Here is a 70,918-nt window from a genome sequence, read left to right as displayed (position 1 = left end):
GAAAGAGCCCAAATGTCCATCGACGGATGAATGGATAAAGGAGATGTGGTATATATATGCAATGGAGTATTACTCGGCAATCAAAAAGAATGAAATCTTGCCATTTGCAACTACATGGATGGAACTGGAGGGTGAAATTATGCTAAGTGAAATTAGTCAGAGAAAGACAAAAATCATATGACTTCACTCATACGAGGACTTTAAGAGACAAAACAGATGAACATAAGGGAAGGGAAACAAAAATAATATAAAAACAGGGAGGGGGAAAAACATCAGAGACTCATAAATATAGAGAACAAACAGAGGGTTACTGGAGGGGTGGTGGGAGGGGGATGGGCTACATGGGGAAGGGGCACTGAGGCAGCTACTCCTGAAATCATTGTTGCACTAGACGCTAACTCATTTGGATGTAAATTTTAAAAAATAAAAAATAAAATTAAAAAATAATAAAAATAAAACAAAAACAAAAACAAAAAAAATAGTAAAACGGGGACAAAATCACAACCTTCTTCTGAGGGTCAGAGATAATCTATACAAATAGATACAAATCCCCCAAAACTATTCTCAGGTTTCGGGTGTGCTCAGTAGACGGTAGTAATCACGTTAGTTTTGTTTTATTGTTTTGTTTTGTCCAGTTATTTCAGGTTAGCTTTCTTCATTGCAGTCTCTTACGATCCTTCGTATTTCTGTGGTGTCGGTTGTAATGTCTCCTCTTTCATTTCTGATATCATCTGAGTCTGCTCTCATTTTAAAATGTTAAAATGCATATTAGGGGCGCCTGGGTGGCTCAGTCGGTTAAGCGGCCGACTTCGGCTCAGGTCATGATCTCGCAGTCCGTGAGTTCGAGCCCCGCGTCGGGCTCTGTGCTGACAGCTCGGAGCCTGGAGCCTGTTTCAGATTCTGTGTCTCCCTCTCTCTCTGACCCTCCCCCATTCATGCTCTGTCTCCCTCTGTCTCAAAAATAAATAAACATTAAAAAAAATTTTTTTTTAAATAAAAAATTAAAAAATGCATACTAGGACACCCTCAGGATGAAACAGTATGCTAACATAAAAACTGTTATTTTGAAGATTTTTAATAATATGAAAAGGTACACAACATATCAACTTAAGAATATGACATTAATCGTGTATTTTTATATTTTTATATTATTTTTACATTGTTTCTTTCCAAGTATGAGCTAGGAAGACAGAAAAGAAACATCGGAATATTATTTATAGTTACCTCACAGGTTTTTGTTGTCTCCTGTTTTTTTAGTTTAGCATTTTGCAATTTTTCAACAATGAATATGTATTATGTTTATAATAAAAAAATCATCAAAATTAAAATAAGAACATATCAGGTCTAAAACTCTACGACAGTGTCAAAACTATACTCATATTGCATCTTATAAACTTCTTGGGGTCTTCAGATACTTTTCAGCTAACTCGGATCTATATTTTTTTTGCTGTGATGTTACTTTCTGTGATAGGCTTGGACTACATAAAAACAAAATGCATTCACAATGCATTTTATTTTATTTTATTTTAATTTTTTTTAACGTTTACTTATTTTTGAGACAGAGAGAGACAGAGCATGAACGGGGGAGGGACAGAGAGAGAGGGAGACACAGAATCAGAAGCAGGCTCCAGGCTCTGAGCCATCAGCCCAGAGCCCGACGCGGGGCTCGAACTCACGGACCGCGAGATCGTGACCTGAGCTGAAGTTGGATGCTTAACCGACTGAGCCACCCAGGCACCCCACAATGCATTTTAATTCAACATGCAGAAACTGTGACAAGAGTAGAATTAGACCAAATTCTAATTTTCCCATAATGGGATAAAAAGTCAACTCTAGACATGAGCTCTCAGAAGCGAAGCTAGTTTTCCTACACTAATTGCTTCCTGGCAGTCCTTCTAATGTTGGGGAATGAGCCTCTGTACAGAGCGACCTCCTGGCTGAGTCTGTGCCCTCACTACATGCAGACCCCTGGGCATCTGTGGCTCAGATCACTCTTCTGGACGTAGGTGTCTTTTCTGTCTAGAACTTCCTTTCATTAGTACCAAATGTTCACAAAACATTTGCGACTTCATAGTTCACAAAAACACTTGCGACTTCTTTCCTAGGTGTGGAAGGTTCCCAGTCTTTCCAGGCAAAATAGGGCAAGTCCTACGGTAATGGTTGATCTAATCTCACCTCTTCCAGGACATTTTCCACTGTCACTCCCACCCCATTTTTGTCCTTTATCCTTATTTCTCTCTCGCTGACATGTGAATACGCTTTTTTCCCATGGTTTTCTACATAGGACTTCTACATAGGACTTCTCTGTCTCTCAGCCCCACACTAACACACATTTCTGAAGCTGCTTCCTTTTATTTTTAAGTTTATTTACTTATTTTGAGAGAGAGAGAGAGTGGGAGAGAGTGCATGTGCACACACAAGCAGGGGAGAGGCAGAGAGAGAGAGAGAGAGAGAGAGAGGGAGAGAGAGAGAGAATCCCAAGCACGCTCTGTGCTAAGCAGCACAGAGCCTGATGTGGGGCTCGATCCCAAGAACCGTGAGATCACAACCTGAGCCAAAATCAAGAGTCAGATGCTTAACAGACTGAGCTACCCAGCTGCCCCTTTTCCTTCTTTCCTTCTTTCCTTCTTTCTTTCTTTTTTTCTTCCTTCCTTCCTTCCTTCCTTCCTTCCTTCCTTCCTTCCTTCCTTCCTTTTTTTTTGAAGCTGCTTCCTTGTTCCTCTTTGTTTTACATCATCATGATGTTGAGGACTTGGCCCTACATACAGTATGTTCTCAATCAATGGTTAATTATCACCAGCATCTTTTTTTCAGGACTCCTCCTAGTTCACGCTCCCTCAAAACTGCGTGAATAAATACTCACGCAAGGAGTACGACATACCTTTCCCTTACCTGCACTTGTACACGGCATTTGTGGCAGGTGTCTTGATGGGCAACAGCAGGTCCTTCGTGTAGGCTGCACTGAGGGTCAGGGCATCGCCCTCACAAGTCACGGAAATCAGGACCAGACGGGGTTCCTGCCGAGCAGTGACCATGTTCCCCTTCTCGTTGACCACAAGCCAAAACCTGCCATGTTCAAAACCCAAGAGATGCGTGGCCCACTGTGAAAGGCATCCAGTCACTGCGGGAGCTCCGGTCGTGCACAGTCCTCTTTCATTTCCTCCCCGTAAGCCTGGTGTGTGTGAGTGTGTGTGTGTGTGTGTGCGCGCGCGCGTGTCTGTCTGTCTGTCCTAAACATCAACTCAACAGCACAGCAAGGCTGAGTCTGTCCCTTTATTTCAAAGGGTTTGGTAACCACTCAAGCATCCAATGTATATAATCTCTTCAGAACCTGCAGAGCTCCTTGATGGCACAGAAATCAAAGACGTTATACTTTCATCTCAACTGCGAGAAGGTCTGACCACTTTCGTTAAACGTGCCCCGAGAGACGACAGGAAACGATTTCCCAGAAAGACTTGAAGGGCACAAGGAAGGAAGCACAATAACGAGTTTGTGGCTCTATTGTTCTCAGAGCGTGGACTTCCGCAGAGAAGCAGACGAGGCCACCTCTACCTTGCCAAATCCACCCCCGCCTTTTAAAACATTAATGTTTCAATATTCAGGGCTGTGGATGCTGCAATTTGCTCAAAGGTCTAATTGTCACCATGGACGATATTTCTTCTAACCCAATACTCCTGACCTAGAGGTACTTCCAAGAAAAAAAAGATACATGGAGAGATCAAAGCAACAGGAAACTGTCTGGGGGGGCGGGGCGGGGCGGGGTGGGGGGAGCCATTCGTACGGGTTATTCCTCAGCTGCCAAGGAAGCTGAATATATTGACATTTTGATCATTTCTCACTGGGTCGAGTGACTACAGTTATAGAAGTGAGCTCGAGCTCTTGGAATCCACAGACGTAAGATTAAAAGACGGCAAATACATTAGGGCGTTAAAGCTCCTGTGCGCCACCCCCAGTGGGTCATCGTGGTTGAGATGTTTCAGCTACACGAGAAAAATAAGGTTAATGGAAGCCCTTCCCTGAACTGCCTATCTGCCCTCATCCTGGACCCAGTCAGAGCTCTGCGCTGCCCCAGATCCTTGCTCCCAGCACATGAATAGTCTTCTTCGTGTAATAATTCCTCCAGGTGATGATGGCAGTCTGATCTTTCTAAACTACAAATCTAGAAAATTCCGCCCCCCCCCCCCATGAAAAATCCCTCCATGGTTCCTGCTTTCAGGATAAAACCCTAAATCTTCAGCAAGGCAGGCAAGGCCCTTCATAACCAGCTGCTCACCAGCCATTCACAACCCCCTGCACCCTCACGCAGGCCAGCTTTTTAAATGTTTTTAATTGTGGTAAAATATACGCAACATTAAATGTCTGGCATGCTCCTCCGTATATCCAAAAGGATTGAAAACAGGGCAGATACGCATACCGTGATGTTCACAGAAGCAATGCTCACAACGCCGAAAGATGGAGGAAACAACCCAAGTGTCCATCAACAGAAAACAGATTTGTTTTCTTAAATGTGTTCTTAACTATCTTAGGTGCACAATTCTATGACCCTGGGTACCTTCACAATGTTATGCAACCATCACCACTATCTATTTCCAAAACTTTGTCGTCACCCCAAATAGAAACTTTGAACCCATTAAGCAATAACTCCCCCTTCTCTCTCCTCTCCCCTGACCCCCTGGGAAACTTCAATCCACATCCTGTCTCTATGAATTTGCCTACTGTAGATATTTCATATCATTAGAATCATATAATATTCGCCCTTTTGTGTCTGGCTGATTTCACCTAACATAATGCTTGTAAGATCTATGCTGCAGTGTGGATCAGAACTTCGTTCCTTTTTGTGGCTAAACACTATTCCCGGGTGCGTCTATACCACGTGTTGTTTATCCAGTCATCTGTTGATGGATATGTGGGTTGATTTCACCCTTGGGCTACTGTGGGTGATGCTGCAGTGAAGGCTGGTGTACTTGTATCTCCGTTTTCAGTCCCTTTCGGTCATTCCCTCAGAGGGCACTAGCCTTTCCCCCAGTATACCTTGCCCCCAAGTCCGGGGTTTTTACCCTCCTGGCCACCCCAGAGAGTTTCTGGGGCTCCTACTCTGTGCTCCCTGGCACTGGTCACACGGAGTCCGCTATGCCCCTCACTTCTCCTTCAGGCTTGCTGGTACCATGATGACAAAAATAGCGCCTGCCACAAATGCCAGCTCTTGTAATTATTTATTATCGTGTGAGCTCAGTAAATACTCTCAATCCGTACAGTACAACACCCTTTGCCTCCGGGGCCTACAAAACAAATTCAATACACTGGACCGTCTTTCGGAGTTGGTGACCTCTGTACAAACCATGAAATATCTAGGATTCTCGCCTTGCTTCCAGAAGCAAAGATGCAGAGCTCACCACTCACGTAGGTCGTGAATGGCCCTCCGCCTCTCTGCTGCAAGGCGGGGGGAGGGGCGGGGGCGGGCCACAGCCCTCCCCCCTGCCCAGCTCTGGGTTACTTGCAGGAGCTGAGGGCTCGTCTGGAAGGAAAGAGCTTGATGCGCAGCCTTAGTGAGGCCCCGGGCTGGCCTGCCGCCAGACCCGGAAGAGAACAAAGCCGCTCGCTCCGGGCCGTTGCAACCTTCGCGGAACCCCAGGAATGCACGCAGATCGTGACTACCCTGATAGGCCATTAATAAAACGACTCTTCACAAAGCACCCACGTGCTAAACAAAACGAGAGTCCTGGCTCCCCCGCTGGGTGGCGCGGAACCCCAGTTCCTTTGTTCATAAAAAGAGTGCTTGCGCGCATTAGGGAAACAGAGGCAATAGCACTTCTCCGGCCGCAAGAAGCTTAAGCTTCAACAGCTGTCCTTAGGGGCGCTCCACCTGGGTGCGCCCTTTGAGGGCTGCGCTCCGCCGCCCCAAGTTTCCCCCAAGTTCTCCAGAGACAGTTTAATGAAACTAATGTGGCGGGGACCAATCCCTGGAAGCTCGCCGCCTCTGCTAGATGGGGTTGAAGAAGTTGGCGGGCACGCGACAGACACCTGGGCGCCCCGACCACTGCTCGGCAGGAGCGCAGACGTGAAAGCGCCCGTGGGGGGTGGAAATGCAGCCGTCTCCGGGAAGCAGGTCGGGACACTTAGGCCCTGGGTCTCGGGCCCCTGGGGTCGGCTGTTGGGACGTAGTTGCCCCTCGTTCTCTTTGTCCTTACCCCATCGAAAGGGAAGGAAGGACCTGCTGGCGGACTCTGCAGACCGCCCCCGCCCCCGCCCGAAGCCCTCCCCGCGGAGCCCCGCCCGGCTCGGCCCTACCTGTCCCGCAGGTGGCCGCAGCGCAGCCCCAGGGCCGTGCACTCCGCCGCGCTCACCGCCACCCCCTTGCAGGACTTGACCGGGTAGATCCAGAGCTGCGCCACCGTGCCCACCTGCTGCAGCCGCCGGCGCCGCCTGGACCGCGCGCGGCGCCAGGCGACGGTCCCCAGCGCCACGGCGGCCAGTCCCAGCGCGGTCACCGCGAGCCAGCCGGGCCGGGGCTGCGCGGGGAGGCGCGACGCGGGGAGGCCGAGGCGGCCCAGGGCCGACGAGCCGGCGGCGCCCATGGCGGAGCGGGCGCGGGCGCGGGCGGCGACAGCTCCTGCGGGCCCTCCGCGGACGCCCAGCCGCCACCGGTCCGGAGAGCGGTCGCCGCCTGGTGCGGCCCTTGGCCCGGAGCCCAAAGGAAGGGCCGCTCCTGAACCCCTTCCGGGCCGCTCGCAGTATCGCACGACCTTCTACCGAGGGGTGGCCCCTGGGGCGCTGCGGTGGGAGGGGGTGGCCCCCTGCTGCAGGGTCCTCGCCCCACCGCCTCCTCCGCCTTCCGCCGCCTGCGGCTGCAAGGCGGTGCGCCTTCCCCCACGACCGCTACCGGTACAAGTGATCTCTTTATTTACGTATTTGTGGGTTTTTGTTAAACGTAAAATGGTCAGATACCAAGTTTGCAGGACAAAGCGTGATTTCTAAATTAGAAAGCAGGCAGCGGGGAGATCCCTGTCTTGGGGATAATGGAGGGCTGGCACGGAGTATCCGCTGACCTCCACCACCCTCCCCGCCTGCCAAGCAGGACCAGGGAGCTTGCGGGAGCCGGAATCAGGGCGGCCGGATGCGACCAGGCGCGCGGGGCCTGAGAACAGGGGCTGGCGGGGAGCTGGCGGTGCGCCCGGGCTCTCCGTGCCGCAGGTCGGAGTTGCACTGGGCGGCGGAGAGCGCCCTCTGCAGGGCTTAGGGCGCGGTGCGCTCCTCCCAGCAGCCTTCCCCGGGGCCACGGTTTGGAAGGTGGGTACTGGCACAAGATCCGGAGGCTTCAGGGCAGAAGGGAATGTCCAACTGGCGCTGCAGGCACTGACTTGTCTCTTTCAAATCAGGTCATGTTTCAAACCACAAGGTCAGTCATCAGGGTCAAGGTGGTTTAAGAGTATTAGGCTCCTGGGGCACCTGGGTGGCTCAGTCGGTTAAGCGTCCAACTTCAGGTCATGATCTCTCAGTCTGTGAGCTCGAGCCCTGCGTCGGGCTCTGTGCTGACAGCCCAGAGCCTGGAGCCTGCTTTGGATTCTGTCTCTCTCTCTGCCCCTCCCCACTCATACTCTACCTCTCTCTCAAAAATAAACAAACATTTAAAAAAAGTTTAATTATCCTGACACTTGAAAAAGAATGAAACTGCACCTCTACCTTACATCAGACACAAGGATCACCAAAATACGTGACAAGACACCAAAAGCAAAAGAAAAATAAACAAGTGGGACTAGTCAACCTAAAATGCTGGTGTCTGGCAAAAGAAACCATCAACAAAATGAAAAGACAACCTACAGAATGGGAAAAATTATTTACAAATCATGTATCTGATAAGGGGTTAATATCCAAAAAGTATGAAGAACTACAATTAAATTGCAAAAGAAAAAAAATCCAATTTAAATATGAGCAGCATTGGGCACTTGGCTGGCTCAGTTAGTAGAGCATGCAACTCCATCTCGGGTTCGAGCCCCACATTGGGTGTAGAGATTACTTAAAAATAAAATTTTAAAAAAATTTTTTTAATGTTTATTTATTTTTGACAGAGAGAGAGAGAGACATAGCATGAGCGGGGGAGGGGCAGCGAGGGAGACACAGAATCCAAAGCAGGCTGCAGGCTCCAAGCTGTCAGCACAGAGCCTGACTCGGGGCTCGAACTCAGACCGCGAGATCATGACCTGAGCCGAAGTCCGACGCTCCACCGACTGAGCCACCCAGGCGCCCCTAAAAATAAAATTTTAAAGGGGCGCCTGGGTGGCTCGATCAAACTACCGACTTTGGCTCAGGTCATGATCTCCAGGTTTATGAGTTCGAGCCCCACACGGGGCTCTGTGCTGACAGCTTGGAACCTGGAGCCTGCTTCGATTCTGTGTCTCCCTCTCTCTGCCCCTCCCCCACTTGCACGCCTGCTCTCTCTCTCTCTCAAAATAAACATCAAATATTTTTTAATAAAAATTAAAAAATGAAATCTTTTAAAAAATGAAAACTTAATAGACATTTTTCCACGTAAGACATACAATCGCAAACAGGTACAGGTACTTGACATCACTCAGCAGGGAAATGCAAATCAGAACCACAGTGAGGTATCACCTCACATGTGTTGGGATGGCTGTTATCAAAGAGAGGTAAGCGTTGGGGAGGATGTGGAGAAAAGGGAAGACTTGTACACTGTTGGTGGCAATGCAAATTGGTGCAGCCACTATGGAAAACAGTATGGAGGATCCTTAAAATTTAAAAACAGAGCTGCCAGGGCGCCTGGGTGGCTCGGCCAGTTAAGCATCTGACTTCGGCACAGGTCACGATCTCACGGTTCGTGAGTGCAAGCCCTATGTCGGGCTCTGTGCTGACAGCTCGGAGCCTGGAGCCTGCTTCGGATTCTGTGTCTCCCTCTCTCTCTGCCCCTCCCCCTCTCGCACTCTGTCTCTCAAAAATAAAATAAACATTTTTTAAAAAATTAACTAATAATAATAAATAAAAACAGAACCGCCATAGATTCCAGCTATTCCACTTCTGGGTATTTATCCAAAGAGAGTGAAAACACTAATTTGAAAAGATTTATGCACCCACATGTTCACTGCAGCATTATTTCCAATAGCCAGGACATGGAAACAACATAAAGATCCACTGGACAGATGAACAGATACAGAAAATGTGGTGTGTGTATACAGTGGAATATTACTCAGCCTTATTAAAAACAAATGAAATCATGCCAGTCAGGACAAAGTGCATAGACCTTGAGGCTATTACGCTAAGTGAAATAAGTCAGAGAATGACAAATACTAAATGATCTCATTTACATGTGGAATCTAGAACAAAACAAAAACATAAACAGCTCACTGATGCTGAGAAAAGACTGGTTTGCCAAAGGCAGGAGGTGGGGAGGTGGGCAAAACAAGTGAAGGTGTCAAAAGACCCAAACTTCCTGTCGTAAGATAAATGGGTTTCTGGGGATGTAACATACAGTCTATTGACTATGGTTAACAAATGCTGTGTTGTGAAGGTAAAAGTTGTTGAGAGATTAAATCTTAAAAGTTCTCAACACCAGAAAAGAACTTGTAACTGTGTGAGGTAATGGGTGTTAGCTAGACTTAACTGTGATCATTTCATAACACACACACACATCATTATGCTGCACACCTTACATACAATGTTGTATGTCAATAAAAAAAAAATAAGGCAATTACCCCCTCTCTGCCCCACCCATTTGTGCTCTCTCTCTTTCAAAAATGAATAAACATAAAAAATTAAAACATAAAAAAAATTAAGACATAAAAACAAAAAGGGGGCACCTGGGTGGCTCAGTCAATTGAGCATCCGACTTCGGCTCAGGTCATGATCTCGCAGTTCATGAGTTCGAGCCCCGCGTAGGGCTCTGCGCTGACAGCTCAGAGCCTGAGGCCTGCTTCAGATTCTGTGTCCCGCCTCTCTCTCCACCCCACCCCTGCTTGTGCTCTGTCTCTGTCTTTCAAAAATGAATAAACATAAAAATTTTTTTTAAAAATAAGGTGATTGCAATAGAGATATTACACTAGGTCTCAACTCTGAACACAGCAAAGACAAGTGGGGATTTACAGCCAACATGCAGAGAGTGGGGATCAGTGGATGGAAAATTACTTAACAGGGACCATCAAGGGTAGGAGGATTCTTGATAAACCGAGTTCGCAGGATTCTTGCTGAAGGCAGGCCGAGGTCTTCCACAGCAACGGTGGATGAGGAACTCAATCCAATAATGAAAGTGATCAGAGATCAAGGGTGAGGGTGCTCTCTCAACTGACTTAGCAGGATTCTTGCTAAACTGGGCTATGCAGTCCTGGCCAGGGTCAAGGTTGAGGCCTAGTGGAGAAGGGGCTTCAGAGGAACCTGACTAGTTTGGTCAAGGAGAGAGGCACTGTCAGGTTAGGACGGTACAATTCAAGATCCACCAGAATCGTCAAAGATTAGGGGGAAAAAAAGAAAAGAGAAGTGAAGAGGAAAGAAGCGCCTGGGTGGCTCAGTCGGTTAAGCGTCCAAACTCTGCTCAGGTCATGATCTCACGGTTTGTGCGTTTGAGCCCCGCGTCGGGCTCTGTGCTGACAATACAGAGCCTGCTTCGGATCCTGTCATCCCCTCTCTGCCCCTCCCCTGCTAGTGCTCTCTCAAAAATAAGTAAACATTGGGGCGCCTGGGTGGCTCAGTTGGTTGAGCGTCCGACTTCAGCTCAGGTCATGATCTCACGGTTGGTAAGTTCGAGCCCCGCGTCGGGCTCCGGGCTGATGGCTCAGAGCCTGGAGCCTGCTTCCGATCCTGTGTCTCCCTCTCTCTCTGCCCCTCCCCCATTCATGCTCTGTCTCTCTCTGTCTCAAAAATAAATAAAAATGTTAAAAAAATAAATAAAAATAAATAAATAAGTAAACATTTAAAAAGAGAGAGAGAGAGAGAGAGAGAGAGAGAGAGAAGGAGAGAAAATTGCCCACACGAATGGAGATTATCTTAAATCGATAAAGGGAGAGTCCCCAAAGCACAGCGAATCCTTTTTCCCAGCCGACAATACACACTGGGGGCCCTTTAGTGCTCTGGGAAGATCGGTCCTTGAACGCGGTTCTTCACCATAGTTATTTAGGCCTAAACAGATTCGATGTGTCCTGTTCTCTCTTCCAGTCCCAAGTCACCCTCTCCTTCCCTGACTCCAGTGAAAGCCAGGAACTGTGTTCAGAGTACAGAGGTCAGAATTGCTTCAACTGCTAACGGTACATCAGTGACCTTGCCCCTTCTAGGAATGAGCTGGAAGAAGAAGGGGATTCGGTAAATCTAGCTTCCTACGAAGAAATGGTGATTGATGGTGAAGTGCGCCATGAGAATAGAGTGAAGGGCAACACTCCCCGGCACGACACAGGACTCACCCCCATCCTCCACGTTCTCCACAGACGAGAGAGCTCATGGGCACTAATTTTGTGTATTTCTGTTTATCCCCCTCCCTGATTTCTATTCAGAAATTTATTTTTTAAATTTGTATTTATTGGGGCGCCTAGGTGGCTCAGTTGGTTAAACATCCGACTTCAGCTCGGGTCATGATCTCACAGTTCATGGGTCAGAGCTCTGCATCAGGCTCTGTGCCGACAGCTCGGAGCCCGGAGCCTGCTTGGGATTCTGGGTCTCCCTCCCTCTCGCCCCTCCCCTGCCCATGCTCTTTCTCTCAAAAATAAACATAATTTTTTTTAATTTGTATTTATTTATTCATTTAAATAATCTCCACACCCAATGTGGGGCCTGACTTCATGACCGCAAGATCAAGAGTCACATATTTCTCTGACTGAGCCAACCAAGCACCTCTCTTCTGAAATTTTTTCTCTACAGAACTTTAAAAAAAAATTTTTTTTAATGTTTACTTATTTTTGACAGAGAGAGAGAGAGAGACAGAGCATGAGTGGGGGAGGGGCAGAGAGAGAGAGGGAGGCACAGAATCCAAAGCAGGCTCCAGGCTCCGAGCTGTCAGCACAGAGCCCGACGCGGGGCTTGAACTCACAGACCACGCGATCATGACCTGAGCCAAAGTCACTTCACCGACTGAGCCACCCAGGCGCCCCTCTCCAGAACTCTGAAAGGAAAAATCTGCTTCTCCATTTCAATGGCAGACTTTACAGTTGGCATGATTTTTCAACGTCATCATTTCCAAACCTTAGCCGGGGACAGAGCTAACTTAACCCTTTCTCCTCACAGGGCGCTGGGAATGGAGGTTCATTTCAGTCCCAGAACCCAGCCAAGGAAGAGCTGCTCTTCACTGGCCACTGGCCAGTCTCCTCGCCGTCACCGGCCGTCGCGCCTCGGGTGGATCGTGTCGTTCACGATGCACCCCGACCCCCACCAACCGCAGGAGGTAAACGTCCGTGGAGTCCGCTGATTCCTTTGCAAGGAAGCTCTCTGCCACGCTACTCAGAAAAGGGTCAAGAAAAATGCATGACGGTGACCGAAATTCTAATATAAAATGAGAAAAGCCACGGAAGCAGACTCAGAAATACCAAAGGGAAAGTACAACTGAGATTCACATTTATTAATAATAAACCCCAACACTGTAAGTGGGTTAACGCATCCACACATTACTTCAGTGAGGATTTTTGTTTAGTCATACCAAGATAGTTCTTTTTTTTTTTTTTTTTTTTTTGCACCGGATTATTTGTACCTAAAAATTATCTGCACCTAAAAAAATGCGCTCGTGCTCCTCACGCCTGCTCTCAACATTCCATTCGTTTTAAAAGCCCATGTTTTCTTTGTCATACTTGAAATTCCAGGCAGTGGACCTGGTGGTTACAGACAAATTGCTTTTATATAGGGCTTAATCGAAAATGAAAACAAGATCTACAAAATAACTTCCATACTCAAGTACAACCCGATTCCCTAATTTGGGGTCCAGAACACATGAGCAAATGTTGACAGGATTCAACCGCCGTGTGAAGGCCAACATCAAGGATTTGTGGGAACACGTATAAGGCACATCAGAAAACAATGATCTTGTTTCCCATTTCTCCTAAAAACACGAACGACAGGGGAGAGGATGTAAACTCGTGGGAAAAAGAAATCTGCGGCTTTTTGACTGATTCTTTAGACTTTCTTTACTCACCAACAGTAACGTCAGGGGTTAAAAAGTGTCATCGCTAGAGCAACATTCCAAATAATTTCATGGACAATTTTATTTATTTAAAGAGTTCTCATTACGTCCAATCTATATACCTCCTTATTGCTGAATCACCTCTAATACTTTTCCTGCATTAACGTGGAGCATGCGTAACTTCAAAAAGTTACAAAGAGATTCGGCTCCAGGGTGAAGACGGTCAAGGGCTGGGTAGCACAGGACGTGCCGAGGTGGTGTTGGCAGCTGTCGGTAAAGTCCTCATCAAAGCCTCCGGGATGTGGAAACCTGAATAAATGACAAGGACCTCTGATTATTTGGTTTTTTCTCCTACAGGTCATAAATAACTCACACACTCACAGAACAGTCACTCAATATAGTTAAAATGCAGGAAACGTGAACCCGTTTGTCCCGGGCCAAATTACCTTCATGGAAAAGAGCAGCCTATTAAGACTGAGTGGCCCGCCCAGTTCTGGCAAGGGCCCAGAGCCCGGATCTCTCTCACATGACATGAGGTGGCACACGAGGGAAGAACACTTTTGAAAGCCATTAGTCAAAGGGCGCCTGGGTGGCTCAGTCGGTCAAGCATCTGACTTCCGCTCAGGTCATGATCTTACACTCCGTGGGTTCGAGCCCCGCGTTGGGCTCTGTGCTGACAGCTCGGAGCCTGGAGCCTGCTTCAGATTCTGTGACTCCCTCTCTCTCCGCCCCTCCCCAGCTTGCACTCTCTCTCTCTCAAAAAATAAATAAACATTAAGACAACAATTTTAAAAACATTAAAAAGAAAGCCATTAGTCAAGATGTTAAAGAATATGTCTGTTTCCCACAAGTCAATAATTCCACTTTAGCAATCTACCTTACAGAAAACTTGATTTGAAAGTGACTCTGCATACAAAGATATATATTATAATATTATTTACAACAAAATTGGATGTAGTCCCAGTGTCAAATACTCTAAAATGGTGCTTATTTATTTCTACAACGTAATGCTATGAAGCCATCAGAATGACCTTTGAAAAGGCTGGAGGTCTCTGGAAATGTGTATGATACATACTTCTGCATATATTTATCATATATGTATGATATATATCTGCATACACATATGATATACAATATATATCTGTATGATATATATTATACATGCATATATTATGAATTATATGTACACATTACATACACACACACACACACACACACACACACACACACACAAATTATGGCTACATTAAACAAACAAAAAAAAACCAGAATTAAAAAAAAAAATTTTTATGAGAGAGAGAGTGGGGCAGGGGTAGACAGAGAGAGAATCCCAAGCAGAATCCACACTGTCAGCACAGAGCCCAACGTGGGGCTCGATCCCACACACCATGAAATCATGACCTGACCCAAGATCAAGAGTCGGACTCTTAACCAACTGAGCCACCCGGGCGCCTCCAGAATAAAATTTTTAAACAGTGACACGGGGTGATTTCTTTCCTCAACTTTGCTGGTATTTTCTAAATCCACCATGAGGAACATGTATTGCATTCATAATGGAACAGGTAAACTCTTATATAATTAAGTTTTAAATTTTAAATGGATAAGTAACCCCAGTGCAAATATTAACTGCTATTTTTGTAAAGCTTTAATCAACCTGTCATATTAAGGATTCAGAATGCAAAAACCATAGTAGGCTCACAAAGTAGATAAGTAACGTTACCATTATTTTTAAAGCCAAACAGAAATGCCCAGCAGAGAAAAAAGTTCTCTATGCTTCTGGGGCATGGACGGCAGGACAAGTGCCTGTGGTGTGTAGGGGCGGGGGGCGGGGGGCAGTGCTGGATAATAAAGCTGAAAGGGAGCTTGGGGCCCAGTGGCCAACAGCATCTCTGTCACGTGAAGGGTCTGGGCACTCACACATCCCTCACCACACCCACAGCGTGCACCCTGCGTACGTCTTACGCCGTCACCCCTGCTTGGCCCTTCACATCCCCTCTTGGCTCCAGTCCACCCCACGCGTGTGTTAAAGAGCAAAATTTAACTGAGTGAACTGGAAGATCTGATCGACTTTATTAAATGATTCATAAATCAGGCAACATCACATCTAGCAAGTAGAGGGGCCCTGTGCTAAACAAAAGGAAGGTTTTTAAAGGCAGAGAGAAGATGAGAGAGAGAGAGAGAGAGAGAGAGAGAGAGAGAGAGAGAAAGAAAGAAAGAAAGAAAGAAAGAAAGAAAGAAAGAAAGAAAGAAAGAAAGAAAGAAAGAAAGAGGACGGGGAGAGAAGGGGAGGGAAGGGGAGGGGAGGGGAGGGGAGGGGAGGGGAGGGAAGGGGAGGGGAGGGGAGGGGAGGGAAGGGGAGGGGAGGGAAGGACTTTATGAGCAAGGAATGTGCTGTTTAGGCAAGGGGTCTATCCAGCAATTTGCTGCTACTGACCAGGAAATTCCACGTTGCCTGGTTAAAAATTACATTCCTGGGGGGTTGAAACTGCAGTCAGGTTATACAGTAAGTCTTGGTTTACTGACTTGAAACCTTAACCTAAGTGAAGCCATTGTGGGGCTGTGGTTTTCTTGTTAACAATTCCCCCTTCTTTTTTTTAATTTTTTTTTAATTTTTTTTTTTATTTCTTAAAAATTTTTTTTTCAACGTTTATTTATTTTTGAGACAGAGAGAGACAGAGCATGAACGGGGGAGGGGCAGAGACAGAGGGAGACACAGAATCAGAAACAGCCTCCAGGCTCTGAGCCATCAGCCCAGAGCCTGATGCGGGGCTCGAACTCACGGACCACAAGATCGTGACCTGGCTGAAGTCGGACGCTTAACCGACTGCGCCACCCAGGCGCCCCTAATTTTTTTTTTTTAACGTGTATTTATTTTTGAGACAGAGAGAGACAGAGCATGAACGGGGCAGGGGCAGAGAGAGAGGGAGACACAGAATCGGAAACAGGCTCCAGGCTCTGAGCCATCAGCCCAGAGCCAGACGTGGGGCTTGAACTCACGGATGGTGAGATCGTGACCTGAGCCGAAGTCGGACGCTTAACCGACTGAGTCACCCAGGCGTCCCTACAATTCCCCCTTCTTGATCAGACCCTCAGCTTAACAGAGTTGTGCTCAAAATTTAAGGAATTTGCACCACTGTCGGCTGTGCTCTGTAGTTCTCGAACCTTCTGTTGACCCTCTGTGCGGCATTCACAGGTCCGCTGTTTTTGCTTTTTCTCTGTGATAGTCACACACTCGAGATTTACATACTTCAAGTCTATCACCCTCTTTGGTCCTTTTCTGAAGGGGCATACTGATAACCCATACCGACTGGCCGTCGAATGATTCCAAGGTACAGGTGCGCAAAGGGTCTAGAGAGAGGGAGGTCTGGGGTCTCTGGGAATGAAAACGGTTTCATTTTGTTTTGTTTTATTTCAGACTTCTGCAGTTTTATAGATGTCTCTCCACCAACGTCTGTGTGTAATTGGAGTCATCTTAAATGTACTATGGTGGGTGAAAGAACGCAAAAGCTGAAACATGGGGCTGGTCAGGGAGCCAGGGAGAACCAAGCGGCCTTCTTGGGTTTCCCATAATTCCAACTGTTCATTTTGTCTACACCCACTGTGTGCCCGCCTTCATTTTCCTACGTCAGGAGCAGACCGCTGCCATGCTGTAAGGACGTCAAGGTGGCAAAAGCCTGGCAATGAGGGGCCTTTTTGTTTTTTTCCAGAAGAACAATGGACCTCACCCACTTGCCACAATTTTACAATGCAACATAAAGAAGGCTTAGTATTACTGCTTATTTGACAATGCTTCTCATGCAATGTGACGTATCAGATAAGTCCAATTAGTTTCTTAGCAAATCTGTTAGGAATGTTCCAGCTCAAAAAGACTTAAGCAGACCAAAAGTCCAGGGGGAAAAAAGAAAAACTTTGTCTTTTTAACAGACAGAAAACCCCAAATTCTAATTTTGCACCAACTTAGTTTTGATATTAAAACTTATTTGTAGAGGCGCCTGGGTGGCTCAGTCGGTTAGGCGTCCGACTTCGGCTCAGGTCATGATCTCACGGTCCGTGAGTTCGAGCCCCGCGTCGGGCTCTGTGCTGACAGCTCGGAGCCTGGAGCCCGCTTCGGATTCTGTGTCTCCCTCTCTCTCTGCCCCTCCCCTGTTCATGCTCTGTCTCTGTCTCAAAAATAAATAAACATTAAAAAAATTTTTTTAAAGGGGCGCCTGGGTGGTGCAGTCGGTTAAGCGTCCGACTTCAGCCAGGTCACGATCTCGCAGTCCGTGAGTTCGAGCCCTGCGTCAGGCTCTGGGCTGATGGCTCAGAGCCTGGAGCCTGTTTCCGATTCTGTGTCTCCCTCTCTCTCTGCCCCTCCCCCGTTCATGCTCTGTCTCTCTCTGTCCCAAAAATAAATTAAAAAAAATTTTTTTTTAAATAAATAAATAAAACTTATTTGTAAATAAATTAATTTTAATGTTAGCCAGGTTGACCACATTAAAATTCCTTTTCAAGGACTCCTTTTCCACAAACCTTCTACAACTTTATCGTTACTATTATTTTTTACATTTTGGTTTTGTGCTATGTTTTTCTTCTTTAAACAATGAGCCTCACCTTAGGACAAAATTATTTTCTTTTCCCTCAACAAAAAAAATAGATTTCTATTTCTTATACCTTCTGTTACTGAAAACACATCCTACATTCCTGGCATATGGAGATGTTCTCTTATTAATTTTAGTAACTTTAATTATATATATGAACTCGAATTTTTAACCTTTAGAAACGTTAACTAAAATTAAGCAGTAAGCAATTATGAACTGTTACACCAGTGTTCTTTAGATATGTAAATTTACCAATACATTTTTTAATTTCTAGACACATGGGAGTAGAGGCCCCTTTTATTATTATTATTATCATTATTATTATTATTATTATTTTAATGTGTATTTAATTTTGAGAGAGAGAAAATGAGCAGGGCAGGGGCAGCGAGAGAGGGGACAGAGAATCCAAAGTGGGCTCCGTGCCGACAGCAGAGAGCCCCATATGGGGCTTGAACTCACGAACCATGAGATCATGACCTGAGCCAAAGTCACACGCTTAACCAACTGAGCCACCCAAGTGCCCCTAGAGGCCACTTTCAGGAATGAGAGAGCAAGACAAAAGGGTCCCCAGCGACCACCTGGCTGAATACAGACAGGCCCATCAGGTGACCCACCTCGAAATATCCATAAGCCCTAACTGACCAATAGGCTACTTACAACCAGGCACAGGTACCAAAAAAGGGAAAAAGGGAAAATTCCATGTCGCCACACCTCTTCCTCTTCCCCCTTTAGAAACAGCCCCAGCAAAAAAAATAAATAAATAAATAAAATAAAAAAATAAAAAATAAATAAATAAAAACAGCCCCAGCAAAAAAATAAAATAAAAATAAATAAATAAATAAATAAATAAATAAATAAATAAATAAATAAATAAAAAGAAACAGCCCCAGCCCACTGCTTCATTGCAGACGATCTCTCCTCAGCTGTCCTTCCTGCTACCCCCTTGAAGTGTATTCAATAAACTTGTACCTTTGTTCTGCCTCAGGTGAACTCTTTTTTTGTTTTGTTTGTTTGTTTGTTTGTTTGTTTGCCTCAGGTGAATTCTTGATCATGGCCCTTTCCACCAGCTTCCACCTAATCATTCGTTCCGCATTTGGGGGCCCCCATCCGATTGACAACAGACACCATGATGTGCTTTTTCAAAGTACAGCCTTCCAATGAAGCACAAACATGCTTATTAACAGACCCAAATTTACTTTTAGTTTCTCTGTAATAAGAAAGCCAAAGTAAATAAAACCTAGATTTAATCATTAACGTTCCAGTATTTTATCTCATTTGGAAATAATCTAGATACTCAAGAAATTTAACTTAGCAAAACTTGTTTCAGTTTACAAAAAGATTTGGGGAGACTAATTGTAGGTACACACACCATAATATAGAACTGTTGTGAAAAATTGCATCTACAGGCTCTTATCTCAAATTTATATCTAAATTTATATATAAATCAAATTTATATCTAAGTCATTTGCTCTGTTACAAAGAAAACCACAGGCCCAAAATGGTACCACGTGGGGTAAGGCTTCAAGTCAGTAGACTGAGGCTTAAAACCTAATCTAATTGCCCCAGAAATGTAGTCTTAATGAATCAGTCAGGAATTTTCTGATGGGGACCAAGGAATCACCACCTAGGCCCTCTCCATCCCCCAAAGGAAGCTGAAGTGATCTGCATGTCAAGACCTCCTGTTCCTGCCTGGAACTATCCTTTTCTTTTGCTAATAACTTTCTTGCCCACCCCCCCACCCCCACCATTTCTATAAAAACCCTCCATTTTGAACAACTCCTCGGAGCTCCCCACTACTTGCTAGATGGGCTGCTGCCTGATAAAGCTAGTTAGATCTTCAAATTTATTTGGTTGAACTTTGTTTTTTAACAGCTCCCAACAATTATGTATAGATTAGCCGCGAAAGGGTGTCTGGGTGGCTGAGTAGAATTAAGCGTCCGATTCTTGGTTTCAGCTCTGGTCATGATCTCATGGTTCATGGGATGAGCCCCTAATCAGGCTCTATGCCGACAGCTGTGGAGCCTGCTTGGGTTTCTCTCTCTCCCTCTCTCTCTCTGCCCCACCCCCACTCATGCTCTCTCCCTCTCAAAATAAATTAATAAACAGAAAAAAGAAAAAGATTAACCACAAAAACTATGAGACATGAGGAGAACTCATTCATTCTCCCAAGCTATTATGCTTTTGTTTACAAATCCTCTAAGTGATAACAAGTACTTATTTAGCTAGTAAACTCAAGTAGGACAAAAGTTTTATATTTAATATTGATAACTCTAAAAGACATGTCTATTTTAATAGACCAACAACCTTGGGTTAGCTTTAATACCAAATATTTCCTCAGATCACGTGAAGGAAAACGTTTGGGTTAGTTTCTATCTTTTTGAGAGTTCTAGAATGTCCAATCCTTACGAATGCTTGCCTTCACACCAACCAAATGCAGCTCTTTTACAAATTAATTTTAGCACTACCATCCAGAGGTAGGAAAATATGTCACATTCATAACATACACACAAAACACACAGATGTAAAAACCTTAGAGTTACTAGTATTGCTGACGAAGAGCTTTAAGATTTGTATCTGTGTCTGGAATTAAGGAAGCCTGCTAGAGTCTGGGCACAAGTGCCCTTAGAGTAGTTTGTATTCTCAAAAAGGCCTCTCTTCTTTTTTCTTTTCTCCCCTTAGTCTCAGGTACCTGATTGTGGGCTATGCTTAAATTTCAAAGACATGATAAGATGTGTACAACTTTAAGGAACACAGAAAGAATGGAAGGTCTGCCAAGGACTTTTGTTTCCTTAGGCCAATAATTTATAGGCTTTTTGAAATAGACAGGAACAGCTTTGGGATTGGTAAAGGAACAGGTGAATTTTGAATTGCCTCTAGAGCTGACTTGTATTTTGCAAAAGATCTGTCAGATAAGGACGGCTGTTTTCAATTCCTTAAAAAATTTGGATTGCAACTTAAATGATAGTAGGGGTTGATCCATGCATCCAACTACATTATCCCCAATTTGCTTTTCTCCCTCTTGGTTTATAGTTTGAATTTTAAATATTTCTGGCAGGAGTGCCTGGGTGGCTCAGTTGGTTAAGCATCCAACTTCAGCTCAGGTCATGATCTCGCGTATTGTGAGTTCCAGCTCTGTGTCAGGCTCTGTGCTGACAGCTCGGAGCCTGGAGACTGCTTCCGATTCTGTGTCTCCCTTGCTCTCTGCTCCTCCCCACACCCCATGCTCTCTTGCTAACTCTCTCTCTCTCAAAAATAAATAAACATGAAGTATTTCTGGCAGTATTGAATAACCCCCCTTGGATAAAAGATGGTCCTCAAAGAGGGGGCAATGGATATTACCTTCCCCAAAGCTAGAGTCAGTCTCAAGGACAGCTAAAAGAAAGAACCAACAACCCCAAATTCCAGACAGGCAGAAAGCCAAGACCAGTTAAACAAAACAAGACAAGCAGAAAGGCAATGGTTACCCCTGGGAGAGAAAGGATCTATAAACAACAGGTTTGGATTTGGAAAGGAAGGGGCAACGTGGAATTGTATTTTTCTCTCTCAGCTGGGCACTACAGACAGATTCAGAAGAGCTGATTCTGGTAAGAATGTTTACCCTTTGCTGACTTCTGCCAGTCTTCCTAGGAGGCCCTTTGCAATGATGACAATAAAAATCATGGCTAATATTTACTGAGCATTTCTTATGTTTCTTATAGAGCCTGCTTTTAGGCAACAGGCTTGAGCTATGGAAACTTGAACAAGGCAAAAGGGCCCCCAGCGAACACGGAGCTGGATGCAAACAGGCTCGTTAAGCTTTAAGCCCTAACTATCTACTTAAAATTGGGCACAGTTCCTAACACTGCCAAAAAGGGGGAAATTCCACACGTCCCCACACTCCATCACTCTGCTCTATAACTATAGCCCCACCACCACCACCACCACCACCTCATGGCAGACAGTCCCTCTTTTGGGATCTCGCCCCTGCTCCCTTGCTGTGTATTCAATAAACTTCTACCTCCTTTGTTCTTCCCTGGGTAAATTCCTTCCTGGCCCATGCTAGCTGCCCCCACCTGAGATGCCCCACATTTCTGTTGCAATGCTGCAACTTAATGTAAATTAATCCTCAAAATCACTTTGATTGTTTTAGGGAGAACTATCTGTATTCCCACTTTGCAGATAAGGGTACTAAGGCTAAGAGGTTAAATAACTCAACCAAGTTAGGAAATGGAGCTGCTAGGATCATGAACCCAAGTCTACCCGCTGCTGGATCTAGACTGTCTGGACTGTTGCCCCACATTGTCCTCAAGGATTGTCAAGTGAGGGGCACCTGGGTGGCTCAGTCGGTTAAGGGTCTGACTTCAGCTCAGGTCATGATCTCATGGTTCGTAAGTTCAAGCCCCGCATCGGGCTCTGTGCTGACAGCTCAGGGCCTGGGGCCTATTTCAGATTCTGTGTCTCCATCGCTCTCTGCCCCTCCCCTGCTCATGCTCTGTCTATCAAAAATAAACATTAAAAAAAAAAAATGATTGTCAAGCGAGAAGGTGAGAAGGTCAGGCCAGAATTAGAAAGAAGGATGGTCAAGAGTTTCAGACATGAGGTAACTTTCAAAACTCAGTTTGGTTTTTTGAGAAGAGTCATTCGAGAAAGTCTTCCAAATGACTTTATTTCTATAATTTGGGGGTCAGGCATTATGCTCCAGGCATCAAGGTTTTATTTGGCCTGATGAAATCAGTGTGAGAACATTATGTTATGCCTCACGATTCAGAATCCAGGCACCTTGATGCACTGATACTTTTCAAACTTTAAATCATATTTTAAAAATAAATTTTTTAGGGGCTGGGTGACTCAGTTGGTTAAGTGTCTGACTTCAGCTCAGGTCATGATCTCACAGTTCGTGAGTTCAAGCCCCACATCAGGCTCTGTGCTGACAGCTCAGAGCCTGGAGCCTGCTTCAGGCTTTGTGTCTCCCTCTCTCTCTGCCCCTCCCATACTTGCACTCTGCCTCTCTCTCTCTCTCCCTCTCTCTCTTAAAAATAAATTTAAAAAAACTTTTAATAAATTTTACAAAAAGTATTCAATGTTTTTCTCCAAGTTGATATTAAATAATGAAGCACTTCCTTTCACTAACAGAGACAGAAAAAAAATCAATACAGAACTCTGGTGACCTGCTCACCTTTATTTCCTTATTCCTCAATGAACTGAGAACATCTACCTGTCTTCTGCTGGGGCTCCTGCGTCAGCATTTTATAAGCGAATGGGAAGTGTGAGAGGAGCCCAGTTGGACTAAATCAGATTGCTGAGGGAAGAAAAAGAAAAGGCACTTTTCCAACTCCCAAGAGCAGGACCCAGACCGCTCATTCTGCTAAGAGTTAAAGCAGCAAAACATAAAAACACGTCAACACTGGAGAACGTGGCCATGGCTTTGAGGCGCTGCGTTCCGGCAGCAAAGCCGGCCCTTCGCCATACCATGTCACGGTACCATCCGATACACGGGGTCACCAACGTTCAAGCTGCCGACTTTCTCCACTGAGTAATAGACCCCAAAAAGTGGGGACGACTTGTAGATCTGCTTCTCAGAAGGATCACACAGGCGGTAGCTGAAAGAAGCAAAAATTCACCGTCAGGCACAAAAGGGAAATAGGAATCTAAGTGCTCTCAACAGAATTCGGGTTTTTATCTTCAGGTGACCTATAAATAAACAGCAAGCCTTTTCTGCTCCTTGGACAGAGAAGTCTGGGGGCAATTAGTCAAACCACACATAATCCTGGTTTTTCAAGAAGCATCCTCAGAGTCTAACCAATTTTTCCCTGGCTTCAGCTTGAGGCCAAAAAGAAAAAACTTGTATGTATAACTCAAAATAAGTAGTACATTAAAAAATAAATAAACGGGGTGGCTGGGTGGCTCAATCGGTTAAGCGTCCGACTTCAGCTCAGGTCATGATCTCACAGTTCGTAGGTTCGAGCCCCACATTGGGCTCTGTGCTGACAGCTTGGAGCCTGGAGCCTGCTTCCAATTCTGCGTCTCCCTCTCTCTCTCTGCCCCTTCCCCACTCACTCTCTTTCTCTCTCAAAAACAAATAAACATTAAAAAAATTTTTAATAAAAAAAAATGGCATGGGGCTTGACTATTGGCAAAGTTTTTTTTTTAAAGCCCTATCTAAAGAAAACTAACTGAATCTCAAAAATCAAAAACAAAACAACTGTATATTTGAATAATAGACCCCAAAGAGTGGGAGTCTATCATTAACCTCTTCTTCTAACTTAAACCCATTGAAAACAAATAATAAAACAGACCAAAGGGAAACAAAATAGAATACACCTCCCCAAAAACTGTTAACTTAGTTTTAAAAACACGTTCTGCATTTATAACTAAAGTCAACCCAAATTCCTTAAATATCAAAACAAAACACCCTTCCATAAGAGAAGTTCCTCAATAAACAAACTGACAACTCATTGTGTTCCAGTATTTCTAATAGTTCATTATACAACTTCAATTAGTCTCACATTCCTTGATGTTGAGTCTAATAAACAAAAATAATTACAGTATTTGAGGTCTTAATTTAGAAATACATATTGAATGTTATTAAAAATTGATGTGAGAGGGGCACCCGGGTGGCTCAGTCGGTGAAGCGTCTGACTCTGGCTTCTGCTCAGGTCACGATCTCACGGTTTTGTGAGTTCAAACCCCACGTCAGGCTCTGGGCTGGCAGCTTGGAACCTGCTTGGCATTCTCTCTCTCCCTCTCTCTTTACCCCTCCCCTGCTGGCTGTCTCTCTCTCAAAATAAATATATAAACTTGATAGCGGCTCAGGTCATGATCTCACGGTTTGTGAGATTGAGCCCCGAATCGGGCTGTGTCCTGACAGTGAGGAGCCTGCTTGGGATTCTCTCTCCCCCTCTCTCTTTCTGCCCTTCCCCTGCTTGTGCGCTCTATCAAAATAAATAAATAAACTTAAAAAAAAATTGCCAAAAGTACTAGAAGATTACTCCATAAAAAAAGACGAGGCACGGGGCGCCTGGGTGGCTCGGTCGGTTAAGCGTCTCAGGTCATGATCTCACGGTCTGTGAGTTCGAGCCCCGTGTCGGGCTCTGTGCTAACAGCTCAGAGCCTAGAGCCTGTTTCAGATTCTGTCTCCCTCTCTCTCTGCCCCTCCCCTGTTCACACTCTGTCTCTCTCTGTCTCAAAAATAAATAAACGTTAAAAAAAAAAAAAAGAGGAGGCAACTTCCACTAACAGACACATACCAAACAGAAGGTGGAGTGAAAGGTGCTCACACAGGGCACCTACACCCACAGGTAATTCTAGGACGGGGATAATATTAAAAGTACATTGGACACATTGCTGTTTACCTCTTCAGGGTTTCCAGTGGCTCCTTCCTGTCTATCACTCCGGTATCTGGGTCTACAGTGGTCAAAATGCACCTGTCATTCAAAAACCAAGAGCTAGGTAGAGCCACAAGCCAATGAACGTGCCACACCCCAGAGGTTGACTCTTGAGAGAACACTTACCTGGGGCAAGCCAAAACCTTTTTCATCTCTACGCTGCCAATGAGGAGCTCATCCCAGGTATCCTAAGAGGAAAGGATAGGTCATCTTGTGATTTCATTAGTCTTCAAAGCAGTTTATTCTTTGGCTGCTACCAACTATGAAACAAGAAGAAGGCAGCGAGCAAGACACCAAGAAACATGTCCCAAAGGGACGCAAGGGAACACAGCACATCGGTGAGTCCAGGATCCAGCTCCTCACTCCCGGTCTCAGAAACCGGACTCTATCAGTACGGCAAGAACAGACCTAATTTGGGGGGCAGTTGGCCATGAGAATCATAAGCGAACTAGAAGGGCAACTTATTGATATATAATGAGAAACGTATAACTTGCAAGACAATCCCACTTTGTCCTTAATAGCTAAGCTACAGTGGAAGCCAAGTTAAAATCTGATGGTTCTTTGGGGGCACCTGGGTGGCTCAGTTGGTTAAGTATCCGACTTCGGCTCAGGCCATGATCTCACGGTTTGTGAGTTCGAGCCCACATCGGGCTCTGTGCTGACAGCTCAGAGCTTGGAGCCCGTTTCAGATTCTGTGTCTCCCTCTCTCTCTGCCCCTCCCCTCTCTGCCCCTCTGCCCCCCTCTCTCTCTCTCTCAAAAATAAATAAACATTAAACATTTAAAAAAATCTGATGGTTCTTTGACAAGTGGGACATCACCCAAGGGAAGTCAGTTTTGAGATTCACACATTCAACACTTCCACATCCACGGAGAGGCAGCCTGCCCTGGGGGCGGGGAGTGTGGGCAGAGTCCACAGTCACGGGCCCTGCCTTGCTTCCCCGCTCTTGAACAGTGGGTAGTGCCGACATCTGCCTCGAGGCTTTAGTAAATCCTCACAACTTTAAAGAAGGAACTATTATGATCCCCATTTTGCACAAAGAAACACGGACCTGCAGAGATTGCAAAATGTTCTCTAGGCTTGAAAACTTCAGATTCTGAGGGCAGGGCTTCTAACCACCCAGCTTGTGAATCAATCTCTGTCTCTATCCACCCGTCTACACACACACATATGTACATGTATATACACACAGATGGAGATCATACAGATGACATTATATATACATAGATATACATACTCATACACACACACACACACACACACACACACACACAGCACACACGTATAACGAGGGCATGTTATAGGACTCTCTTGCTAACAGGAGCCATCTGTTATTGCATCACATGCGATAAGAATGTCCCTTGAGAACTTGTTTCCTGCTCTCAACCCAAGTGAGGTTTGGAAGCCATAGGTCCAAGGGATTTGGTGAGAAGTCAGTCTCCAGGTAAGGAAATGAGGCATCATTTCGTCTCATCTGGTCCTTTACTCCCCCTCAGGGGACATGAGCGTTTCTGCTGGAGGCAGGGCAGAGCAGTGGGGAGGGACTAACACGCAATGTTTCCTCTTCCACCCGATAACCAGGTTCCAGTCATGCTCTGGCGCTCTTGCAGGGGTGCATTAACCGCCCAGGCCTAGCGGGGTGACTTAGCAAACACAGGAAAGGCACTCCAGTACCTAATGGGGTCTTTCCACCTCACAAATCTCCTACAGGATACGAGCACAGCTGACGTAAAGCGGTCTCTGTGGATGCCCTGGGTTCCCACCCACCATTTATGAAAGCAGTGCTGTGAGGAAATAGAGTCTGTGTTCCCGGGGCGCCTGGGTGGCTCAGTCGGTTAAGCGGCCGACTTCGGCTCAGGTCATGATCTCGCGGTCCGTGAGTTCGAGCCCCGCGTTGGGCTCTGTGCTGACAGCTCAGAGCCTGGAGCCTGTTTCAGATTCTGTGTCTCCCTCTCTCTGACCCTCCCCTGTTCATGCTGTCTCTCCCTGTCTCAAAAATAAATAAAACGTTAAAAAAAAATTAAAAAAAATAAAGTCTGTGTTCCAAACCAGCAGTCGACGGATGAACTACACAGCCCTCGTAAAAGGCAAGGATCACCAGGTAACAAACAGAATCTCTGTACCCTATTATGTGCCCCATGCGAACAGCAAAACTGCAAGACAATCAGAACAGGTGGCTCACCTGGCAGAATGTGACCCCTACCCCCCCTTACCTCCCCCACTCCCCCCACCTTCCACCACCACCCCCCACCAGGAGCGTGACCAGTAATATGGCCTCTGCACAGGTAAGTGATGGGCGCGGTGCTACCCTGGCCTGGGGGCAGCCCAAAAGGATGGATTTGGCCACACTTGGCCACACGAGGGTGCTGCGGCCCAAAGAATGTGAGCCCATGGGTTCCCAGAGGGTTGCTCGCCCTCAAGTACCTCCCCTCCAATGCCTTCGTACAAGGGATGGTGAATTTCGTATTTTAAGCCACAGATCTGTGGAAACTCTACCTCACGACTATGATATGAGGCAGGAAAGTCTGAACAGTTCAGCTGGGGTTCCTAGCTTAATAAAACAGATTCAATCTTGCTCTTTCACTCTTAGAGAACTGCAGGACCCAGTTTAGAATAACATACTGTCTGCATTCACAGAAGTTGTCTGAGGCTCCCCAGTTCTAATCACCTATGAAAATATTAATGACTTTATATAATAACATCACTCTCATCCTAATCTGATCATGGCTGGCATTTTGGGTGCAAAGGGTTACTTACAGTAAAAAAAACACTAAGCAAGTTTAAATGTAATTAGTAACTCACTTCTTAGATGAAAATAATAAGACCCCCTTATTAAAATTAGTGTGAATTGAGAATGCATAAAGTTAGGGGTGCCTGGGTGGCTCAGTCGGTTAAGTGTGCAACTTTGTCTCAGGTTATGATCTAATGGTTTGTGAGTTTGAGCCCTGTGTCGGGCTTTGTGCTGAAAGGTCAGAGCCTAGAGCCGGGAGCCTGCTTAGGATTCTGTGTGTGTGTGTGTGTGTGTGTGTGTGTGTGTGTGTGTGTGTCTCTCTCTCTCTGCCCCTCCCCCCCCCCACAGCCTCTCTTTTCTCTCTCTCTCTCTCTCTCTCTCTCTCTCTCTCTCTCTCTCTCTCAAAAATAAATAAGCATTGGGGCACCTCAGGTCATGAGCTTATAATGGTCTGTGAGTTCGAGCCCTGCAACAGACTCAGTGCTGACAGCTCAGAGCCCGGAGCCTGTTTCAGATTCTGTGTCTCTCTCTCTGCCCCTCCCCTGCTCATGCTCTGTCTCTATCTCAAAAATAAATAAAAACATTAAAAAAAATTTTTTTAATAAATAAATAAGCATTAAAAAATTTTTTTAAAAAGAAAGCCTGTGGCATTCTTCCTACACACACACACACACACACACACACACACACACACACACCACGCACGGAGTGTCCCTTTCTCTGGGCTCCCTCGAGTGTGGTTACACATCTCAGCCCTTATCTGTACCTCAACCATCCAGCTACTGAGCCCTTGATCCTGCTTCGTCCTGAGACCCCTGCAGTCAGACACAGTGACTTCATTTCTGTAATTTCAGCATCTATCTTAGAGACGAGCACCCAGTAAACCCTCAATAAACGTCTGTTGCAAGCATGAGTGTTCCAGAATCTAGGCCAATGTGTAAACTTGCAGGGAACAAGTTTCCTTAGCTGAAGTAAAACTCCACCTCACAGCCAAACTTCCTTCACCGACTAACACAAGATGCCATACACTAGGAATTAGCAATTTACATGAGATGCGACTTTTCACTTAGCAGATTTAGTAAGGATTACAGGCACCGATGCTGGCAGGGGCATAAGAAAAAAGGCGCTCTTCTGCTCAGCTTGTGGGAACATAAGTTGGTATGATCGGTATGCTTCTGCAAAGCAATTTGGCAATATATACGGAAAGTCTTGAAAGTTCTGACTTAAGGGCGCCCGGGTGGCTCAGTCAGTTAAGTGTCCAACTTCAACTGAGGTCACGATCTCATGGTCCGTGAGTTCCAACCCTTTGTCGGGCTCTGTGCTGACAGCTCGGAGCCTGGAGCCTGCTTCGGACTTTGTGTCTCCCTCTGTCTGTTCCTCCCCTACTTGCTCTCTCTCAAAAATAAACATTAAACGGTATTTTTAACAAATAAATAATAAAATTCTGAGTCAGCCTTTCTTAAGAATCAGTTGAGAAATGTAGACAAAGACTGTTTTACAAAGCTGCTTATTAATTACGTAAGGGGAAATGGAAAACCACCTACAGGCTCAATCACAAAGAAATGGCTAAGTGAGTCATTGCAGAGTTCAAAGATACACTAATACAGAACCACAGAGGAAGTGGTTCTTTTTTTTTTTTTAATTTTTTTTAATGTTTATTTATTTTTGAGAGAGAGAGAGAGAGAGAGAGAGACAGAGTGCAAGCAGGGGAGGGGCAGAGAGAGAGGGAGACACAGGATCCGAAGCAGGCTCCAGGCTCCGAGCTGTCAGCACAGAGCCCGAGGCAGGGCCTGAACCCACAAACTGTGAGATCATGACCTGGGCTTACGTCAGACACTTAATCGACTGAGTCACCCAGGCGTCCCCAGAGTAAGCCACACTTAAGAGATTACCTTTGTGCCAAAAAAAAAAAAAAAAAAAAAAAAAAATTTAACTTTATCTGAAAAAGATTCTTGAATTGAATCATTGAAAACCTTTCCCCATCTCTGCAGCCCGGGTTCCAGATTCTCTCCGAGGCTTTCTCGTGTATGCTGCAGAACACTGGGTGGAGACGCAGCGCGTTTTATCCTGAAAGTGTAAGTCTCCTCCTGTTACACGCTGGCTGGTGTATGTTCCTACAGAATCAAAGGAGACACACTCCTGTAAACCTCCATGCATAATAAATGTGCCAGGAGGAATTCGTTGTTTGGGGAAATCCAGGCAGAAGGGCGGGACGGAAGCCTCAGCCTTTCTGCCAAGCTAGCTTCCATTCCCTGGAGGCCGCCGAACGGAAGCAACGGCAGCCACAAGCTACGAAAGTGGAGAGGGGAGGGGCGCCTGGGTGGCGCAGTCGGTTAAGCGTCCCACTTCAGCCAGGTCACGATCCCGCGGTCCGTGAGTTCGAGCCCCGCGTCAGGCTCTGGGCTGATGGCTCGGAGCCTGGAGCCTGTTTCCGATTCTGTGTCTCCCTCTCTCTCTGCCCCTCCCCCGTTCATGCTCTGTCTCTCTCTGTCCCAAAAATAAATAAAAAACGTTGAAGAAAAAAAAAATTAAAAAAAAAAAGTGGAGAGGGGAGACCCTGAATCCTGGCTGTTTGTGCATCTCTGAGGTGCATGCACTGGGTTGGATACTCTTCGGGGCTGATGCGGCTGAACCTGTCCCAGGCTCCTCTCAGGGAGGTGAGAACCACGAGGTTTCCAGTGCCTCGTGGACGTGAGAGACCCCAGTCTCCCCTCAGGCTCAGCTCCTGACGGATGCTAAGGGGCCCCACACCCACCAATAGCAGAGTTGGGGAGAAGCAGCCACCGGTTCCATTCCCAAAGGCAGCAGCCTGGGGGCTTTGAACTGCTCTTCAGCACCCACGGCCCACACTGAGACTCACAATCCTCCAGCAGACGAGAGAGGGGGATGAGTGGGGGGGGGGGAGTCCCCCAGATGACTCCTACCTCCAGTATTCTTCCATCATCACTACCTCAGCATCTGTATTTGTGGGCTATTCTCTAGGGTAGCTTTTAGAGCAAATGGCCACTCTTCGAGGATACAGAGAAAGAGGAACCCCCGTGCACTGTTGGAGGGAACGCAAACTGGTGCAGACACTGTGGAAAGCAGTGTGGAGGTTCCTTAAAAAATTAAAACTAGAAGGGGTGCGTGGGTGGTTCAGTCGGTTGAGCGTCCAACTTCGGCTAGGGTCAAGATCTCGAGGTTTGTGGGTTCGAGCCCCGCGTCAGGCTCTGTGCTGACAGCTCGGAGCCTGGAGCCTGCTTTGGATTCTGTGTCTCCCTCTCTCTCTGCCCCTCCCCTGCTCACTCTCTCTCTCTCTTTTTCTCTCAAAAAATAAACATGGGGCGCCCGGGTGGCTCAGTCGGTTGAATGTCTGACTTCGGCTCAGGTCACGATCTCATGGTTTGTGAGTTGGAGCCCCGCGTCGGGCTCTGTGCTGACAGCTTGGGGCCTGGAACCTGCTTCGGATTCTGTGTCTCCCTCTTTCTCTGCTCCTCCCCTGCTCACACTCTTGTCTCTCTCTCAAAAAAAATAAAGATTAAAAAAATAAATAAATAAGCATTTTTTTAAATTTTAATTAAAGTAATAATAAAAAAATTAAAAATAGAATTACCATATGATCCAATAATTCCAATACTGGGTATTTACCCAGAGAATATGAAAACACTGATTCAAAAAGATACATGCACCCCTATGTTCATCACGGCATTATTTACAGTAGCCAAGATCCGGAAGCAGCCCAAGCGTCCATCAATACATGAATGGTCACAAAAGAGGTAGTATACGTTTACAATGGAATATTACTCAGCCACAAAAAAGATCTTGCCATTTACCACAACATGGACGGACCTAGAGCTAAGTGAGATAAGTCAGACAGAGAAAGACAAATACATACGATTTCACCCATGTGCAATATAAAAAAAAAAAATAGGGACTCCTCAGTGGCTCAGTCAATGAAGCATCTGACTTCAGCTCATGTCATGATCTCACGGTTCGGGAGGGGATGGGTGAAAGAAGTAAAGGGGATTAAGAGATACAAACTTCCGGTTACAAAATAATTCAGCCACAGAAATGAACAGTACAACGTAGGGAATACAGTTAAAACTACAGAAATAATGTTGCACTGTGACTACCCTGATCGTGGTGAGCACTAAAACGCAGAATTGCTGGACCACGATTTTGTGCACCTGAAACCAACGTAACCCTGTACGGTAAGTAGACTTCCATTTTAAGATAAGTACCTTACCTGTGATGCATAAATGTGTTATGTCTGTGGGATCATACCTGCTCAAAGGGAATACCCACGTACTTTTGTCATTGAAGGCTTTTATTTCCTTCGTGATCTGAAAAGTTAACATATCTACAGGCACAGGTAAAATATATTAAACATGATTCGGTAGCTAGATCCCCGCCCCTAATTCAGTTCAACAGTTTAAAGGTTTGCTCATTCAGGACCAGGGATGAGTAAGAAAAAGACAGTGAAGGAGATCTTGAGAAACCAACCTCATGTGATTGTTAGAAAGATTAAACGTGCTCACTTATAAAAAAAAAAAAAATGGAACGTAGAATATACAAAGGAAGTGTTTAAAACAAAAAAAGCCAAGAAAGAGGTCATATTGGAGAGGTTTGAGAGATATTTGTGATAAAGTGCCTTTACTGATCTCTCTCTCTCTCTCACACACACACACACACACACACACACACACACAGCCTAACAGAAGAAAAAGACAAAAGAAATTATACAACATTAGGGCTGCAAAGAACCTTTAAAATCCGTTAGCAAAATTTGTCAACTTTAAAATCAGAAAACAGGGGCATCTGGGTGGCCCAGTCTGTTAAGTGTCCGACTTCAGCTCAGGTCATGATCTCGCGGTTTGTGGGTTCGAGCCCCGCGTCGGGCTCTGTGCCGACAGCTCAGAGCCCGGAGCCCGCTTCGGATTCTGTGTCTCCCTCTCTCTCTGCCCCTTCCCCGCTCATGCTCTGTCTCTCTCTCTCAAAAATAAACACACGTTAAAAAAAACCTCTTAATAAAATCAGAAAGAGTGCTCAGAGAGGAGTAAGGTCAAGCTCACAGAGTGGCCCCCCCTGGTCTCCATAACCACTTGCAGCTCCTGTAATTACCTTGCTCCCAGGAAGACCCCAGGCCAGGGGCTCTGCAGCCTGGCTGCAGGCTGCAATCATCAGGGGGGCCTTAAAGGCTCCTCTGCCCAGGCCGCCCCAGGGACCCAGCATCGGGCCTGTGTAAACCCCTCCAATGTGATGTGTAGCCAGTTTGGAAACAGCTGCCCAGGAAGACCTCAACACATTCCTTCTTAGCCAACATCCGCTCATCTTCCCGGCCATGGGCTTCCCAGGGGGTGTTTCATTTGCCCGGTGGGTGCAGTGGAGGACGAAGCAGTGTGGGGCCATGCGGAATCCCACAGAGGTATTCTCATTTCGTGGTGATCGGAAAGGAGCTGAAGGCCTAGGATTTGGCTTTCCATTCTTCAGCTCCCCCTTTTCCGGACCCTAAACGTGTCTAGAGTAAACACCTCAAGTTACTGAGATGTAAACAAAAAGGCAAATGCGTAAGGAGCTCTCCTTAAGTAAAGGTACCGACTCCACTAGCAAATCCTTTAGAAACGTGGGTTACTCTGCCCCCTACCCAGGAGTCCTGTCTCCCTTTTCATCATTTTGGCTTTTGTAAATAAGGACAGGCTTGTGCAAGGGCCTTGCTTGAGGCTCCTAACAAAATGGGCAGGTCAGGAAAGCAGCCCAGACGAGGGCATGGGTCCCCTCACTTGAAAGGCAAGCAGGAATCGCCTAAGGGGGGCTGAGTGTGGCCCCTGAATCCGCACCCACATTCCTCAGGCCTTGTCTTGGTGCTTTTCATTCATTCAGAAAGAAAAATGACTGTTTGGGGCTTTCAGCTTGTTTCTAGCAAAGTCCATGAACATGAGATTTGGGCTTAACTTCTTTCTGCCAAAGAACATTATGCCACAGCACAAATCGTCACCGGCCACAGGCCAGTTAGGCGACGTGAGGCGAGTAACTCAACTTCTCCGAGTCTCAGCTTCTACAGCTCCATAAGAGAGGTGAAGGGGCACCTGGGTAGCTCAGTCGGTTAAGCGGCCGACTTCGGCTCAGGTCATGATCTCACAGTCCGTGAGTTTGAGCCCCGCGTCGGGCTCTGTGCTGACAGCTCAGAGCCTGGAGCCTGTTTCAGATTCTGTGTCTCCCTCTCTCTCTGACCCTCCCCCATTCATGCTCTGTCTCTCTCTGTCTCAAAAATAAATAAAAGTTAAAAGTTTAAAAAAAAAAAAAAGAGAGGTGAAAACACTACCTTCTTCGATGACTACCGAACATTTCTCACCCTGAACCAACGTGAAACATGACATCTCATAACTGCCGAAACTCGGAAGGAACCAAGATATCCTTCAGTAGGTGAATGGATACGTCACACTGCGGTACGTTCCGACAACAGAAAATTATTCAGCGCTAAAAAGAAATGAGCTATTAAACCATGAAAAGACACGGAGGAATCTTAAATGCGTTATCACCAAGCGAAACAAGCCAATATGAGAAATCTACATACTGTAGGATTCCAAACATGGGACATTGGAGAAAAGGCAAAACTGCAGAGACTATAAAAAGCTCAGTGGTTGCCAGAGGTGTGGGGGTGGGGCGGGGAGAAGGTGAACAGGCAGAACACAAAGGATTTTTAGGGCAGTGAAAACACTTGCAAGTTTTACAGTCTTGGGGGTGTCATTATACATTTGTCCTGACCCGCAGGATGTACCACAGCAAGAGAGAACCTTCAGGTGAACTGTGGACTTTGTGTGACCATGATGTGTCAGTGTAGGTCCATCCTTAGTAAAAAAAAAAAAAATGTATCATTCTGGTGAGCAACTTTGCTAATGAAGGAGGCTGTGCATATGTGGGGGCAGGGAGTCTATGGGAAATCTTCACAATTTCCTCTCCATTTTACTGTTAACCTGTAACTGCTCTAAAAAAAAAGTCTTGGGGTGCCTGGGTGGCTCAGTTGGTAAAGCGTCCAACTCTTGATTTCGGCTCAGACTGTGATCTCCCGGTTTGTGAGTTCCAGCCCCACGTCGGGCTCCAGGCTGGCAGTGCTGTGGGGCCTGCTCAAGATTCTCTCTGTCTCCCTCTCTCTCTCTGCCCCTCCCCCAGTAGTGCATGTGTGTGCTCTCTCTCCTTTAAAATAAATAAATATTTAAGAAATAAAAATAGGGGCGCCTGGGTGGCTCAGTCGGTTGGGTGTCCGACTTCGGCTCAGGTCATGATCTCACGGTTTGTGGGTTCAAGCCCCGAGTCAGGCTCTGTGCTGGCAGCTCGGGGCCTGGAGCCTGTTTCAGATTCTGTGTCTCCCTCTCTCTCTCTGCCCCTCCCCTGCTCACGCTCTGTCTCACTCCATCTCTCAAAAATAAATGTAATTTTAAAAAAAATTTTTTAAAGAAAGAAAAATAAAAGTGTTTTTAAAAAAATTACATTAAAATAAATAAAATAAAAATCACATTTCACACTGTTTCTTAATGTTCTTTCACACATACATACACACACACACATGCATGCACACCCCGGATATAACTTAAACAAAATTTTTGCAAAACCATTTTTTTTAAGTAGGCTTCATACCCAATGTGGGACTTGAACTCACAACCCTGAGATCAAGAGTCACATGCTCTTGGGCTGGCTCAGTAGGTTGGGCGGCCAACTTCGGCTCAGGTCATGATCTCACCATTCGTGAGTTCGAGCCCCAAGCTGGGCTCTGTGCTGACGGCTCAGAGCCTGGAACCTGCTTGGGATTCTCTCTCTCTCTCTCTCTCCTCTCTCTCTCTCTCTCTCTCTCTCTCAAAATAAATAAACTTGAAACAAACAAAAAAAACAGATACCACATGTGAACCTCCGGCATAGTGCCTGTGACTTAATACACACGTGAGGATTTTGGGTGTTGTGGTTACTGTTGTTTTGTTCCTGTTTTATATGGTGTTCTTATCATTGCTACTTCAGGAATCCCGGAAGCCAGGCAGAGGACGTTCTTATTCCAGGATGGAGACTTCTAATCTAAGCCACCAAATAAAATCCCAACTCGTCCCAAATCAGATTTGGGGGAATGAAAATGTGGGGGATGATGGTCTGCAAAAACTTTATTTTTCAGCAGCTGCCAAGGAGAGAGTAGTGAGAGCCCCCAGTCCACACAGCCAGGGAGTGATGAGGGTCAGGACCCAACCACAGCCGCCTGGCTTCAAGACCTACCACCTCTCTGGAAGCTTCTGGAAGAACAGAAGTGACAGACTGACAGTGACAGGGAACACACCAAATCTCTGGCAGGCTCTCCCCAGTTCTTCCATACTGCGGAGTGAGAAAGGATATGAACAACATATTCCGGGGAAAAAAAAAAAAAAAAGCCAAGTCTTGTTCACCAGAATAGTGAGCAAAGTTCGGGAAACACTAACTCCTGCAATGGCCAACCACACAGATAAGAAGCATTAGTCAATTGTCCTCTCTTTAAATTCCACTGCTCTGCCTTCCCAGAACCGTCACGCATTGCACTGGCCCAAGAGACGCCACCTTTGAAAATGTGCTTACTATTCGGGAGTTACGTAGAAAAAAGTACAAAGTACTTTTCGGGTCACAAAGAGTAAATGTTGCACAATGCATTCTACTATTGCTCTGGATTTTTGCAATAAATAATGGCCTGACTTTTTGCACCATGCTTAGATTTGCTATTTTTTTATTATTAGTTGCTCTATTAAATATTTATGAATATTATCATTAATATTTCATACAGTCCCACTAATTGAAAGGTTATGGTTGTACAACTGCACCAGGTAGACAGGTTAATGCATCAGGCCCTTAATTATTGGGCTTCCTAATTTCAGGAAGAATAAACTGGCAACATTAGCATCGTTTTATACCAAGGATTTTTTAAAATGTGTACCATCAGAGGACTTTTCTAGAAAAAGAAGAGTATTCTGCCTGGGGTGCCTGGGTGGCTCACTCGGTTAAGTGTCCAACTCTGGCTCAGGTCATGATCTCGTGGTCTGTGGGTTCGAGCCCTGCGTCACAGGCTCTGTGCTGACAGGTTGGAGCCTGGAGCCTGTTTCAGATTCCGTGTCTCCCTCTCTCTGCACCTCCCCTGCTTGCACTGTGTCTCTCTTTCAAATATAAATAAACATTTAAAAATAAAGAAAAAAAAGAGTATTCTGCCTTAGGTATTATGTCAGAAAGCCCATCACCATGCAGGAATAAAACAGAGAACACAAGGTCACTTAACATTTTTTTTAATTAAAAAAAATAAAACTCCACCTACTCAAATTGCCTAGGAGGATGAGATTAGGCTCACGTTAGCCTTAGGTTCACTTTGACAAGTTATAGGAGAACAAAAATTCTTAGCAAATTCCAGGAAAGCAAAAATCTTTAGCCAGGAATCTGGCCATAGGGCATCTTTTTGGGGCACCTGGGTGGCTCAGTCGACTAAGCATCCCGCTCTCGGTTTCTGCTCAGGCCATGATCTCACGGTTCATTAGTTCGAGCCCTGAGCCACACGTTGGGCTCAGTGCTGACCGAGCAGAGCCTGCTTGGGATTTTCACTCTCTGTCTCAAAATAAATAAACTTGAAAAAAAAAAAAAGTATCTTTTCTTCTTATTCCCCTGGCTCAAAATCTTACTAAAATTAGTATCTTCAGGGGCACCTGGGTGGCTCAGCCGGTTAAGCGTCCGACTTCGGCTCAGGTCATGATCTCACGGTCCGTGAGTTCGAGCCCCGCGTTGGGCTCTGTGCTGACAGCTCGGAGCCTGGAGCCTGTTTCCAATTCTGTGTCTCCCTCTCTCTCTGTCCCTCCCCTGCTTGCACTCTGTCTCTGTCTCTCAAAAATTAATAAACATTAAAAAAATTTTTTTTAAATTCATATCTTCAGTAGAGATAAATCAAGAAAAATTGTATTCCCTAAAATAAAATTCCTCAGAAAATGATGGAGCAATTATAGGATTCCTGTGACAGAATTTTTGCTTCATGTACTAATTTCTTTTTTGTTTTTTCTTTTTTTGAGAGAGAGAGAAGGCGCAGAGAAGGGGCAGAGAGGGGGACAGAGGATCCAAAGCAGGCTCCGCACAGACAGCAGAGAGCCCGATGTAGGGCTTGCACTCCCGATCCGTAAGATCGTGTCTTACTTCGGACACTTCGACTGAGCCACCCGGGCGTCCCCACGGACTAACTTCTAATCCAATTCCCGGCCACTTGCATTACCGCAGAGCATGCAGCATCGAAGGGCTCCAACCTCGTGCACATTACTAGACCACGGGGGAGAAACAGGCAGGCTAGGCCCCTCTCTCGCACCAGACCCCTTCTAGGCCCTGTACCTAACGGCTATTTTCTTTTCTGAAGGAAGCCCCCCAGATTGTATCAACTCCAAGCCCCACAAAACCTGGATTTATTCCTGGGGAGAAAAATCGAGACTCTTCCCTCAAGGTGCCGACAGCCCAAGAGCACCAAGGTCCCTTCCTGTCCTGCCTCATCTGTAGCCGCCGGCATGAGACTCCCGAGGGCTGGGGCCTCCGGTGCGGTCATGGGCCTTATCACGAATTTCATGCGGGCTCCAGGTAAGGCCCACTAATCTACAGCTTTTCAAAAAGACCCTCTGGTGATTAAGCACCGCACTGGTGTTCCAGTCTTGGGTCTCCCTTCCTTCCCGGGCACATTCTAGAGAGCTGACAGAGTAACAGCAGGCCTGGCACACTGTGCTCCCCTCAGTAACATCTGCTTGAGGGATATAAACACGAATTGCTTCCTTGTTCAAAACCATCACCTGCTTTCAATATCCACAATATAAAATGCAAACCCCTTGGCCTGGCGGGCTCCAGCCAGCTCTGGGACCAGCCTCCTCCTGCCACTTCTCTTTCGCCCCCAGAGTTCTGTGCTTCTGAAATGCCCCCGCGCACCCCTCAATGCCATGGCCTCTCGTGCTTTTAGGTCTTCAACTGGCTGCCTCTGATACCCACAACGACCCTCGCTCACCCTCGCAGGCACACAGAGCACACACAGCTATACACATACACAGCATGGCTTCCAGGTGGCTTGATCTGACCCACCCCCACACCCCCCTTCGACAGGCAGACTTGGGCAGTTCTACTTCTAAACATCCTAGGCACCGGCTAAGCATGTGCATTACAGTTCTTCTCACACCAAGCTGTCATTGCCTTGAGGCTCTTCTGCTCATATCAGGGAATTCTGAAGGGTAGGATCTGTATCTTTTCACCTCTGTATCCAGGGCTCCCAGCCACAGTGCCTGGCCCATTATAGATTATCAATTTGGGGGAAAAAAAAAACATTTTGGGGACAGCTGGATGGCTCAGTTGGTTGAGCATCTGACTTTTTTTTTTAATGTCTATTTATTTCTTTTTGAGAGAAAGGGAGAGCACAAGTGGGGGAGGGGCAGAGAGAGAAAGAGGGAGACACAGAATCTGAAGCAGGCTCCAGGCTCTGAGCTGTCAGCACAGAGCCCGACGCGGGGCTCAAACCCATGAACCGTGAGATCATGACCTGAGCTGAAGTAGGATGCTTAACCAACAGATGCCCCAGGCATCTGACTCTTGATCTCGGCTCAGGTCATGGTCTCACAGTTCATGAGTTCAAGCCCCACATAGGGCTCTGTGCTATCTGCTCAGAGCCTGGAGCCTGCTTTGGATCCTGTATGGGATTCTGCTTAGGATTCTGTCTCTCCTCTCTCTCTGCCCATCACCTGCTTGTGCCCTCTCTCTCTCTCAAAAAATAAATAAACTTTAAAAGAAAAACCTTTTAATGAATGTAAAGAGAAATTACAGGAAATAGATAACATATGACAGGATAACATCAACAAGTAGAAAACTTCTATATACACTGCTATTTTTTTTTTATTTTTTTTTTCAACGTTTATTTATTTTTGGGACAGAGAGAGGCAGAGCATGAACGGGGGAGGGGCAGAGAGACAGGGAGACACAGAATCGGAAACAGGCTCCAGGCTCTGAGCCATCAGCCCAGAGCCTGATGCGGGGCTCGAACTCCCGGACCGCGAGATCGTGACCTGGCTGAAGTCGGATGTTTAACCGACTGCGCCACCCAGGCGCCCTACACTGCTATTTTTTTAATTACCAAACAATAAAGTGCCTACGTATGAAAGAATTTATACTACACTGGATGCAAAGATTTATTCTTTTCTTTTTTTTTTCTTTTTTCTAGAGAAAGAGCACACACAAGCCAGGGAGAGAAGCAGAGGGAGACAGAGAATCTTAAGCAGGCTCCACACTCAGCATGGAGCCCATAACCCTGGGATCATGACCTGAGCTGATATCAACGGATTGAACCACCCAAGGGCCCCTCAATACAAAGGTTTATTCTAAAGGACAACACTTATCAGCAAATAGGGGCACATTTTACTCACACAAAAGGAAATGTGGCCACCCAAGGGGGCAATGAATGGAGAGCCTCTCCCCTCAGAGTCAGCTATTTGGGATTTCTAAATTGGAACCACGACTCCTACACCTCAGAAACTAGAGTTACAAGTCTGAGGTGCTAATGCCAGAACCATCCACTACATGACCAACAAGTAGGTAATACCTCCCAGCTTCAATTTCCTTATAGAAAGCAGACAATAGTACAGACCTCACAGGGTTGTCGTTGGGATCAAATGAGTAATTGATATGAAGTAATACATTAGTTCGGTGCCTGGTACCCAGAAAACACCCAATAAATGGATTTGTTGTCATTACTTCCAGGGTCCATAAAGCTTAGCCCACCCCCAATGTTTAATAGGACTGCCAACATGTCTTAGCACAGAGCAACACCCAGTTATGTATTTCCATACAGACTGCAGGACAGCTGGGCTCTGATGTGCTTGTCCCCTTAGGGCTACAAGGGGCTGTGTCTGGAGAGGGTGGAAATTTCTGCCATCAGCCATGCAGGAGAGCATGTGGGTCCTCTGGGAGAGAACTCAGGCCATGGCATACAATGTCTCCAGGGCCCTGTTCACAAGGCAGATCCTCTCGGCCTCCACTCTGGGGTCTGGGCCTTCCAGGAATCTCAAATCCTTGAGCACTCCTGGCTGTTGTCTTCATCTTCATTTCCTTTTAGTGATCTCTGAGCTATAATGATACAGTCTAGCCTCATTTCAGACTTAATGCAATGTGGAGATCTGATTGCTCACTTTGGGGCCCAGGCATGAAAGGGTGAGCAGCGCACCCCTGAGGCCAGCAAGGTGATGGTGGCAGCAATAGGGACACAACTCCACAAGGTTAAGGTAAGTCTCGGGGAAGAAGAGACCCCATGGAGGGTCTGAGTGGGCGCTGGGTAAAGGGAACAGCAGTTCCGTTAGCGTCTTGATCAGCACGTTAGAGCTTAATGCACAGAAGCTATGAGCCTCTTACCTCCTCAAAGGCATCGCAGCCTGTCACCACAATGCTGGGTCTGAACTGGTCCATTTTCAGTTTCTTCTCCAGCCTGGTATTCAGATCCACCAGGGAGGCTTCCGAGAGGAGCATGATCGGGCTGCAGTCTGGGTAGGCCACCTGAGCCAAGAACATGGCACCATCAGGCCTCACTGGCCTGTGAAATGCCTCAGCCCAACAGAAAGCTAAGCAAAGTCTGGAAGTGGTGCGTACAGGGGGCACAATGCAGAGGGACAGTGGTGTTCAATGAGGGGAGAAGACCCCGTGGTCTTGGAAACAGCCAAAGTCAGTGCCGGGCCAGTTCCTGCCGCGGAGCCTCGCAGGGGCTCCCTTCACACACACACAAAGCAACAGCCAGGGCTCAGGGCTGCGTCACCTTCCAGGACTCCCCCTGCTCCTCACTCCAGCGCCCAGCAGTGACCCCCTTCCCACAGCACTGCTGTAAAACAGGCTGCCAATCCACCACACTGTCCCCATAATTTCTTCAGGCGGCACCCATTCACTCCACGTGCATTTATTAAGCACCTGCTCTGTACCGAGCACTGTTCTAGGTGGCGAAACAGAGGTGAACAAAGCATTCAAAAAGCTTGTAGTTCAGGGAGGAAGGGGAGGGCTGCCCAAGCGGCTAGCATTTTAAACCTTCTCTCACTGCAAAATCAAAGGCTGTGGTCTCTGGGCTACGGCTGGCCCAGAGGTGGCCTCCTTCAGAAGATACCCTTTCAGTGCCCGAAATAACCACACCACACTGATGGCCAAGGGAGCCCTGGGAGAAAGCCCGCTTCTGTAATTTTAGGAAACCTGGTTCAGTCCCAAACGAACCTCTCACTTCACCTTCCCAACCTGTTTTCTCCTGAGCCCCCCACCTCCCTGGGGGTCACCCCTAGCTTCTCCCTCCACGGTACCTGCCGCAATCTATCCTCCACACTCCACCTGGAGGCCCTTCCCTCTCCGTCCCCAACACCTGCCCAGAACGCACCCTCCGTCCTCCTCCCCTCAGCCATGACTACACTCTCCTAACTGGGATCCCAAGAAGGAAGCCCGACACAGAGGGGTGACTGGCAGAAGCCAAGGGCAGCTCTCTGTAAGCTCACCTGGTAATTCGGTACAAGGGTAGAGAAAATTTTCTTCGATGACCTTCCCTTCATGTGATCCTCAAACTGAACCAACCTGAAAGCTTCTGTTTTCAAGAAGCTGGTGAACCACTTAGCTGCCTGGTCGCCGCAGTCTCTGCCCTTGATGTCCATCCCAAACAGCCTGGGAGGGTCACAAGAGAACACCAGAGTTATTCTCCTGCCTCAACACCCTGAGAGATTAGTGCTAAAGACAGAACAGCTTGGGGGCACCTGGGTGGCTCAGTCGGTTGAGCGTCCGACTTCGGCTCCAGTCAAGATCTCACGGTTCTTGAGTTCGAGCCCCGCGTCGGGCTCTGGGCTGACGGCTCGGAGCCTGGAGCCTGCTTCGGATTCTGTGTCTCCCTCTCTCTCTCTCTGCCCCTCCCCCGCTCATGCTCGGTCTCAATCTCTCTCAAAAATACATAAACATTCAAAAAAAATTTGTAAAGACAGAGCAGCTGGACCGCACGTCTTCAGGCCAACGGCCAAAGCTGAACAGAAGCAGGAGGGGAATCTGCAGAATGTGCTCCAGGGAAGAGCTTCTCAAAGCCTAATATGCCTGCACATCACTGGGATCGTGTGAAAATGCACACGCTGATCCAGAAGGTCTGACTGGAGCCTGAGCCTGTGCATGCCTGACAGGCTTTGGGGCGGCTAAGCTGCTGGTCCACGGACCACACTTTGAGTAGCAAGGATGCAGATGCTCTCAGAAGGGACTCTGGTGTGGCAGATGCAGCCTGAGCTTGGAGTCTGGCAGCACCTGAAACTCCACCGTGCTCTACTCTGTGATTTCACGCCAAGCATTCAACTCCCCTGACGCTGTGTTTCCGGTTGTAAACTGGAGATAATAATACAGTACTTACCCACAAGGCAGGCACAGATTCCATTAGATAACACAGTGCTTTTTCTGCTTGAGCACTACTAAAAAAAATGTTTAAAAGCTACGCACCCCTCTCATTCCCAAACGCTGCCCTTCCACTGGTCCCTTCTCCCCCATCCCTGCAGCAGGAGGTACCTACCCCTCAGCCATTCGAGGGGTAACCCCTCGGCTTCTCCTATTCTTCCAGAATGTCATGCAAAATCCACGCTCTTCCACATTTGACACAAAATGTTCCATCATCCTTTTGAATTTTTTTTAATGTTTATTCATTTTTGAGAGAGAGAGAGACAGAGCACACACAGGAGGGGGGCAGAGAGAGAGGGAGACACAGAATCCGAAGCGGGCTCCAGGCTCCGAGCTGTCAGCACAGAGCCCGACGCGGGGCTGGAACCCATGGACTGCGAGATCATGACCTGAGCTGAAGCTGGACGCTTCACTGACTGAGCCACCCAGGCGCTCCAAAGGGTAGTTTTAAGCTCAGACACTTTGCTTGAAAAAATATACAATCAGGGCACAGGGAGCACTCTGTGGCCATCCTCTGAGCCTTGGGGACCTATGGACAACCTCAATTTCCACATGCTGAAAATGACAAGTGCCCTAGCCTCTAGGACTTTCAGGCAGCACCAGACAAGACCCCCATGAGCCGTGGCATTTGACAGCCCTGCAGGGGTCTTACAGACTGGAAGGAAGCCCAGGGCTGGAGACGTGTCTAGGAGGCCAGAGGTGGGAATCTCCCACATCTGACTGGTGCAACAGGTGCCTCTGTCTCAATCCCAGACCTGAGAGGCTGCAACATCACCTCGAGAAGCTCCTGCACCCCTCTCACCCAACCCTGAGATGCGGCTGGTATAGTCTCCACTCACCGCCTCGTCTGCCTGGCTGGGGGCGGGCTGCCACTGCTGAAGCGAAGCCCCTCCGACTTGAATAAACAGAGACAAACTCTAAAGACTGGCCCTGTGTCCACCCCCCCCCCCCATATGTATCAATCATGCTTTCGTATTTCCTGTCTTTTTGATGCTTTGACATCCTGGGATCTTGCCGACGTGGAAGGAACTGTCCTTCCCAAGTCTGGTCAGTTCCTACAGGTAGTAAATGACCCACCTGCAAGGGCGCCTTTCGTGTGCATGACAACCTATCCAGAGCCCCCATCCCAGCCTCCTCCCCTGTCTGCTTTTACGTTCCAGGCCACTGTCACCCTGCCTGAATACTCAGGGCCAGGTACCAGACAAACAGGGACAGGACCTCTATGCCCCAGAGCCCACTGGAATTACTCAAACTAGCCAATCCTAAAGCTGTTTATCCTGCCGTGCCCGGTACCTCCTGTGGAAACCACAATAAAGGCTCTTGCTCGCGTTCCCCCTGACCTCCCACCCTACCTCAGCTCCCACCTCCTGACCAACCCTGGGGTCCCTCTATGTGGCCCTCTATGACATGCCAAGCCTCCTGTTTCCAGGAATCTGTATGTCCTTACACATCACGGTCATTTCCACATCTGCACTCCTTAGCATACCTGATTAAGACAAATCCCAGGGACCCTGGAAACAGCTCTCTGCCTCATCCACTTGCACTTGACCACGGGATTGATCCCAGCCCAGGAAAAACCTCTTAAATATTTCCTTTACCGGGGCACCTGCCTGGGTGGCTTAGTTGGTTAAGCATTAGACTCTTGATTTCGGCTCAGTCATGATCTCAGGGCTCATGGGATTGAGCCCCGAGTCGGGCTCCATGCTGATAGCATGGAACCCGCTTGGAATCCTCCCCCATCCCTCTCTCTCTTTCTCTTGCTATCAAAATAACCAAACATTTTTTAAAAATATTTCCTTGACCAAACTCATCAGCTACTATAGACACTGTAACAAGACAGGGTGCAGGGAGAAGCCCGCAGGAAAATCAAGTCCGCTGCAGGTCCCCAGGGGCCCCAGGCAGCGCACCTGCAATCATGCAGCTTGTTTGAAGAAGGCAGCTTGCCCGGCAAAACCAGCTGGTCCATGCCCGGAGCCCTGAGGATCAGGCGGTCGCCCTCATAGGTGATGGACACCAGCACCAGGCGAGGCTCCTGCCGGGCGGTGACCATGTGTCCATCTTCCTTAATCACCAGCCAAAACCTGCCAAGGAACAGACGAGAACACACTCAGAAAAGCCTCTTCCCCCTTCTCAGTGGTTTCCGTCTAGCTTTCTATTTCACCAAAACCCTCCCCCTGCCCGCACTCAGGATCCAACCATCTTTTCCCAGACAATTATCCAGACCTGGCCAAATTCTTTGGGTCCAAAACATGGTGCCCCCAAAAGGAGCTTCTTTACAAGAAACAGCCCTGGGAGAGAACATGTGGCCAATGCGTGAAAATCCCCAGTTCTTGGGGCACTTTGGTGGCTCAGTCCAACTTTGGCTCAAATCATGATCTCGTGGTTCATGAGTTTGAACCCACATCAGGCTTGTTGCACTGAAGCTATTGTCAGCATGGAGCCCACTTCAGATCCCCTGTCCCCTCTTTCTGCCCCTCCCCTGCTTGTGCACTCATATTGTCTCTCTCTCTCTCTCTTTCTCTTCGAAAAATAAACATCAAAAAAATAAATAAAAAGGGGCACCTGGGTGACTCAGTCAGTTAAGCGTCCAACTTTTGGCTCAGGCCATGATCTCACGGTTTGTGGCTTTGAGCCCCACATCGGGCTCTGTACTGAACAGCTCAGTGCCTGGAGCCTGCTTTGGATTCTGTGTCTCCCTCTCTCTCTGTCCCTCCCCTGCTGGCACTCTGTCTCTGTCTCCCAAAAATAAATTTAAAAACGTTAAAAAAAATTGTTTTTTGAAGAAAAGAAAATCCCCAGTTCCAAAAATCCAGAAAATGAGGCTGATTTAGGGACCTTCCCTTCACCGCTTAAGTAATTATGGTGCTCAGTTTGGGGCTTTGCTTTGGTCAGAAACTTCCCTGTGTCTGTTCAACACTCCTCCGAGCCCCTGGTCGAAGCGAAATGTCTTCTAGGTCTTTTCACTGTGGAACCAGATGGGGCCAAAACTGCTGGCCCAAGTCATCTAGAACCCTAGACAGATTCTTGTTATGTCCGTGATTCTGAAGGATGCAAACGGGCCTCCGCTCTGTTTAACCTCCCATGGCCCGCAGATCTGTCGTCAGGAGACCCCCAATTAGCCTTTCTTCCTTGTGCGCATGTTCTGATTCAGAGAATGAAAATTCTCACAAACCACAAGTTAGATCAGAACTCAACTCATCTCTAGAGAGCTGCTATTCCAGCCTCGATTTTCACACTGCATCCTATCTGGGGTGGGGGTGGGGGGGGATGGGTAAGCTGGAAAGGGGAAGGGAGGCTGGTCCGGGGAGGTCGCCTACGCTTTGATCTCCAGCAGAGTGCATGTTTTGGGTTATTCCACACACACTCTTTGATTACTAAAAAAAAAAAAAAAAAAAAAAAAAAAAGAAAGAAAAAAATTTAAAAAGCGTTCTGCCTTCTAGAGAGTAAGTTTCAATATCCTTTTTTTTCAACATTTTTTAATGTTTACTTGTTTTGAGAGAGAGAGAAACAGTGTGAGCCGGGGAGGGGCAGAGAGAGAGGGAGACGCAGAATGCAAAGCAGGCTCCAGGCTCTGAGCTGTCAGCACAGAGCCTGATGTGGGGCCCGAACCCACAAACTGCGAGATCATGACCTGAGCCAAAGTCAGATGCTTAACTGACTGAGCCATCCAGACGCCCCTCAATACCCATTTTAGACAGAACACAAGTGCAGCGGGTGAGGAACTCTGCGGGCATTGGTGTACAAGCAGCAGCTGAAAGCTGGGGCTTTCCAAACGCGAGTAGGACAAAAAGGACAGAGCCTTCCAGAATGAGGGGCAGCTCCTCCAAGAGAGACATTTCCAAATATGGCTGGAACCAAGTGGGAACGCCTGCAAGAACCTGATGAGGATGTCTGATCTCAGAGTGCAGACAGCTCAGTCCCTGCCCTCACCGGACCCTAGTGGTGTCCCTTCCCCCCTCGCTGGCACCTGTGCCCTGTTAACCAGCATGCGTGTTGGTGTCCAGGTATGGCAGGGGAGGTAGGACCGTGCAAAGGCATCTTAGGAACTGTCTCGGCTGTTCCCATCCCGGAGCTGGTGACGCTGGGCAGTAGCAGGCTCCGTCCCTCTGAGAAGCCGCCTCCTTCCTTCTAGGTAAAGAAGGTTCCCAGGGTTGTCTGGCCTACTCACCTATGGGGTTCTGTGGCCAAGGGAATCCCTGCTCCTCCGTTACAGCTCCATTCCCCCCCGGGCTGGGCCCTGTTCCTATTTCCAGCCTCATCCGTGGGTGCGGAGTTCCGGGTGACCCTGCTCTGGTCAACCCCACCACCGCCGGCACTCCGAACTGGCCACAAGTCTTAGCACCAAACAAGACTCCCTCTGAGATCTGCACACAAGCCAGACCCATGTCCCAACAGGTGTCTGCAGGTTATTTCTGACCGCGAGTCCCTCGCTGGGCTGAGTTTTCTCATCCCGCCCCCCTTCCCCATCCACCTCCACTTTAGCCCTTCCCGCGGGCTCACAGGCGCCGCCCTGCACTCCAGCCGGTGGTATTGCAGCACAGGAGGTCACCCCTGGGTGTTCACAATGAGAAGAGCGGGGCGGGGTGTGGGGGGGGGGGCGCTGGACATTTTACGCCACCCGCTGCGACCGGAAAGGCAAGTGGCGGCTTGCAGGAAGTCTAACACCGGGACGGGACAGAGACACCGACCCAAGATAAAATGCTGCTGCCTGTAACATACCACGACCACCCTCATTACCCTGTCCACTGGGGTAATGCCATTTGTCATCTCTTGCACACAAATCATGCCCAGTGAATGAACAATCATCTCTGTTCTGCCAGATCTGAAAGAACGTTAAGTCTGGATTGTGGATTCTTCATAACCAAGTTGTCCCAAAACAAACACCTTCCTTTATGCATAAAGCATGGGTGTGTGGTGTAAGAATCAATGCAGAGGCTGGAGCTCATATTCTCAAAAAAAAAAACAAAAACCCAGCGGTGCCCTGAACAGCCACAGAGGTGGGAGAGCAGAGCCCAGGACAGCTGGAAAACCTTATTTCTAAACTTAGAAATTGGCCTGGGAAGTGAAAGTGCCTGAGCCTGAAAAAAGCAGGGGGGGGGGGGGGGGGGGGGAGCAGGGACCGGGTGACAGCAGGAGGGTAAAGTCAGGAGGAAATGACACTCGGGATAATAAATTAGAAATCTCATTTCTCCAGGAGATCACAGTCTGTGCACAAAACATAAAGAGCTGGCTTCAGCAGGGGTACGGCAGATGCACAAAAGACTGAGTCATATATGCCCACTAAGGAGAGCCGGATTTACAAGGTCAAGGAGGGCAGCCAACCCTCCCCCTGTCTGTGCCAATCAGGCAAGGCCAGCATTCTGCTAGGCGGCCTCTAAACCGGCTCAAAGTTCAAGCCAAACATTCACAGATCTGTTCAAAGCTCTGAACAAAACAGTTCTAGAAATCGGAGACACAGAGCCCTTTAGAGAGGAAGAACCCACCCAGCTTCTCAGAAGGGTTCCAAAGACACAGGTTCAAAATGGAATTAAATACGAGAGGTCTTTTCCTGCGTTAAAGGCTAGTAGTAGTTTCGTTATGAAAGTCTTAGGTTGAGAGAACAGCGGTCACTTAGCAGAGTTCTTTCCAGCTTGCTTTCGATTATCCTTCAATAAATGAAACCTAGATTAGTCTCTTTGAGATCGTCAAGTCCAACCCCTCTTTTAGTGAATGAAAAACAAAAATGAGGTGCAGGGAGGTTAGACAACTGGGCTCGGGTCTCCTGAGGCTCAGTACAACCTTTGCTTTTTTAAATCACACTGCCTTCAGAAAAAAGCGCGTGATTGCTGCACCCACAGAGCTCTGAGTTCAAATCCCTCCAGCACATAACTGTTTCGTGATCTTGGGTGAGAGGCTCATCCTTTCTGATACTGTGTTTTGTTTTTGTTTGTTTGTTTGTTTGTTTGTTTGTTTTGCAGAGTGGAGATAATATCTAGCCCACAAGACTGTGATGAGGCTTGCATAAGATCATCTACGTGACAGGATTCAGCTCGGGGTCTGAGGCATCCGATGCACTGAGTCAATGTTCCCCTGCCTTGCCCTGTCTCATCCCAGTCTCCACACCCCACCACCGCACCCAACCCCACGCATTTGTTGTTCAAAACAAAGTTGTTGTTTTTTTTTTTTTTTCATTTACGGAAGAAAGGGGTTGTTTTGAAAGAGCAATAATCACAGCAAAGCAGTGACAACCAGAAGTGGGAAAACAGTCATTAGACGATCCAAAGAGACACAGATAGGAACCGGAAATCCCTCTTGAGAAATCACTTCGGTCCTTCAAGCAGGGAAGGAAGTAGCACAGCCACTTTCTCTGGATGTGCATCATGAGAATTCGCTCCTCGCTGTTTTTGGAGTGTGTCCAGTATCACTAAAGTGAAGTGGTCTTCCCAGCAGTAAGAAGGTTTTTCTAATCGGTCACGCTTGAACAAGCTGCGACCAAGCTCTTCTCCTTACTGGCCCCCAGACACCACCCTCTCAACACAGAATCAGATTCCCCCGGGGAGATCTAGACACGACTTGAGACGGCTTCACTCTTGGTGATTCTGATCCCATAGGTCTGGGATGGGACTCCCAGGACATTAAAGTTTTAAAAATCTCTCCAGGATTAGAAATCCGGAAGGAGGTGGACAGAAACTCCCCAAGAGTTACACGGTCGGCATACACGATATTTCTCTAGGACAGGGTGTGGAGTTTTTCAAAGCTGTGAGCGTCCACATTTGTTAAAGACAGCTGTCTTCGGAGAAGAGTGAATCCATGTGTCGTAGAGGGACCTCAGGGCAGCAGACGGCCGCTGCTAGAAGATTCCTTGAACAATCACCTCGCAAACCTCCTCCTCCCTATACAGAGAGGACCACAGCAAAACCATCCCAGATAGGAAGGCATCTTAACTGAAACGAACAAAAGATGGGGATTCTGTTCTTCCTTGTTCACTCTTTCTAGAGTTTAGCATCCTTCACCATATCGAGCGAGCCTTCCAGATATCCTGCATAATTCTGTGTCAAGGAGTATGTTTCTGTAGCCTCACCTTTGGGATGAGTTAAATGACAGGATAACTTTTTCTTTTCTGAGAGAAGAGAAATGTAATTTCTATGCGCCAGGCCTTATGTGGGTGGAAACTTTACCCAAAGTTCTTCCTTGAGGACCACTCTGCCTCTGGAGAGAGGGGACACACTCTTCCCTTAATGGCAAATATTACATTTGCAGCCCCCATACGCCATCTCCCCAACACAAAACTTCACTCTGCTCATGACTTATGAAAGCGGGTCAAGTCTCCCTACCTCCTGGGTCTCCTAGGCACCTTCCCCAGGACTAGAGACGTGTGAGGAACAAACTCCAGCAAGCCCAAAGCCAGTGTCCTTGAACAAGACTTGGTTTCAGCGTTGCTGCGGTCCGCCCACGAGTGCTCATAGCATTTTATTTTCTACCACTGTGCTACAGACCTAAGATAGAATCAGAAAGTTCAGAACTAGCAAGAGACTTGGGAGACGACCGGGTCAGCCCCGTCCTTCTATAAAGGAGGAACCTCTCATCTAGAGAGGGGCAGGGGTTTGCCCCTACCTACCTACCTACCTTTCCAAATCTGAACAAGACAGGAACTGACCTTCCCAGGTAAAGGATCAAAGGCAAGGCGTCCAACAGACAGCCCAGGAAACGCCGGGGGCAAACCTCTACTCTCCCTCCCGCGAGCGGGCCCCCACCCGATCCCCGGGCGGTATCGCGCAGCCCCGGCCCGGTTCGGCCCGGCTCGGCCTTACCTGTCCCGCAGGTGGCCGCAGCGCAGCCCCAGGGCCGTGCACTCCGCCGCGCTCACCGCCACCCCCTTGCAGGATTTGACCGGGTAGATCCAGAGCTGCGCCACCGTGCCCACCTGCTGCAGCCGCCGGCGCCGCCTGGACCGCGCGCGGCGCCAGGCGACGGTCCCCAGCGCCACGGCGGCCAGTCCCAGCGCGGTCACCGCGAGCCAGCCGGGCCGGGGCTGCGCGGGGAGGCGCGACGCGGGGAGGCCGAGGCGGCCCAGGGCCGACGAGCCGGCGGCGCCCATGGCGGAGCGGGAGCGGGAGCGAGCGCGGGCGGAGGGGGGGGGCGGGGGCGCTGGCGGTTCGGGGCGCGCGGGACGAGCCGCGGTCGCCGGGTCGCCGGCCCTCTAGTCCCTGCAGCACGCGCCCAGGTGGCAGGCGGCCGCGCGGTAACCGGACGTGAGGCCGCAGCTCTCCCCGCGCTGCGCGCGCCCCCTGCCTGCGCCGCGACGGTCCCCGCGCAGGACCACCCCTCGGGCCGCCCCCGCGCTCTCCACGCCCCTTTTCGCGCGCGCCCCTCGGCGGCCGGGTCGCGCGCTCCCAACCGAACCCGGGAAGCAAAACCGCGGGCGGGGGAGCGCGAGGTTGTGAAACGTTTAGCAGCTACTTGCTCTGGCGGATCCCTTCGGGGACTGCGGGACTTGGCCCCCCCCCCCACCCGCTCCCCGGAAACCTCTGCACCGACAGCGGACCCAAGGCCAGCGTGGCCTCTGGCAGGGTGAGGCCCGGTCCCCGGGGTGACCCCGGCCCCCGACCTCCAATAAAATGCCTGCCCGAGACAGAGCTCCCTGCTGCAAGGACGCTTCACTGCTTGTTCCGGCCCACATCTGAGGACACACCCTGACCTCCAGGTCCTAGAACATTCGCTCAGAAGGGCTCACAAGTGTGAATCCTTCCTCTGTCCCTCTGAGATGTGCATGTTATCTTCTGCAACTCAGAAATGTCTTTCTCAGGGACCTGAGAGCCTTTCTTTTGAAAGAGAGTCGTCGAGAAGGACAGGGCTTGTCTCCGGTCTCTGGGAGGACGGAATCCTGTCTTCAGTAATTGCCAGCTGGCAGACACAGCCTTTTGTCGTTTTTCGCTTGAGCGCCACACCCCCCCCCTTCTCCCTTTAACCTGCCCAGTCGCCTCTGCCCAAATGGCACTAGATCTCAGCTCTTTACCCTCCTGTCACTAGTTCCTGAATAAGATTTGTTTTCTCTGCTTTAATGTCTGGCTGTAGTTCATCCTGACCAGCTCCATTCATGCAGGCTATTTAGTGAACAGGGGATTTTCTTAGACTAGTTCAGGTTTGAGGCTGTTTATTATAAAAAAAAAAAAAAAAAAAAAAAAAAAAAAAGGCGGGGGGAGGGGGGCGCCTGGGTGGCTCAGTCCGTTGAGTGTCCGACTTTGGCTCAGGTCATGATCTCTCGGTCCATGAGTTCAAGCCCCGTGTCAGGCTCTGTGCCGACAGCTCAGAGCCTGGAGCCTGTTTCGGATTCTGTGTCTCCCTCTCTCTCTGACCCTTCCCCGTTCATGCTCTGTCTCTGTCTCAAAAAAAAAAAAAAAAAGTTAAAAAACAGTTTCTTAAATTGTGGCACAGTTCTGGGAACATTTAAGAAGGCAACCATGAACCACCTCCCAAATCTGCATCAGTCACCCTCCGGGGAAGAGGGCCACCTTCCACGGCGGCGGGAAGAGGCTGGAGAAGGGAAGGGAGCTGGAGGAGAAAGGCTCCCTCTCACTGTTCCTTGTGAAAGTGAAAGTCAAACCCCCACCTGAACTTCCCCCTCTCCAAATATATATCTAACTAAAACACGGTTGATTAGAGTACCGACCCAGGAAGCAGAGGGGGGAAAAAGGAGTCTAAAAGGTGAATATTGCCCTTGTCCAGCCAGCCCCTCGAAGGGAAGATGGGTTCCCGGCAGCCAACAGAGCAACCAACAGAAATATTAATTAGAGCCACCCAGTAGTACTTCTCTCCTGGGGAGATGTGTAAATCAGATGATCGGAGTGTGGTGACAATCAACCTCCAACTCATATAACAGGTCTTATGGGTGAGACAAGCTAAAATAACTTCAAAATCTCAGCAGTCTAATAAAGTACAAATGTATTTCTCGCTTAGATCCCAGTTCGCTTCAGGCCACCACTGGAGCCCTAGTCAATGCAGCCATTCAAGGACCCAGGCACCTTCTGGGTTGTTGCTCTCCCCTCATCTAGACACTGGACGACCTCCGCATTCAGCCAGTGAAAGGAGAAAGAAAACAAGGCTCTGGAGTCGGAGGTTTTAACACTTTTTTTTTTTTTTTTTGAGAGACAGAGACAGAGCACAAGTGGGGGAGGGGCAGAGGAGGAGACACAGAATCTGAAGCAGGGCTCAAACCCACGAACTGTGAGATGGTGACCCGAGCCAAAGTCAGACGCTTAACCGGCTGAGCCCCCCAGGCGCCCCTGCGAGACAGGTTTTATATGGGGTGGTCCTAGAAGTAGTGCACGACTCTTCTGCTTACCCCCTTCCAAGCACACAGCCACATCAGTAGAGAGGCCGAGAGGCTCGACGGTGTTCAGGGCGGTTCACACAGATGTCGTAGAGCTGAATAAGAGAGGGAGGAGGGGATACGAAATCTAGTCTATCTGTTCCCAGCCAGAGGAGGTGAATCTGGAACTGATAACATGAGCACTCTCTACCCATGCTGGTGCAGCGCCCAGAGCCTCTTTCGGAGAATAGCCCCCTCGGGATTATTTCTATGCAAACGTGCTATTACATGGGCCTCCTGTGTTGAAGGAATCCACCTTTACCACGCGGACCATGAAACCAGAAGTAACAGTAAGGCAACCAACCATCTATGAAGTGATTTGATCCAAGACCTTATGTGGCAAGAAAAGTCCTTATTGGGTAGCACAAAGTGGCCCAATTAGAGCTCTAAGAAATTATAAATGGGAGGTGCACGCAGGAAAGGAGGGTCACTGAACAAATCTCCAGCAGCCCCATGTTTCTGAGCAGTGATTTCTTGGGCCCACTATGCTCCACTCTGCTCAAATCCTTTTCTGTCTTCCTCCCTGTCTCACTCTAAGTAGACAACCTTGCTTCCAGATTTGGAGCAACAGAAGGCATCATCAGAAAAGGCTTCCTCCCTCCCCCCCCCCCACTCCGTGCGCCTAAATGTGCACACTCTCATTCACCCCTTTTGTGCGCCCCTTCTCCCCTTTCTCCTGTTCGGTGGGTCGGATGTGCTTTCTGCTGCCTGAGGCTCACTCAGCCTTGGCGCCTGGGATCCCGTCCCTGCCCTGGGATCTACTGACTCAGCATCACCTTTCTCTCCTGAGCCTTCAGGAGCTTTCTCTCATTGACTTAAACACACAGAAGGATTTTCCATCATTTACAAACACTCCCTGATCTATCCCCTTCCCCACCTGTTTAAAATCACACTTTTGAATGGATTGTCTACAGACCCTGTCTTTCTCACCCCTCACCTGCTACTCCATACAGTCTGGCTTCCATCCTCACAACGTCTTGAACTGCTCCTTGCGAAGCCAACGTACATGTCCCTCTCTCCCCTGTTCTGCTTTTATAGGACCTGGTAGTTGTTTTTTGCCCTGATGATCACTATCTCTCTTTCATCCCAACTTACAATTTACAGATATTTCAAACCTACAGAAAAAGGGCGCCTGGCTGACTCAGTCAGTGAAGGGTGCAACTCTTGATCTCTGGGTCATGAGTTCGAGTCCCACTTTGGGTGTAGAGATGCCTTAAAAAAAAACCTACAGAAAAATTAGAAGTATGATACAACTACCTAATCGAAATTCTTCATCTAAATTATATAAATCCTTTATCGAAATTATACATGATTAGGGGTGCCTGGGTAGCTCGGACAGTTAAGCATCTGACTGCGGCTCAGGTCATGATCTCGTGGTTCACAGGTTCAAGCCCCCACGTTGAGCTCTGTGCTGACAGCTCGGAGCCTGGAGCCTGCTTCAGATTCTGTGTTCCCCAGTCTCTCTCTGCCCCTCCCCCATCATCCTCTGTCTCTCTTTCTCTGAAAAATAAATAAAACAAAACAAATGTATACATTATACGTAGTTAACTTGCCGCATGTGTTTCTCTTTGTCTCTCTTTCCATGTATGTATATATATATATTTCCTAAAACATTTCAAAATGGGTTGCAGACATCATGGCATTTATTTTTAAGTATTTGAGCATCTTCTAAAAATAAGAAAATAAAATAAAGCCTTGGATTGTGAGTAGCTTGTTCTGCGAGTGGTCCACTACATGAGGACACATTTCTAACCAATTTTAACTTGATAAACAAGCGAGGTCTTGCGATATGAGTAGTATGTGATGTCAAATGGCACATGATCACGACTGAACCAATGATTCCAATGAGATTGGTTCCAACTGAGCCAATGAGAGAGAGACAGAGAGAGAGAGATCTCGCTGTGGGATTGTGGGCGATCGTCTCCCATGCTCAGATGCTCGGTCTCAGGCCACGGTGTTTGGCAGAAATAGGTGCCCACAACTCGCACTACGTATTTTTTGCCACTTCAACGTTCCTATGGACAGTCCTTTGCTTTGCCATATAAGAGTAAGCTTAGGAATGCTTTGCTTCATTCTAGGTCAGGCCGCCTGCAGATGTATAATTGATTTCATTTCATTTAATAGTATTTCATTTATCAAATGCTCGTACAGTTTTCTTCTAGAGAAAGGCATATGTTTGCCCCCCACCAATGGCTCTGTTTTCATGTTAATTGCAAGTGAGTTTCCGGACTTCAGGGAACACGGGCTCCCAAAGAACAATGACATCTTCTATTTGAGTTTGGAGGGAGGGTATTGGTGCAGAGTTTGCCTCTTGCTCCTCATAGAATGACGTAACAACATTAAAACTGTAACCACAGCATGAGCCACATATATAAATTACATGAAGACGGGTGCATTTAAATACCTGCAAAAGGTGTGGCCTTGCTAATGAGTAAGAATTTTAAAAGAATACAAAACGGAATGGACGTAGCAGTACGCTGATTGAGCTCAGTCAAGTGCTGTGGCAACCTGGCTGACATTGCAAAATCATCAGTAGTGAGGATCAGCGGAATAGGAGAGCGGCTACCCCATTAATAGGACATGAACTTGAAGTTGTTTATTGGCATAATAGCTGGTAAAAGGGCTCCACCTGCTAGCCTGGGGATCAGAAAAATCTTTTGGGGTGTCTATAGCTCTAGAGTCCCCTGTCTCAGCCAAAATATTTACTCAACTTAAAATCTCATTCACCTGCAATAAGATCTCCAAAATTCAAACTTAATAAAATAACAGGAAGATTTAGAATTTACTTGAGACATAATGCAGCAGTAAAAGTTATTACAATAGTGTTAAACATAGGAATAATCTTTGCAGATTTGGTAGCTCAAGTATTTTAATACTTAAGTGAGTTTAATATATAAGAGAATAGTGAGGAATGTTAGAATATCTAAAACATTAGGGAAGTGGGTGGGGCGCTGGGGCGATGGGTGAGATAGGTCATGGGTATTGAGGAGGGCACTTGCTGTGATGAGCATCCAGCATTGTATGGAAGTGATGAGCCACTAAATTCTACACCTGAAACTAATATTACATTGTATGTTAACTAACTGGAAGGCAGATAAAAACTTGGGGGGAGAAAAAGAATATCTAAAGGATTAACCTTGAGATTCCAATTTAAGTTGTGCACTTGCTTGCTTGATTTAGATTTTTTTTGGTGACTAAATATCATAACTAAAAAATGTCCTAGGGGCATCTGGGTGGCTCTCTCGGTTGAACAGCTGACTCCAGATTTCAGCTCAGGTCACGCTCTCACAGTCTGTGGGATCAAGCCCCACATGGGGATCTGCACCAACAGTGCTGAGCCTGCTTGGGATTCTCTCTCCCTCTCTCTGCCCCTCCCCCACTCATTCTCTCTCTCTCTCTCTCTCTCTCTCTCTCTCTCACTCTCTCACTAAACTTAAAAAAATTAAAAGTTAAAAAAAATTTTTTTAAAGAATTCCAATATTCATACGTTTCATTTATTAGATTGTAAGAACTATTGAAATACCTGGAAATTTCTGTTTATTAGTCAAACAGTTGAAGTACTTTGAAAGACAAACATTAAATTTACAAATGCAATTCAAAAGTCTTTAATGCCAAACATGAATCAAAAGCCCCTTTAAAAGTGATTGTTAAAAAAAAAAAAAGAATGAATGATAAAAGAAGAAGAATAAGCTATGTAAAGTGAGTTTAAAATTTAAGGAGATTGGGGAGCCTGCGTGGCTCAGTCCCTTAAGCATCCAACTCTTGGTTTCGGCTCAGGTCCTGATCTCACAGTCCTCCCTCCCTCTCTCTCCACCCCTCCTCCACTCACACTGTGTCTGTCTCTCTCAAACAAATAAATAAACTTCAAAAAAAAAAGTTTAAGGAAATTTTGGGGGCACCTGGGTGGCTCAATGGGTCAAACAAACAACTCTTGTTTTCAGCTTAGGTCATGATCTCACAGTTCATCAGCCTGGAGCCTGCTTGGGAATCTCTCTCTCCCTCTCTCTCTGCCCCTCCCCCCACCCTTGGGCGCATGTGAGCGCGCTCTCTCTCCTCAAAATAAATAAAAATAAAACATCTTAAGGAAAAAGGAGGGCCAAGAAAAATTTAAGGAGATTTGGGGGGCCCCTCCCTGGCTGGCTCAGTAGGTAGAGCATGTGACTCTTGACCTCAGGGTTGTGAGTTTGTGCCCCACATTGGGCATAGAGATCACTTAAAAATAAAAATCTTGAAGAAACGTTGAAGGAGTTTTTTCAAAAATTGTATTTAGTTAACAGGTAGTGCAATATTGGTTTCAGGAGTAAAATTCTGTGTTCATCTGTTCATCTGTTTTGTTTCTTAAATTCCACATATTAGTGAAATCATAAGGCATTTCCCTTGCTTGAAGAAAATTTTTGAACTTGAAACTTAAGGAAATAAAATAACAAAAAAAAAGTAGCTTTTTTTAGGGCTTTAGGGTCCTTGCATAAAATATACACATAGCTGGGCTTTCGTGACACCCCAGAGTTACCATACGTAAATTTTGTGTGAGAATCTGTATTCATATAATAGTAATGGTATCATCAAAACACCTTGCTTTACAATTCATGGACTAATTTGGCATGCAGAGAGGTCGGGGCTGAAGTCTGAGAGAAAGCTTACACGTTGCCCTGGGAAGGTTGGGGGCACGGCAAAGACTAGAGACAGTGGGGTGTCCATCTCGAAAGTTCCCACTGGGAGGATTAATCCAGGCAAATTCATCACGGTTCAGAATCTGCCTTTTAGCCTTTTAAAGTAGAAAGTCTAACTTTTCAGTATCCGGGGGTTGACGTGGACTCAGGGACATGAACCCTTGCTGAAAAGACTCACAGGAGACTGATGATGAAAACATCCGCGCCATTTTACTCATTCATAATAAGAAATATGTCCTCACGCTTGCACATCAGTGTGACCAATAATGCCTCTTCCTCCCAATGAGGATCGAACAGGGAGAACAACCGCCTTGCGTGTTAAGCGGGCGCCCCCTGCAGGATGCCAGGAGGAGACGCGTCCAGATTGTTACAGGGAGAGTTTGGGTGGGGACACCACGGAGGTCATGCCTTAGCTGCCAAACGTCAGTCTCAAAACTCCCTGAGGCTGAGAACTCAGGTTTCTAGAACAAGTACAATGGCCAATCATCATCCAGAAGACAGAAATGTTCACTTCAGCCCTGTCGTGGGCTAGACTTTGGTCTTTAGTCTTTAATAATGACTAAAGAGTTTCAGATCTCAAGGAGCCAGACGCCTGCCTGGGATCCACATCAGTAAACAGGGAATCAAGAGAACTGGAGGAAGGGAGGAATGGGAGCTCCTGGAGCCTCACGCACAACGGGTCCCCACTGCGACAGAAAAACTGAGGCCAGGCTCATGGGAAACATACTGCGAATTGATGCAAGGGTCGCAGGAGAGTCTGACAGAGAACATTTTGAGCAGCTAAATTTAGTACAGGCTGGAAAGTAGGGGGCAAAGGCGGGGTTGAGGGAGTGGGCTGGGAAGATAAACAAACCCAGATGGCAGGAAGAATTCCACTGTGTGTAAAAGAATATGACCTTCATCCAGAGGATGTTTAAAAATGAGTAACTAGTTACTGATAAGAGAAACTGAGTGGCTGGAAACAAGGGACAGGTGGACACTTTTCGTTTGTACACATTGATACCTTTTGCATTTTGAGCCATGAAAATCATGACTTATTCAAAAAAATTCCACAAATTCCAAGATAAAGTATTTTGGGGGTGTCGGGGTGGCTCAGTCGGTTGAGTGTCCGACTTCAGCTCGGGTCATGATCTCACAGTCTGTGAGTTCGAGCCCCGCGTCGGGCTCTGTGCTGACAGCTCAGAGCCCAGGGCCTGCTTCCGATTCTGTGTCTCCCTCTCTCTCTGACCCTCCCCCGTTCATGCTCTGTCTCTCTGTCTCAAAAATAAATAAAAACGTTAAAATTTTTTTAAATTTTTGTTTCCAATTTTTAAATAAACATTAAAAAAAAACCACTTTTTTTAATGTTTATTTATTTTTGAGAGAATGTGAGCAGGGGAGGGGCAGAGAGAGAGAGGGAGACACAGAATCCAAAGCAGGCTCCAGACTCTGAGCTGTCAGCACAGAGCCGGACGTGGGGCTCGAACTCACGAGCGGTGAGATCATGACTTGAGTCAAAGTTGGATGCCCAACCAACAGAGCCGCCCAGGCACCCCTAAATAAACATTTTTTAAAAGTATTTTTACAGTATATTTTTTAATTATACTACTTACATGAGCCTAGCTATGTACTAAGCTCTGGGTGAGCAGAACAGACAGCAAACCTACCCTACCAGCTTCCAACCTAGGAGGTGTTTCTCAAAGCAATATATCTCATCAGAGACACAGCCTACCATTGGGTACAGCCAATGTCAAGAGATATATAAACAAATCATTATAACATAAGCAAAGTGATCGTTATACTAGAGATTTGGGCTTAGAACTTTGAAAGCACAGGTTGGTGGTGGGCAGTTTACTAGCCCGAAGGCTTGGGGAAGTATCACGTAATCCGGATTTTGGTGAAAGGTCACATGTAAACTGGGTTTTGAAGAATGCTTTAAGAACTTTAAGAGCTTTAAGAGCTTTAAGAACTGGAAAAGAGAGGACGACCTCAAAGAGGACTAGAACTTCCCGAAAAGGACTGAAATGTTTTTGGAGGAAAATACTTTTGGAGATAGTAGGAGGTGAGGCTATCAGGCAAGATGATGCCAAATTGTGCAGGCTTCGCATGTTGGAGGAATTTCTTTCCTAAAGGTGGATGACTTTCTCTCCTAGAAAGTTCAAATATACCTCCACGGATGGTGGTATTCTGGCAGCTGGTGACTATGTAGCAAATTTAGGATAGATTTATATTGTTCCCAAATAGCAGGGGAAAAAATAACTTACGAAAACAATTTTTGTATTTTGTATTTTTCTTCCCATAATTGTTACTGAAACCTCCCAGTTTCTGTTGATTAATATAAGAGGTTAAAAAAAAAAAATCAGTATAACAAGCAAATATGGGAAAGTTCCAAAGCAAGTAATTGCTCTCTTTTTTTCTCCTTGTCAAATATGTTCATAGTTGTGATTTTTATATGTCATTGAAAAGATTTCCATTACCAAGATGTTCTTTGTTTATGTGTTGGAATTAACTGTTATCAATGTTTGGTCTCTTCCACAAAAATCAAGGCTTCCTGTTGGTTTGCAGCCCAAACTCTCCCCCACCGCTTGTTTTCTTTGGCTTTTACAGTTGGTTTTTGGTTTTGGTTTTGGTTTTTCAATCGGGAACTTTCTAGCTGGTCTTGAAAAATTAATACCACATAATGCGACGTCTGTGTTCTGCGTGTCAGCAATCAGCGGGACCTGACTGGAACCTGTCCCTTCAGACAACATGACCTTGACCTCCAAGTTCAACCAACCCTACGGCCTTTGGGTTTGTCCTGGGTCTGCGAGGGGTTCCACCAGGGGGCGCTGTGATCAGCGTTTTGGAGAGAAAGGCGGGGAGGAAGTGCCCGGAGCCGGTTCCACAGGCGGAGAGAGGAGGCCCCCCTTTCCTTCCTGGAGAGTGAGTCCTAAGGCACAGCTTCCTGTGGCCCAACACAGTGAAGGGTCCGGGAGTAAAAACCAGTCGCAGGCCAAGTATTTTGAAATAGAAGGGGAGAAACAAACCCACACTTTACATTACCCCTGACATTGGAATAATGCTTTGGAGTCCATAAACGTTTGTCAGAGACAGAATGTTGTCTGGTCCTTCCAGCAATCCTGGGTCAAAAGGTGTTATACTTGCTTTAGCCAAGACCCTTGGACCCTCGGCTCGCTTCCTAAGAGTACCCACCCAGCAAGGAAGAGGCAGGTCCCCTCGGTGGTGGCTTCCTCACATGTCCCTTGATGGGGAGAAGGAGGGGGAGAGACAAAGCCCCAAATGAGGATAGGGAGTCAAGAACATGTGGACTAGAAAAAGGGAGCAAGGAATGGATGGGCCACGAGAAAGAAGTGGACATGTGTCTGTCCCAGCCAACATCCTCCAAGTAAGACTGCCTTCAACCTGCTGGGAGGTCAGCCTGTGTATCTCAGGCACAACGAAATCTCAATTTGTATTTAAAATATAATTTTTTAAGAGAGAGAGAGAGAGCGTGCGTGCACTCATGAGCAAAGGAGAGACAGAGAGAAAAAGGGACAGAAGATCCAAAGCAGGCTCTGCACTGAAAGCAGCTAGCCCAACGTGGGGCTTGAATTTGCAAACTGCGAGATCATGACCTCAGCCGAAGTCGGACGCTCAATCGACTGAGCCACCCAGGCACCCATCAGTTTACATTTTATAGAGAGATGATGCAAGGGGTTCGTTAGCCTCTACCTGTATACAGGAAGGACACTGATGTCCCTTTGATGTCAAAGGCAAAGTTGTGGGGTTGCACCAATGACGCTGAGGCCCCCCTCACATGTGGCCAGTCTGGTCCTGGGTGTCCCCCAAGCTTCCCAGTGGCCACAGCCAAATGTCCTTGCAGCTTGGATTTTGAGGATGTTATCAGCCAGGATGCAGAATCCTACTTCCTCTCCGTTTTCAGTTGCTTTTTCTCTGTGTCTGTTTTCTTTGGCAGCTGCGGGAAGATTTGCTTTTCATCTGAGCAGCATGTGCACTGGTCAGAGCGAAGGACGAAGGCTACAACAGGATACAGTCATCTGGGAAGGGAAGAGAATCTCCCTGCTTGGGGCTTCCTTTCCAAACACAGCCACGGCCCTTGTAAAGTAATGGCCTTCCAATCTCTCTCTCTCCACTCACTTCCCCAAGAAAACATCAGGCAGAGTGCCTCCTCACCCAAGGTTAGCCTCAAAATAACCTCTGTTTCCCAGGCTCCCTTCCACTCTATTTATTCATTTAAGCTGCAAAAGTCTTGAACATCTTTAGTAATTGATGTGGAAATATTGGGGCTTGGAGCTGACAGCCAAGAAAGACTTTTTGACATGTCTTTGGAGCAAAAAGGTGGTTTTATTAAAGCGCGGGGACAGGACGGTGGACAGAAAGAGCCGCAATGGGCCGGTGACGGACGATTGATTATATTCTGTACTTTCAAGCTGGGAGGGACTTTGGCACAGCACAAACCTCCAAGGTATTTTGGAAACAAGGTTTCCAGGGCCGGGGGAGGGAAGGGAGGTTGGGGGTGGGTAGCTATTGTTAAAAAAAGGTCATTTATTATTGCTCAGTAAAACCTTAGTCATGAGACCCTTCAGATATGTACCAGTGGCACATATACTCAGAGGATAATTGCTAACATATTTGGGGGGTAGAGATAAAGGACATTTCCGAAGGAACTTTTATATGTTCAAGTAGACTTATAGGATCCTGGGGCCTTTTGCCCTTAGCAAAGTGTCCAAGGCAGCTAAGCTCCTAGGGGAATGCCACTCTGCCTGTCTCAAGGACTTGTTAATGGGCTGTAAGTTGTTAGGAAATTTAAATTTTATGTTTCGTTTCCCCTATCAGTCACTATGACCAAAAATTAATGACACAGGTACAATCTACTCTAGGACACTTGGGTTGCAAGCACAGTCGTGTTCTTTTTCTTAATTGAGATGCAATTCACCAGGGTGCCTGGGTGGCTCAGTCTGTTAAGCATCCAACTCTTGATCTTGGCTCAGGTCATGATCTCATGGTTCAGTTCGTGAAATCGAGCCCCATGTTGGGCTTTGTGCTGACAGCACGGAGCCTGCTTGGGATTTTCTCTCTCCCTCCCTCTCTGCCCCTCTCCTGTTTGCATGCATGCACATGTGTGCACTCTCTCTCCCAAAATAAATAAATAAACTTCAAAATGAAAAAAAAAATTTCGAGATGCAATTCATATAACATAGAGTTGACTGTTCTAAAGTGTACAATCTAGGGGCGCCTGGGTGGCTCAGTCTGTTAAGTGTCTGACTTCAGCTCGGGTCATGATCTCACAGTTCGTGAGTTTGAGCCCCACATCGGGCTCTTTGCTGACAGCTCGGAGCCTGGAGCCTGCTTCCGGTTCTGTATCTCCAGCTCTCTCTGCTCCTCCCCCTCTTCATGCCCTGTCTCTCCTTCAAAAATAAGTAAAAACATTTTTAAAAATTTTTTAAAAATTATAAGATGTACGATCTAGAAACCAATATTGCATTGTATGTTAACTAAAATAAATTAGTTAATTAAAAAAAATTGAATAAAGTGTATAATCCAGGGGGTTTTAGTATCATTACCTCTATCCCATTCCAGAACATTTCCATCACCGCGAAAAAGAAGCCCCGTACCTCTCCTCCACCTCCTTTCTCCAGCAACCACCTGGCTCTCTGTCTTTGTGGATTTTGCTATTCTGGACATTCCATGTTAATGGCATCCTACAACATGTGGCTTCTGTGTTTGGTTTTTTCATTTAGGAGAATGTTTCCAGGGTCCGTCTCTGTTGTACCATGTGTCAGCACTTCCTTCCTTCCTGTGGAGGAGTAATATTTCATTGAATGGATATACCACATTTTGTCTATCCATTCATCGGTTTCCACACTGGGGTATTATAAATAATGCTGTTGTAAATACTTGTGTATAAATGTTGTGGGAACATATGTGTTTGATTCTTTTGGATATATTCTGGACTGGAATTGGTGGGTCCTTGGTCACTCAACATTTAACTTTTTTGAGGAAATGCCAAGGTTTTCCACTGTGGTTGCCCCATTTTACATTCTCACCAGCTGTGTGTGAAGTTCCCTTCCATTTTCCCCCAGTTTTATCAAGGAGTAATTAATGTATAACGTTGTGTTCACTGAAGGTATACAATATAATGATTTGATACATGTATGTATTGTGAAAAGATCACAATTAACATCAGTCACCTCACATTTAAAAAATCACCTCAGGGGCGCCTGGGTGGCTCAGTCGTTTAAGCATCTGACTCTTGACCTCTTGTGTTTTGGCTCAGGTCATGACCTCATGGTTTCGGTTTCGTGAGTTCAAGCCCTGCATCCGGCTCCAAGCTGATGGTGCAGAATCTGCTTGGGATTCTCTGTCTCTCGCACTCTCTCTCTGTCCCTCCCCCACTCACGCTGTCTTTGTCTCTCCCCAAATAAGTAAACTTTAACAAATAGTAGTTTGTTTGTTTTTTAAGGGAGACAGAGAGCGAGTGGGGAGGGACAGAGAGAGGGAGACAATCTGAAGCAGGCTCCGCACCAACAGCACAGAGCCCAAAGTGGGGTTTGAACTCACCAACTGTGAGATCATGACCTGAGCTGAAGTCAGGTGCCCCCTTCCCCCTAAAAAACACTTAAAAAAATCACCTCACATAGTTACAATTTTTTTCTTTCTTGTGATGAGCACGTTTAAGATCTATTCTCTTGGGACGCCAGGTGGCTCAGTCGGTTAAGCGTCCGACTTTGGCTCAGGTCAAGATCTCAACGTTCTTTGGTTCCAGCCTCACGTTGGGCTCTGTGCTGACAGCTCTGGACGGAAGCCTGGACCCTGCTTCGGATTGTGTGTCTCCCTCTCTCTCTGCCCCTCTCCCCTGCTTGCATTCTATCTCTCAAAAAGGAATTAACATTTAAAAAAAAAAGATCTGCTCTCTTAATGGGGTGCCTGGGTGGCTCAGTTGATTGAGCATTTACCTGTTGATTTCAGCTCAGGTCATGATCTCATGGTTGGTGAGATGGAAACTCACTCAGAGACTGCTTAGGATTCTCTCTCTGCCATTCCCCTCCTCAAAATAAATAAACTTTTTTTTTTTAAAAGATCTACTCTCTCAGCAACTTTCTTTTTTTTTTTTATTAAAATTTTTTTGTCAACGTTTATTTATTTTTGGGACAGAGAGAGACAGAGCATGAACGGGGGAGGGGCAGAGAGAGAGGAAGACACAGAATCAGAAACAGGCTCCAGGCTCTGAGCCATCAGCCCAGAGCCTGATGTGGGGCTCGAACTCACGGACCGCGAGATCGTGACCTGGCTGAAGTCGGACGCTTAACCGACTGCGCCACCCAGGCGCCCCTCTCAGCAACTTTCAAATATACAATACAGTTTTGTTAACTACAGTCAGCATGCTGTATGTGACATCCCTGATGAGGTTTTTGGGGGTGATGGTGGGTTTGTGGGGTCCGGAGCCGACCGCCAAGAAAGAATTCTTGAAGACAACTTTGGTGCAAAAAGGTGACTTTATTAAAGCACGGGGACAGGACCCATGGGCAGAAGGAGCTGCCCTGGGACCATGAGAGACTGGTTATATACTATGGAGTTGGGGGGGGGGGCGGGGAGTAAAGTCCAGGGGAAGTTTCCAGTGAGATTTTCTTCCGCTAAAGAAGATCCACAGGATACAGGAGGCCTAGCTATTGTCAAGCTAAGGTTGTCTTTCCCTCCCACAAAGCATTAGCATTAAGACAGTAGGGAGTTCCTGGGGAAATGTTTTACTCTGCTGGCCTCAAGTAGTTGTTGATGGGCTGCAGGTTATAAGGAAATTCAATTTTATCTGCCATTTCCTTCTGCCTTTGTTTCCCACATCAATCCCCATGACTTATTTACCCTAAGCCCGAAAGTTTATACCTTCTGACCCCTTTTCTTTCTTATCCCTTATCATTCAATGTCTCTTTCATGCATTCTTTAAAAAAAATTTTAATGTTTTTATTTATTTTTGAAGGAGAGAGATAGAGCATGAGCAGGGGAGGAGCAGGGAGAGAGGGAGACACAGAATCAGAAGCAGGCTCCAGGCTCCAAGCTGTTAGCACAAAGCCCGATGCGGGGCTCGAACCCACAAACTGTGAGATCACGACCTGAGCCGAAGCCGGGCACTCAACTGACTGAGCCACCCAGACGCCCCTCTTTTATGCATTCATAACCCAAGCAATCAGGGATTGTTTAGATGGGCTTAGCTGAACTTACATGGTTAAAGATGTTACACAAAATCAGACACACAAAAGGGTAAGGACAGATTTCCATCAGTAATAGTGTTATGGAACCGGGCCGGAAGGCTGGCGGAAAAACCAAGCGGCACTCAGAGATCTCGGTGGATCGGGGATTTATTTAACACCGGCTGGCTCAGAGGAGACATTTCGCCAAAGATCTGAGCTCCGAATGAAGGGGGAAGGGTAATTAACAGTTGTCAGCTTCCATATCTGTGGCGGGTTTTCCCTCGAGCGGCAAACAGGGCAGGAAGAACCCGGAAGAGGGGTCTCCAAGCCGGAGACCAGAGCTTGTTTCAGTCCCCTGGGCCATCTTACGGTGTAAAACTTTATTCGTTTTCCCAACATTCCCCCTTTGATGCCTTTTAAAAAAATCTTTTATTAGGCATCCCTTTTTAGCTCTTGGGGTTGGTACCCTCAGAGAGCTAAGACGCGTGCTGCAGTTTGGCGAGCAAGTGTTTTCAATAAAATGTACCAGGGCATTTAGTATACGGGGGCTGACGGTCACAAGTAAAATTATGGAAAGGAGGGGCCCCGCCAGGGCAGGGAGCCAGGATGCCCAGTCTGTGAGATCCCATCCTTTCCATTGATTGATACTTTCCTGTTGTCTATGTTGAATTCTTTCCTTGAGTTCCTTCACCTTAGTATTAACTATTCCCAACTGGTTTATGAAATAGCAACATCCCTCCCCCAGAAAGATACAAGTCCCTCCTTTTTCTGAAGTGAGGAGGTCGAGGGCTCGCCTATTTTGGAGGGTCACTGCTGCCAGGGAGTTTATCTGGCTTTGTAAGATTACCAGGGATTCTGCCAGCTGTCCCATGTCCAGCTTGTTGGTGCAGTCTCTGTTAGCCCAACAGCAAGAAGCAAGATCCGGGCTATGACACCAGTAAGGGGCAAGGGCTGGCTGAGTTGCATCCGAACCCCCTTGGGCTTGGTCCACACGTTGATTCCTCAAGCTTCTGCCATGCACAGGCCAGCCGGCTTCCGGGGTGTGGCTGGAGCAGGGCTGGAGATCTCAGGGGCCAGTGTCTTGTTGAGGGTCAGTTTAAGCGGGTTGACTAGATCTGGATCACTTCGCCAGGTTGAGGGTTCCTCTGAGTTGGCCTTCTTAGCTCTGGAGTGATGGAGCCATGGGGTGATACCTGAAACTGAATCCTCTGGTGGTATATCTGTAAAGTTCACCTCCAAGTCTTCGAAAGGGGTGGTTTTCTGGTAACTGTCAGATCAGGTTTAGGGAAGATATGGTTTGCATATTTAGAGATCTATCCTGTTTTCCAGTTGTTTAAATAATCTTATGCCCGTGGGGTCTTATTATTATCCCCACAGAATAACAAGCCCAGAAGATTGTCTATATGTGAAATACCGTGACAATTTTTCTGAAGTTTACCTCAAGTTGTCTAGTTTAGGTCAACAACAAACATTTAAAGACAATCAGAACTAGAATTTAACGTCCATAATGGTGCCTTGTTGAATCAGTTTTTCTCTCTAAAAACCCCCCTTTCCAGAGATAGCCAAACTGAGACCAACACATTTGTAGAACAAATCCAGTCTTAACAAACCTGGCTTAATTATTTACATAAGCTCAGCAGGAATAGCGATTGATCATGAGGATCTTTTAAAGTTTGCTTTGCCGGAACCTTTTAGAAGGAATCTCCACGTTGAACTTTTAGCAGCCTCTCCAGGCCAGAAGTCAAGCCAGATACTTGTTATCAGACAGGCCTGCAATACCTGTAGAATTGGGCGAATTCCTCTTCATGAGGTCCCCGGGATAGCCTGAGGTTCCTGCACCTGCCAGGAAGTGGCCTTCTTTACTCTCCTGGTGAGGCTGCTGGGAACTCTGTTAAGTAAGGCACCAGGCCAACATTTCCAAGGGGCTTTATGGCTCCACGTTTCATAAAGCCAACCTTAGTTCCTTAAAGCTGTGTGGTCATAACTGAGTCTATGAATGTCACTCTCAAATATGACATTCCAGCCAAATCCTTGGTAAAATAACCAGTATTTCTAACGATCATGACCTGTTGCAAGATGAACAGATTCTTATTGAATTTATGCAAACAATTGTAATTGCCATGAAAGAAAGAATACTTACCGAGACTTTTTGAATTTCGGGGGAGTTATGCAGAGAGAAAAGATAAATGCTTCAGTTTACAAATGGATACTTTATGACATTTCTGTATATCATAGATATCTTAAGAGAAAGTTTCCTTAATTTGGAAGAGCAAGCATTGGAGAACCAGCATTATTTTCAGCAAGAATCACAAAACTATAATCTTTCTCAGTTCATTTAATCCCATGTTCCTAATTCTTGTTCAATTTGAATGCACTCTTTAGTTCTGGAAATTCTTACCCATTTTAGTACTAATCTTAAAGATGTCGAATACCTGTATTTGTCCCCAAAGCCCTTTTTATAAATCTTCTTGAAGAAGAAACAGGTTTTTTTTTTTTAATTTTTTTTTTCAACGTTTATTTATTTTGGGGACAGAGAGAGACAGAGCATGAACGGGGGAGGGGCAGGGAGAGAGGGAGACACAGAATCGGAAACAGGCTCCAGGCTCCGAGCCATCAGCCCAGAGCCTGACGCGGGGCTCGAACTCCCGGACCGCGAGATCGTGACCTGGCTGAAGTCGGACGCTTAACCGACTGCGCCACCCAGGCGCCCCAAGAAACAGGTTTTGTGAGAGAATAAGAACAATTATAAATGACAAAATCTCAGAAATAGACATTGTTAAGGATCTGAACGAGAGTACATTATGATGCAACTGACCAAGAAATTCGGTTATTTCTGTGACACATAACACTTCAAGTAATCAGAATATTAAGTGATGACCTTATACCAAAACATTAAAACCTTAGGAATTGTATATATATTTGGACAGTTACAGCGTTCAAGAGCAGATCAACAGTCCAAGAAAACTTTGTCATTTGAGCAGAGAAAAGAAGAATTTCAACCTTATACCAGCATACTTTTAAAATGCCATTCATCTCAACCTTAGTCCATCCCGAGCATGCATAAAATTCCTTTCCAAAGATTTCCCTTCATGAACTTTCTGCAACTTTCCTTTGTCTTCAAACGTTGTCCCAAAGCCATTTCTCTCCAAATAACCAGTCTCATTTAGGACAAAATTACTTTCTTCTACCCTCAACAAAAATGTATTTCCATTCCTTATATCTTTCTTACATACTTCCTACTTTCCTACATACAGGGCTGCTTTCCTCATTTCCATCAGTCTTAAGCACACTTAGCAGAATTTTAACTCTTAGGAAATCTTAGTCTCCAATTGAGGACTTAGTAACCAACTGGGAGGTGTTTACACCAGAATTTTTAGATGGTAAATTCATGAACCAATTAAGTACAAAGCATGTTTTCCAGTAGGTCCAAATAGCCTTAATTTCTCTGCAATAAGTTAAAAACACAAGCCTATGTTCAGTAATCAAAGCTTTAGCAATTCATTCTACTTGGAAAAGACCTTGCTGTCCAAGGAAGGGGGTGCATTTTACTCCTTGACCTTGAGGATGAGAGGAGGAGCCAATGGTGCCTGAGGCAAGGAGGAAGGTATAAGGAACCTGTTATGTAGACCACACCCAAGTTGGTGCATAAACAGCAGGGGGAGGGGAAGGCAGAAGAGGCAAGGTGCCAGTAGAAGGTGAAGGAAAACCTAATTCAAAACCTTAACTCAGACAGAGGAGCAGACGCCATGTTTTTTTTCCATCAAAGTGGAAATATGGAGTCCACATCATGCCAGAGAAGACCGGGAATTTCCCCGAAACAAACGGAGTTTCAAGAACTGCTTGGGAACATTCTTTAAAGTTCCCATCCTGAGGTAGACTAGCCACAGTTGGCTCCAATTATAGCTGTTAACTTGGGAAATGAGGGAGAATCCCTCACATCTATTAAGGAGAGGAACCGGGATAGAGTCAGAGTCCCCTTCAGTCTGATTCTATCTCGGCCAGACCAATAAGGTCCCCTTCCCGAGGTTCCTCCTGATATCAGCTGGGTTTCTGGGACTTTCCCTGATTGGGACATTTATTCTTTTAATGTCCTTTTTGCTTGCAGTAGGCTCATTGACCCCTTGCTAAGAAGGTTCTGGGCCTCTCCCTCTTGGCAGCTAGACCTTTCCCGTTGTGGCTCTTTTGTGCCTCTGGAGCAAACAGGGTATAAGCCTCCCATAGTCTCTTATAATAATCTCCGGGGGGATCCCCTTGCTGCTGGGCATATTCATGCACTTCTCAGTCCCTGCTCTGATCCCCCGTAGGAGAGCATCTTGGTACCAGCAGATGTGGACCAGCATCTGGAGAGTGTCTGCACCCGGCTAAGGGTGCAATCTGGCCACTCGTCCTTGTGGGGGAGGGTTCTCTGGGTCGGGAGGGGAAGGGTGGTGGCAGAGGAGAGAAAGTCAGGGGAGGAGTTTCAAGCTCAGGGGCAGCGGGGAGGGAGCCCAGTCATAAGGTGGCAGAAAGATGGAATCTTCCTCCGGGTCTCCTGCAAACACT

At 46.9% G+C, this 70,918-nt stretch overlaps 2 protein-coding genes across 5 annotated transcripts in view; both read right to left on the bottom strand.

The window, feature by feature from the left end:
- The window catches only part of MTARC1 (mitochondrial amidoxime reducing component 1), a 24,247-nt gene extending 17,173 nt beyond the window's left edge, over positions 1 to 7,074 (bottom strand). Inside the window, exons 1-2 of the mRNA XM_023247482.2 lie at positions 6,289 to 7,074; positions 2,893 to 3,066 (exon numbers count right to left, since the gene is read on the bottom strand). Of these exons, the coding sequence (XP_023103250.2) occupies positions 2,893 to 3,066; positions 6,289 to 6,575 (461 nt within the window). The 5' untranslated portion in view covers positions 6,576 to 7,074. The remainder of the gene's footprint in view (positions 1 to 2,892; positions 3,067 to 6,288) is intronic.
- A 5,452-nt stretch (positions 7,075 to 12,526) lies between these two features.
- On the bottom strand, positions 12,527 to 51,473 carry MTARC2 (mitochondrial amidoxime reducing component 2). 4 transcript variants are annotated; one of them, XR_006591596.1, is made up of 9 exons: positions 50,984 to 51,466; positions 45,101 to 45,274; positions 42,269 to 42,431; positions 41,157 to 41,297; positions 25,173 to 25,234; positions 25,014 to 25,085; positions 23,131 to 23,261; positions 22,838 to 22,960; positions 12,527 to 13,411 (listed from the first exon to the last, which is right to left on the bottom strand). XR_006591596.1 is itself a non-coding variant. In XM_023247231.2 (8 exons), the coding sequence occupies exons 1-7, from the start codon at positions 51,268 to 51,270 to the stop codon at positions 23,135 to 23,137; spliced, it is 1,026 nt and encodes a 341-aa protein (XP_023102999.1). In that variant the 5' UTR covers positions 51,271 to 51,461; the 3' UTR covers positions 12,527 to 13,411; positions 23,131 to 23,134. The 4 variants fall into 4 exon arrangements, 3 of the variants coding, with proteins under 3 accessions (XP_023102999.1, XP_023103000.1, XP_023103001.1); XM_023247231.2 differs by lacking the exon at positions 22,838 to 22,960 and having other exon boundaries at positions 50,984 to 51,461; XM_023247232.2 differs by lacking the exons at positions 22,838 to 22,960; positions 25,014 to 25,085 and having other exon boundaries at positions 50,984 to 51,467.
- Between the last annotated feature and the right edge of the window lie 19,445 nt (positions 51,474 to 70,918).

This window comes from Felis catus, chromosome F1 (genome assembly GCF_018350175.1).
Source record: "Felis catus isolate Fca126 chromosome F1, F.catus_Fca126_mat1.0, whole genome shotgun sequence".
Classification (NCBI taxonomy): Eukaryota; Metazoa; Chordata; class Mammalia; order Carnivora; family Felidae; genus Felis; species Felis catus.
This window is presented reverse-complemented; position numbering and strand designations above follow the sequence as displayed.

What these genes read in the sequence shown, in the direction of transcription:
- MTARC2 (XM_023247231.2), bottom strand. Translation starts at nt 51,270, where the DNA reads ATGGGCGCCGCCGGCTCGTCGGCCCTGGGCCGCCTCGGCCTCCCCGCG. An exon ending in TGCGGCCACCTGCGGGACAG is followed by an intron (nt 45,275 to 50,983) that starts GTAAGGCCGAGC and finishes GTTCCTTGGCAG; the next exon opens with GTTTTGGCTGGTGATTAAGG. An exon ending in AAGGTTTTGGCTTGCCCCAG is followed by an intron (nt 25,086 to 25,172) that starts GTAAGTGTTCTC and finishes TTTGAATGACAG; the next exon opens with GTGCATTTTGACCACTGTAG.